The following is a 56000-nucleotide window of genomic DNA, read 5'->3' on the forward strand; positions in this document are numbered from 1 at the left end:
GGTCTATCCATAAGTATTATTGTCATGTTAAACGAAGACTGGTGAATGACACCTGTTCGGTTTTAATTAGCAGACCCACAAGCCTCTGTAGCAGGTCAGGAACAATCACACTATTGGAAGTATTCCATGGATACCACACTCCTTCCCCGCCCTCCCACCCCGGAGTGACCATGTGGGGTTTGGTATCACACAATGAACCGGATCAGGTGAGAAGTCTCTCCGTTGCTGAGCATATCGGACACAGGAACCACAACTCCCTAACATTTCCCGTTTGGGGACACACTTTGGGGGTGATGAATAAAGCTCCACACTGTATCTGACCAGTGTCCCAGGGGTAGTCGCCCTCAACACCTTACAACATTCGGCGCAGGGGATTTCACCATTTAGGTGCTAATTTGTTTACCGACTGCCTCTCCTTTTGGAATAAGAATCCCAGGTTAGGTTCCCTGCGGCCGAAGATCTCCTCCAACGCTGCAAGCACAAAATGATTCGGGGAAGAGCGATTTTGCTGTCTGCCCGTGGAACGGAGACTAATGAAAACCGATTGAGAAGTCGGGGACTGATTTATAAGTCTGTGACTAGTAGCGTGCAGTAGGGATAGTTGTTGGGTCCTGAGGTTTGAGCGGTACAAATTGCTGATGAACCTGAGTATCATATACACTCCACCGCGTATCAAACATAATGCTATTAGATGACGTGCCGAATCTTTGCAAACGTCTAATAAAACAGAAAGGCTGCACTGGCTTCTTTATAACTGATCAATAAGACCATAAGATGACGATGGCATTCGTCTCTATCGAAAGACAATTGCTATTTGTGCTGAACAAACCAAATGGAAATGTGGTCCAGAGCTGACCACCCCCCCACCCCAGGAACTATGCTGCTGATGAGAGACAGAGAGATGAAGAACAGGGGTAGAGGCAACTGCTACAGATAAGAGAGAGACGAATGATTTAAGTATTATGGCTTCTTCACTGATGGAAATGTAAACAATCATTTGCTACAAGGACACTTCTTTGCTCGTTAACATTCTTGCTGAGACAGCAGGGAGTGGCCGAGTTTGATGGACATGGTCATTTGAGTTGATGACGGCTGATACACCATCAAGGGGAGTTAAACGACGGTTCTGCGGAGACACAGATAGACAGACCAGTGGACACTGAAAGAGTGTTGGGCACTGAAGGTGGGGGACTGAAGGATCGGTTCAGGAGAATCGGTCCGGAGCACGGTGGATGAAGGCAGACCGGTGGGGACTTGTGTGCGTCCGCCCTTGCCTGGGTGACGAGTCCGTCACTGAAAAACGGTCTAGCCTGGAACGGAAGGGTCATAACCGATGACCCCCAACCGTACATCGGAACAAGAAGACTACGGAAGGTTTGCCTGCTGCAGCTGCTCAGCTCAACTAACTCTAACTCTCTAACTCTCTAACTCACTCTCTCTCCTCTCTCTCTCTCTCTCTCTCTCTCTCTCTCTCTCTCTCCTCTCTCTCTCTCTCTCTCTCTCTCTCTCTCTCTCTCTCTCCTCTCTCTCTCTCTCTCTCTCTCTCTCTCTCTCTCTCTCTCTCTCTTCTCTCTCTCTCTCTCTCTCTCTCTCTCTCTCTCTCTCTCTCTCTCTCTCTCTCTCTCTCTCTCTCTCTCTCTCTCTCTCTCTCTCTCTCTCTCTCCAACATTGCAACACAACAACAACTACCTCAGCACGAACTGAACTGAACTGAACTTTATATTCTTCTATGACAATTCATTTACCCCGAGACATTGATAGAGCTTGTTTCTTATTATTGATTATTATTCCTACACTTCTATGTTTATTATTGCCAACCTGTTTTATAAGTATATTTGCATTATTGACACTGTTTTGCTTATTTTACTAACAAACACCTCTAGTGACGGTACCACCAGACTCCAACGTATCATTCCTTTCCTGCTGGTCTGTTAACCCAGTCACGGGGTACGTAACAAATTGGTGCATCGTCTCGGGTTTTGAATTCGCAAATGGGGTGCCGGTGAATCTGGATAGATTTCCCTTATCTGATCTGGTTGTGTGAAAAACCAGAAAGGCAGGCAACAGAAATGGATGTTGACGAGTGTCTGTCAAGTCCGAACCCTGTGGGTTTAAAGACGGCTAAAAAGTCTGAGTTGTGGGAAATGCTGGAGTCCTTGGAACTCACGGAGGTGAAGAAAGGGATGACGAAGGCTGAGATACAACGTAAGATAGCTGAACATTATGTCACGATGCAGATATTCAAGGCGGAGGTGTTAGAACACTTTCCCGCAGGGAAAGGGGAGGTCCAGTTACGTCTAGAATAGATGCGACTGGAGAGAATTAAGTTGGAGGGCGACGAAGCAGAAAAACAGCGACAGTTCGAGAGGGAGAAATGGAAACGTGTGGATAGCGGGGCAGACCGTGGGGTAAGTTTAATTCAACATTTCCAAGACTGTTATTGACACAAAATGCACATTTTAATATTGATCATGACACAATGTATTTTATATATCGTTAATGACATAAAACATATTTACAGATTGTTACTGACAGAGAATCGTATAATTTGTGTTCCGCATATTATCTGAATGTACTTGCCTGTGATGCTGCAACAAGTCAGTGTTTCTCTGTCCCTGTACCTTCCCGTACTTGTGCACTTGGTAATAAATTCAACAGGACCTGAGAAATCTCAGTGAGATTTGATTAGTGATGATCATCTTGGCAGCTCGGTAGGTCGAATGTATGAGACAGTACACTGTTGAATGCAAAACCCTGAGCATTGTCGATGATCAGAGGGATCTTAGACTCCAAGTTCATCGCTCCCTGAGAGAGACTGCACAGATTGATCGGGTGGTTAAGAGGGCAAATGACATGGTTGTCTTTATTAGTTGAAGCAGAGTTCAAAAGTCGGGAAGTTGTGTTGCGGCTGTTTCGAGCCTGCGGTGGTACTGTGACTGTTTCTTTAAGAGCGCCGGCGTGAGGAGGCGGGACTATGACGTCAGTCACAGGCTGACAGCGCTGACTGTGGACTGAACCATCAGAGAGAGAGAGAGAGAGAGAGAGAGAGAGAGAGAGAGAGAGAGAGAGAGAGAGAGAGAGCGATCTGCAGACAGGCAGTCGGCCAGGAGAGAGGGAGAGAGGGAGAGAGGGGGAGAGGGGGGAGAGGGGGAGAGGGGGAGAGAGAGAGAGAAAGACTGGAAAAGCTGATCGCTTCAGTTAGTCGCAGCTGAGGATTGGAACTCTCCTATGCCCGCAAGAGTGGGTTGATCATCGGTACAGAGAACCGCAACGAACGTGTGTGGCTGTCACTTCGTATAATCCATAGGAGTGGGTTTTGGAATATCTTGTGTTAACCCTTGCCTGGGCATGTTTTTGTGGTAACCCCTGGAAGACGGTATTCCTGTGATAGGTCACTTTCGCTGATGACTCGTATCTGGACAGATTCAGCGGATAAGAACTTCGACGGCGGTTGGTTGAAGTAACGGCCGTTTCTCTACGTTTCACCCTGGATTACAAATATCTCTCTCCCATCATTTATTCCGTGGATTACTGAACTTTCCTACTTTACCATCTCAAGACTCTAAGCTTTGTTCCCTCAGTCTCGATAGTCTGGGAGATATATTTACACACATATACACATAACACTGTTAACTTCCCTTCATTTCGTTAAGTTACTATATTATAAGTCGATACTACTAAAGATAATGGTTTTAACATCAAAACCAGACTCCAGTGTGAACTCCAGTGCTGCTGGTTCGTTTCTAAAACGCCACAGTTTGGAACACATTTTTATAAAACTAGTTAGACCACATCTGGAGTGTTTCATACAGTTCTGGTCGCCCCCATTCTCGGAAGGATGTCGGGGCTTTGGAGAGGGCGCAGAAGAGGTTTACCAGGACACTGCCTGGATTAGAGGGCATGAGCTATAACGAGAGGCTGGACAAACTTGTGTTGTTTTCTCCAGAGCGGCGCAGGCTGGGGTGAGACTGGATGGATGTTAATAAGATTACGAGAGGAATAGATAGAGTGGACAGTCGATATATTTTCCCTGGGGGTTGAAATGTCTAATACATTTAAGGTGAGTGGAGATGTGAGCGGCGTTTGCGTCTTTCCACAGAGTAGTGGGTAAACGGACATCTGTCTGGGGGTGAGAGACCAAAGCGGCCATGTGATCCCGTTTCCTGTTCACGTTTCTCTGCAGATCTGCAGCATCTGCGGGTCACTGCTCTACCTATAGTGTAGCTTCATCTTTCCCCGTTCAGACAAGGCGGTGAGATCCGGATCTGTCACGTCCTCTCGTTGTGGTGGACAATATGGTTTTTTTTTCGGCAATATTTTCACCATGTTTCATTCCACTGTTTTTACCTGCTGAAGTGCTGCCGATGTTTCTGGGTGTCTGACCCACTTATGTGAGAATTTAGCTTTTTATAATTATCTGAGCTTCTCATCATTGTGTAAAGTTCAGTTAAGCTTCACTCCACTACTTCCAAAGCAACAACCCAGTCAGTCAAACAGTCGGCACAGTTAAAATAGTTTATTACATCTTTTTTTTCATTTTGTACTATTTATATAATTTAACAATGTGATATTTATATTCTTATATTAAATCACAATTGTTAAAATCTATAGTTAAAAATTAGGTTCTACTTCTGAACGTATTTCATGACATATGCCGGTGCTATTAAACCTGATTCTGATATTAATATGGGAGACCCACCACCAGTCACCTGATCTCACTTACAGCAGATCGTAATGAGAGATTAAAGCCTTTTCTATTTACTTGCGTTCCTCAGAAAGAGAACTGTTCAGTTTCCTTCTGTGGTTCCAGAGCAGAAGCTCAGTCTGTCTAATATTTGCACACAATTAAAATGGGGAACTTGTTTATTATCATCATGTACTGAACGACAGTTCAAATCTTCCCTGACGTACCATCCACACAGATCGATACATTACAACGGTACATCGAGCTGATATACGATAAAACAATAACTGTAACAAAGCATTATTGCTGCAGAGAAAGTGCAGTGCAGATAGACATATGGTGCAGGGTCACGTCGAGTTACATTGTGAGGTCGAGTCCATTTTATCATTCAGTTGGCTTATAACTGCAGACAGGAAGCCATCCTTCAGCTTGGTGTTACACAATTTAAGGCTTTTGTATCTCTTCCCCGATGGGGGAGCGGGTTTGCAGCGAGAATGTCCAGGTTATGAGGTTCTTTGAGTGCATGGCCTGCTTTTCCAAGGGAGGGGAAGTGTAGGGAGAGTCCATGGAGGGGAGGCTTGTTTCCCTGATGTTCTCTGCTCTCCAAAGTTCTCTGCAGTTCCTTGCAGTCATGGGCAGAGAAGTAGCCAGACGAAGGCGTGAAGTATCGACATGGAGCTCAGAGACCTCGGCCTTCACCCTGCCTTGTGTAGCTGAAACCTGGACTTCCTGTCAGATCGCCGGCAGGTGGTAAGAGTGGGCTCCATCTCCTCTGTCTCTCTGACCCTCAGCACATATACCCCACAGGGTTGTCTCTTTGGCCCACTCCTTTACTCTCTGTGCACCTATAACACTGTGTTGCCACCCACAGCTCCAACCTGCTAATGAAATTGGCTGACAGCACTACATTGATTGGCCTAACCTCAAATAATAACTTTCAATCGATCAAATGCCTCCCGACAAGGTTCGGTCCAAACATACTTTTCACGCTTCTTCAGGAGATTGGTCAGAGAAAGAGCGATAGCAGAAAAGTTCTTACGAAAATATCCATCCATTCCCAGAAACCTTCTAAGAGCCTTCTTAGCAGTCAGAATAGGAACTTGAGAAATTGTCTGGACTTTTGCCCGAACAGGAGCCAACTTGCTTTGACCAACAACATAGCCAAGACAGGTCACAGTGGCATGGCCAAATTCACTCTTAGCTAACTGTAAGGTTGTCCTGAGAAAGCCTGTCAAACGGCTTCTCGACTGCAGTGATATGCTTTTCCCAAGTGCCACTCCCTGTGGCTAAGTCATCAATATAGGCATCTGTATGTTCTAACCCTCGAATTAGAGAATCAGTCATTCTCTGGAATGATCCTGGACCATTTTTCCTTCCAAAAGAGAAAACATTGTATTCACACAACCCAGAAGGTGTCACAAATGCAGAAATTTCTCTAACTCTGTCCGTCAATGAAACACACCAATACTCTTTCAACAGATCAATCTTTGTAAGAAATTTAGCTTTTCCAACCTTAATGATGCAATCATCCTCCCTAGGGATAGGAGAGGAATCTCTTTGTTACTGAATTTACCTTCCCATAATCAGTGCAATATCTAACACCACCATCAGGATAAGGCACAATAATGCAGGGTGAGCTCCAATCTGATGCTGAAGGACTCATAGTACCATTTTCAGCATATATTCAATTCCTTGCTCAGCCAATTTAACATTTTTCAACGTTCATACAATATGGGTGTTGTTTAATCGGTTTGGCTTGACCAATATCTACATCATGTACTGCGACCGTGGTTTGCTTGGGAACATCGGGAAATAAATCTTTAAACATCAGGCTTACTTCCTTCAGCTGTTGTTGTTGCCTTGGCTGCAGATGAGCCGACTTGTTAACAATGTTTTCTGGAACAACTGAGTTCATTAGCCTAACTGGGACCATGTTTGGCTTGTGAAAAGTCTCAGACAAGTCAATTGTTTCATTCTCAGGGTTGCCAGATCCATATGATTTGACAACACTCACAGATGGAGCCTGCTTGTCAAAATAAGCCTTTATCATATTTATGTGCACCACCTGTGTTAGTTTACGTTGGTCAGGTGTTTTAATAGCATTATTCAGATCATTAATTTGAGAGACTATTTCATGCGGTCTATTGAACTTAGCCTGAAGTGGATTCATCAATATTGGAGATAAAGCAAGCACTTTATCCCCAACCTGGTATTTTCTTTCCAAAGCCAACTTATCAAACCAACACTTCATTTTGTTTTGAGAAATCTTTAAGTTTTGTCTCACTGGACTATAACTTGTAGTTTATTCTTGAACTTCTACACAATGTCTAACAAGTTAAGATGTACATCCCCATCAATCCACTGTTCCTTTAACAAGGACAAAGGACCCCTCACTATAAATTTTAAAAAGGGTTCACCGAATGCAGGTATAGGGCAGAGTGAGGCCACTAGCGTGACCTGATTCGGTTTACCCACAACTTGACAAGTGTGACAGATTCTGCAAAAGGTCACAACATCTTTCCTCAAATTAGGCCAGTAGAATTATTTCATAACTGTTTACAGTTTTATTCACTCCAAAATGTCGACCTGATGGCATACTGCAGGCCAAAGTTAAAATTTCAGCCATATAACTTTAGGAACTACAACTTGGTGAACAATTGCCCATTCCTCACTCGCTGGTATAGCAGGTGGCCTCCACTTCCTCATTGACACTCCATCCTTGAGATAATACCCTGCTGGCACTTTCTTAATCTCATCATCTGAGAAAGTTGTTTCTTTTAAAGCTTCAATCTCAGGGTCTCGGTTCTGTTCTGCTATAAACTCCTTCCTACACAGGGATAAATCTTTCTCATCAGACTTACGACCTGAATCCTGTTGAAACAATGAAGGCAGAAATTCCCTGACATCATAACCTGAATCCCGATTTTGGCTATCATGGGTATCAGAATCATGCTGCACAGAACCGTCTGCATCGGCAGACTTCTTAGCCATACTTCGAGTTCCTGCGCAGGAAGGATAAATGTTAAAATCCATCTGTGGGTCGTCAGCGGTTGTCTTAGTTGTCAATAGCACTGCAGGAACAATTTTAGGTCATTCCCTAACAGCAAACCAACATCTTCCAATGGTAAAATGGAGCATAATCCGATTTTAACAGGTCCCAAAACCAGCCCTGACAGTAAAGTTACCTTGTACAACGGCACAGAAACCATGCCACCCCCAATGCCTTTAATAAGATTTACCTCACCAGTGTTAAGTCTCATCACCAAACTTTAGAATGCTGTCTAATATAAGTGACTGAGAATCGCCAGTAACTTGAAGAATTTTCACTGGTTCTTGGGTTCACCCTTCCTTTACTAATACAAACCCATTTAACATAAAATGATCAACTACTTCTTAATTCGGTCAGATCTCTCAGTCCATAACTGAGCCTCAACAGAATGTTCAGAACCCTGTGGGTTTATAGGTGCTTCAACGTACTGAACACAGGCATTTGGGACTGCCTCCTTTTCCTTTTTCTTCTTCAGGACAGAACAATTAGCCATCATATGACCAGCTTACTTACAATAGTAACAAGCAAGACCAGAATATTTCTCTTTCAACTGCTTCCCTTCATCCTTACACTTGTCACTAGTCCCAGCTATAATTTCGCGTTTACCCTGGTGACCCTGCTACTCTTTTGGAAGCTCTTATTCTGGGTAAACTTAACCTTATGAGTTAAAGCAAACTCATCTGCTAATCTAGCAGACTCCTGCAAAGTGGCAGCATCCTTTTCATCTAAATATATTTTTATGTCATCAGGGACACACTTTTTGAATTCTTCAATTAAAACTAACTCTTTCAAGCTATTAAAAATCATCATTTATTTATCATCATCATATATATCATCATATATGTGCACCAGTGATCAAAACACACAGACTTCTCATAAGCAAATTAGATACGTCCGGTTCACAGATTTCCACAAATTTCTAAACTTTTGCCTGTATGATTCTGGGACCAACTCATAAGCTTTGAGCACAGCCTGTTTCACTATGTCACAATCAGCTGCTTCATCAACTGTCAAAGCAGAATAGGCTTGCTAAGCCTCCCCCTTTGTAAGAGAACCAACCCTCTTTTGGCCACTTTAAATTCTAAGCAACCTTCTCAAAATGCTGGAAGTATTCATCAACCTCTTTCTCATCAAATGGAGGTACCAATTTAATTTCCTGACTGGCCTCAAACTCATCACCAGAGTCTAACGCTAGACCCCTTTGCTGCAACCACTGTATCTTTTCCAGCTCGAATAGCCTCTGTCTTTCTGCTTCCTCCCTATTTTTCTGCCTCCTCTCTGTTTTTCTGCCTCTATAGCCTCAAACTGCCCCTGCCTTTCTGCAGCCTTCATCTTTAATTTTTCTCACTCGTACTGGAGCTCAAGCTCACGAGGTTTACTTTCAGGAAACACCTCCAAGTCCTCCACTTTAAACACACCCTCAGATACATAATGTTCAGCTGTTACCCTCTGCGTCTGTGCCCTCCTCATTGTCAATTTCAACATAACAAATTTTAACCTTCTAACAAGACTCAACAACTCAATCCGTCTGGCATCCTCTAATGCCTCAGAGGTTGCTGCTTCCAAACAATAATCAGCATCCGCTGCTGATTTTCCACACACAAATAAATCAAAAGGGACTTCCCCAATGAAATCGATAATTAATGACTATGCCCTCATAGCTGTTCATATCCCAGATGCAGGCCCCAATTTTGTTATGAATCGTAATGCTTTAGAAACGAATCAGCACAAATAGACTACACCTGGAACAACACACACAAAATATTGGTGGAACACAGCAGGCCAGGCAGCATCTATAAGGAGAAGCACAGTCGACGTTTCAGCCGAGACCCTTCATCAGGACTGCCTGAGACTGCCTGACGAAGGTTCGCGGCCTGAAACGTTGACAGTGCTTCTCCTAATAGATGCTGCCTGGCCTGCTGTGTTCCACCAGCATTTTGTATGTGTTTGAATTTCCAGCATCTGCAGATTTCCTCGTGGAGACTACACCAGGAGTCTGTTTTTGATCTTAAAACTATCTTTATTAGAATCTACTTATAATATAGTAACTTAAGCAAGATAAACAAAAGTTAACAGTGTTATGTGTATATATGTGTGTAAGTATAAATCCGAAACTATTGAGCTAGGGGGAAACAAGGCTTGGAGTCTTCAGATGGTAAATTATGAAAGTTCAGTTCAACCACGGAATATCTGATGAGAGAGATATTTGTAATCCAGGGTAAATGTCGATAGAAGGCAATTATGTCAAATTCCGCAGGTTCCATGGTGGTAAAACAAGAGAACAGTCACTGTAGATTTTATCTGTCATCCTTCCAAATCCACATACTAATTATCACCCAAAGTGACTTGTCACAAGGCATATCGTCTTCAAGTGAATTACCACACCACACCCAGGCAAGGGGTAACACATCAGTGGTCTTCACAGGATACCCCAAATCAGATCCACTCCTATGGATCAAACGAGGTGACAACCACACATTCGATGTACAATGAATCGATAATTAACCCACACTTGTGGGCATAGGAAAATTCCAAACAGTGACCCTTGGCACCTATTTCCCTTGTTTCGATCCTTCCATTTTTCCTCATTCATCTCCGTCTGACTCTGAGCGTCTGTGTCCTCAGTTAAAACTGAACAAGCTGGGAGTGATGTAAACAAGCTGCAAGTCAGACTGATTCACCTTCCTAATCTCTCTCTCTCTCTCTTAAAATGACAGTCCACAGCAAACAAAACCTAGGGATTCATAACAACTGACTGGAGTGCCAGTAGTTGGGATGACTGAGTGAATCCTTTCCCACATTCTCAGCAGGTAAATGGCTCCTCTCCAGTGTGAACTCGCTGATGTCTCTGTAGTGTGGAAGAGCGAGTGAATCTCTTCCCACAGACTAAGCAGATGAATGGCTTCTCCCCAGTGTGAACTCGCTGATGACTCTGTAGGCTGGATAAATGAGTGAATCCCCTCCCACAGTCTGAGCAGGTGAATGGCCTCTCTCCAGTGTGAACTCGCTGATGTTCCAGTAATCTGGATGAGCGAGTGAATCTCTTCCCACAGACTAAGCAGCTGAACGGCTTCTCCCCAGTGTGAACTCGCTGATGACTCTGTAGGTTGGATGGATCAGTGAATCTCTTCCCACAGACTGAGCAGGTGAACGGCCTCTCTCCAGTGTGAACTCGCTGATGACTCTGTAGGTGGGATGAGTAAGTGAATCCCTTCCCACAGACTGAGCAGGTGAATGGCTTCTCCCCAGTGTGAACTCGCTGGTGACTCCGTAGGTGGGATGACTGAGTGAATCCCTCCCCACAGACTGAGCAGGTGAACGGCTTCTCCCCAGTGTGAACACGCTGATGTACCAGTAGGTGGGATGACAGTGTGAATCCCTTCCCACAGTCTGAGCAGGTGAACGGCCTCTCCCCAGTGTGAACTCGCAGATGACTCTGTAGGTTGGATAACTCACTGAATCCTTTCCCACATTCTGAGCACGTGAATGGCTTCTCCCCAGTGTGAACTCGCTGATGTCTCTGTAGTTGGGATGACTGAGTGAATCTCTTCTCACATTCTGAGCAGGTGAACGGCTTCTCCCCAGTGTGAACTCGCTGATGTCTAAGTAGGCTAAATAACTCACTGAATCCTTTCCCACATTCTGAGCACGTGAATGGCTTCTCCCCAGTGTGAACTCGCTGATGTCTCTGTAGTTGGGATGACTGAGTGAATCTCTTCTCACATTCTGAGCATGTGAATGGCTTCTCCCCAGTGTGAACTCGCTGATGTCTCTGTAGTTGGGATGACTGAGTGAATCTCTTCTCACAGACTGAACAGGTGAACGGCTTCTCCCCAGTGTGAACTTGCTGGTGAGCCATTAGGTCAAATGACTGAGCGAATCCTTTCTCAGAAATTCAACAGATCACCAGCTTCTGCCCAGTGTGGTGTGAACTGACTGATGTGTCCACAGGTCCAACTGAATCCTTTCTCACACACAGAACAGATGAATGGCCTTGCCCAGTGTGAACTTGCTGATGTACATTCAATTGTGATAACCGAGTGAATCTATTCCCACTGTCTGAGCAGGTGAACAGCCTTTCTTCTGTGTAAAATGACTGGCTTGCTATTTGGTCAAATGATCAATTGAATCCCTCCCCACAGTCTGAGCAGGAAGGATGACCGAGTGAATCCCTCCCCACAGTCTGAGCAGGAAGGATGGTCGAGTGAATCCCTCCCCATAGTCTGAGCAGGAAGGATGATCGAGTGAATCCCTCCCCACAGTCTGAGCAGGAATGATGATTGAGTGAATCCCTTGCTCCACTTCTTAAATATCCAGACAGAGACAGCAAAACTAGCGTGTTGTGTTTGAGATTCCCGGCGACAAATTCCTTCTCGTTTTTAACCTGTGGAAAGATTTACAAAATCCATCAAAGGGTTTAGGACAACATTTCAGATGAGATTACTTGAGTTACCAAGGTTTGATTTGGTATCACACGGTTACAGTGAGGTTCAACCCAAGTTGGACAGAGAAATCATCTCCTGACTGGGCAGAGTGCTGGCATCTGGAATGACCATCAATTCCCTGATGCTCTTCGTGTCTCTATAAGAATGGGGCATTTCTGCCGTCTCCAATCTGTGCCTTGGTTCAGTTTGACTCTCTCCATTGGTATTATTCCCTGTTCCTGCTGAGCAGTATGGGTGCCTGGCCCCACAGTAACCTAAACAGTCTCACGCAAATTGTCTTTGTGGATGTGCATCAGGGATTTTCTTTTATGTGTTATTAACTTAAGGTGCTACAGTTTTAACACCATATAAAAAAATTCGTGCTGAGATGAATGGTTGGTCGGCACAGCTGTTAAAAGGGGTTAGAGTGAATTTTTGTAATATTTCAGGTTCTTGTAGAAAAGTACAACACAGAAACAGGTCCTTTGGGCCATCTAGTCTGTGCTGAACTATTTAAATTGCCCCTCCCACACCCCTACCATCCAGGTACCTACACAAACCTCTTAAATGTTGAAATCGAGCTCGCATGCACCACTTGTGCTGGCTGCTCATTCCAAACCAAGATGACCATCTGCATGAAGAAGTTTCCCCTCATGTTCCCCTCAACATTTCACCTTTCACCCTTGACCCCTGGCCACTGGTTGAAGTCCCACCCAATCTCAGTGGAGAAAGCCAGCTTGCATTGACACTATCTGTGCCCCTCTACCACAATCAAATCTCACCTCAATCTTCTACATTCCAGAGAATAAAGTCCTGACCTGTTCAGTCTTTCCTTATAACCCAAGTCCTCCAAACTTGGCAACATCCTTGTGAATTTTCTCTGAAATCTTTGAATCTCTTTTAAATCTTTCCTGTAGGTAGGTGACCAAAACATCACACAATACTCCAAATTAGGCCTCTTTTACAAGTCAACATAATATCCATCTATCGTCAGTATTTGGTTCTTGAAAGCCAATGGGGTAAAATCTTTCTTTCCGTCACTATCTAACTGTGATACCACTTTCAGTGAATTAAGGACTTGTATTCCCCGGTCCCTTTCTTCTACAGCACTCCTCCGTGCCCGACCAGTCACTGTGAAAGACCTCCCTTGGTATGTCAGACTAAAGTGCAACAACTCACACTGGTCTGCATTAAATTCCCTTTTCCATTTCTCAAACCATTTTCCCAGCTGGTCCAAATCACACTGCAAGCCATGATAGTCTTCCTCGCTGTCCACTGCACCACCAGTCTTGGTGGTCATAAATCTGCTAATCCAGTTAACCACACTATCATCCAGATTACTGATCTAGATGACAAACCACAACAGATCCAGCACTGATCCCTGTGGCAACCACTAGACACAGGCCTCCAGTCACAGAGGCAACCATCTGCTACCACACTCTGGCTTCTGCCAAAGACAGTGTCTCATCCAATTTACTGTCTCATCTAGAATGCTGAGTGACTGAACCTTCTTGACCAACCTCCCATATGAGACTTTGTCAAGTGCCTTGCTAACATCCATGTAGACAACATCCACTGCCTTATCTTCATCCACTATCCTGATAACTTCCTCGAGAGACTCTATAAGATTGGTTAGACATGACCTATCCTGCGCAAAGCCATGTTGCCTATTCTTAATCATTCCACATCTATCCAAATACTTATATTTCCGGTTCCTGCTCATACGTTCCAGTAACTATCCCACTATTCACTACTAGTCACCACTCCGTGGGTTTGGAGATTTCCCTTGAATTTCATAGAATGATAGAAATCTATAGCACATTACAGACCCTTTGGCCCACAGTGCTGTGCCGACTATGTAACTTACTCTAGAAGCTGCCTGGAGTTTCCCTAGCGCATAGTCCCCTGTGTTTCTGAGCTCCATGTAACTATCTAAGAGAGTGTGAAAAGTCCCTGTTGTATCCGCCTCGACAACCGCTGCTGGCAGTGCATTCGACACATCCAACACTCTCTGTGTAAAAAACCTACCCCTGACATCCCCTCCGCATATATTTCCAGGCACCTTAAAACTATGCCCCCTCCTGTTAGCCATCTTAACGCTGGGGAAAAATCCTCTGGCTATCCACACACTCACTGCCCCTCATCATCTTATACACCTAAAAAAGGCTCTAAACATAAACAAGGAAATTATACATTGCTCTGAGGATTTGTTGGAAGTAAACAAAATTATGAGGTTATAGATAGGGTAAATGCAAGCAGCTTTTTCCACTGAGGTTGGGTGGGATGACAACCAGAGGTCATGGGTAAGTGGGGAAGGTGAAAATTTAATGGGAACATGTGGAAAAGCTCTTTGCTGAAATGGTCGTGAGAGTGCAGAATGAGATGTCAGCACTAGTGGAGAATATGAGCTCGATTTCACCATTAAGAGAAGTTTGACAGGTACCTGGATGGTAGGGGTACGGAGGGTGATGATCCCGGTGCAGGTAGTTGCATTAGAGAGATTAAATGTTTTTGGCATTGACTAGATGGGCCAAATAGCCTGTTTCTGTACTGAACTTCTCCATGTTTCTGTGACAGAGAAGCTGGCCAAACTTGTTTGGAAGAGAAAAGGTTGGAGTGACAACAGAGCAACAATGGCTGGAGTTTCTGGGAGCAATTCGAGAGCTGAGTGATCGATACATCCCAAAGACGTGGAAGCATTGGAATGGCAGCAGGGCACAACCGTGGATTAAATGAGAAACCAAAACCAACATAAAAGCAGAGGAGAGGGCAAACAAAAGAGCAAAGGACCATTAGGAAGCTTTTAGAATCCAACAGAAGACAACTAAAGGAAAGTCAGATGAGTTCGGGAGTGGAATTATGAAATGACTGTCATTAATGAGTTTTGGTTGCACCCAACCGTCCGCGGCATTTAGAGGAACGAGATATCCAGGGCCTCAATATCTCTTGAAAACCAAGATTCCCTGCACTAGTTACCATTCAACTTTTATTTTGTCAGACACATACAAACTCTACACCCTTAAAATTTCTTTCTGAAGAACTCCCACTTACCAAGTTCTCCTTTGCTAAAAAACATCCTGTCCCAATCCACACTTGTCAAATCCTTGCAAATATCATAAAAATTGGCCTTTCTCCAATTTAGAATCTCAAGAGAGGTCCAGGCCTCTGCTTTTCTGTATTTACTTGGAATCTCATGATCAGTAGATACAAAGTGTTCCCATACACTAATTTCTGTCACTCGCCCTAGATCACTTCCCAATAGCTTATTGCACACTTCTACATCGGGAATTTTACATACTGATTAAGGTAGATTTGATAAGCCCTACCCCATCTAGTCCTTTTACAGCCTAGGATTCCAGTCAATAAATGGAAAGTTAAAATCATTCACTTTATCAGCCTTTGTTTCTTGGCATAGTCCGCAATCTCTCTACAGATTTGTTCCTTGAAATCCCTCAGACTGTTGGGCGCAAGCAAGTCCAAGTAATGGCTACAATATCATAATTTCATGTCCTGAGGTCTGAATGACATCTGTTTGGTGTCAAAAAAAGAACCTGGCCCTCAATGTCACTGAAACAAAGGAGCTGGCTGTAGACTACAGGAGAAATGGAGACAGGCTGACCCAGGATCTGGGGTTGAAAGGGTGAACAGCTTTAAGTTCCCTGGCACACACAACACCGAGGATCTCACCTGGTCTGTACATACTGGCTGTGTGGTGAAAAAGGCACAACAGCACCACTTTCACTGCAGGCGGTTCAGGAAGTGTGGGACGGGGCCCCAAATACTAACAACTTTCCACAGGGGCACAATTGAGAGCATCCTGACTGGCTGCATCACTGCCTGGTATGGGTGCTGTACTTCACTCAGTTGCAGGACTCTGCAGAGAGTGGTGCGGACAGCCCAGCGCATATGTAGATGTGAACTTCTCACTATTTAGGACATTGACAAAAACAGGTGTGTAAAAAGGGCCACTGTGTAAAAAGGATCATTGGGGACCAGAGTCACCCCAACCACAAACTGTTACAGCTGCTACCATCTGGGAAACGGTACCACAGCCTGAAAGCCCGGACCAACAGGCCCAGGGACAGCTTCTTCCACCAGGCCCTCTGATTGATTAATTCATGCTGATACAATTGTACTTTTATTTATCTTGACTGTCCTGTTGTACATACTATTTATTATAAACTATTATAAATTTCACATTGCACATTTAGACAGAGACGTAACATAAAGATTTCTACAACTCATGTATGAAGAATGTAAGTAATAAAGTCAATTCGATTCAATTCAACCTCTCCACTATCTGTTCTGTCATTCTGGCTCCAATCCTCCCTGCAACTTTAGTTTAACCACCCACCCCACAGGGGGAGCACCAGCAAGCCTTGCCACTAGGATACTCATCCCTTTCTAGTTCTGTTCCACTAACTAACAAATCCCCTATCACCCCTTTGACTTTCCTCTGCCAGGTAATTCCCCCCAACAGTTTCTAAAGTGTCCACCTGTTGTGTGGGATAGCAACAAGAGTACTCGGCGATGGCTATTTAACCTCATTCCCCTTCCTGACTCTCACCCAGTTTCCTGTGTCCTGCACCCTGGGTACAACTCACCTCTCTGCACGTCATACCTATCACACCCTCTGACGCTTGGATGATGCGGAATTCATCCATTTCCAGCTCCAACTCCTTAAAGTGCAGCTGGATATACACCTTCTACGTGAGGGCGTCAGGGACACTGGAGGTCTCCCCGCCTTCCCACCAATATCCCCTCTAATTTGTAATGACCAGTGTGTGCAAAAACCTTGTGCTGTACAATTTTTACCCAGTGACAACAACATGTGCAAACTGAATTTTATATAGAGAGGTATTCATTTCAACAGCGAGCAAGTCACTGTCAGTAAGAACTTTAATCTCCTCTGGTTGAGTCTTGATTGAGTTCATCTGCACTCTCATACAACCTATGTAACAGGTTAATGAAGGATTTACTCGCCACAGCTTTTGCAAACCACCTATTTGTGATTTTCTTGCTAAATGATGCTTTCAATTTCAGATTTCCAAATATCTCTTCTTCCCACTTGAAAATTCCCCAGCAACTCTTGCATCACCACAATACACACAGTATTGTACATAAGTATTTCCCCTGAAGTCTCACCCAGGTGACTGAAAGTGGTGAACTCAGTGATGGTAATGCCAAGGAATACTGCCTTTAAGGGTGGTAGTCTGTCTCCCTGGAGTCTGGCACATTTGTGATGTGAAAGCTACTTGTTGGCCAGGGCAAAGGTGTTTGATATCATTATGTAGCCAGACAGAATTGGTGGAAGCATGTTTTCACCCATCCTGATCCAGGGTATGGCCAGGAGCTCCCTCGGACCCTGTGGGAGGCAAGAGCAGAAATTGTAGGGGCCCCAGCAGAGATAGTTAAGTCATCTTTAGTGACGGGGTGGTAATAGAGGATTGGCGAATAACCGAAGTTGCTTTGCTCCTTCACATAGAACAGAGATATCTACAGCACATTACAGGCTCTTTGGCCCACAATCCTGTGCCGACCATGTAACCTACTCTAGAAACTGCCTAGAATTTCCCTCGCACACAGCCCTCTATTTTTCTATGCTCCATGTACCTATCCAAGAGGCTGTTAAAAGACCCTATTGTATCTGCCTTGACAAACGCTGCTGGCATACATTCCACGCACCCACCACTATCTGTGTAAAAAAAACCTTACCCCTGACATTGCCTCGGTATCTATTTCCAAGCACCTTAAAACTATGCCCCCTTGTGTTAACCATTTCAGCCCTGGGAAAAAAACCTCTGGTTATCCACACGATCATATGCACCTAAAAAAGGCTCCAAACATACACAAAGAAATTATACACTGGATTGACGACTTGTTAAAAGCATATAGTACCATGAGAGTATAGAAAGGGCAAATGCAAGCAAGAGCTGAGTGATCAATATATCCCAAAGAAGTGAAAACATTGAGGACACAACAGTGGCTGGAATGAGAAGCCAGAGCCAACATAAAAGTCAAACAGAGGGCAAACAAAAGAGCAAAAACTATTTGGAAGCTTTTAGAACCTAACAGAAGATGACAACAAAAAAGTCAGATGAGCTCAGTGTGTGGAATTGTGATTTGTAGTCATTAATGGATCTCAGTAGCACCCAACAGTCTGAGGCATTTCGAGGAACAAAATATCCGGGGCTTCAATTTCTCTTGAAAATCAAGGTTCCCTGGACCAGTTACCTTTCAACTTTTACTTTGGCAGGCACATGCAAGCTCTATATCCCCAAAATTTCACTTCTGAACAAGTCCCATTTACCAAGTACTCCATTGCCAGGAAACAGCCTGTCCCAAACCACACGTCAGATCCTTTCTGATACCATCAAAATTGACCTTTCTCCAATTTAGAATCTCAACCCGTGGTCCAGACCTCTCTTTTTCCATCTTTACTTTGAATCTCATGGTATGATGTTTACTAAATTCTGTCAACAGCAGCCCTGGATCATTTCCTAACAGCTTATTGCACACTTCTACGTCGGGAATTCTACGTACTGATTAAGGGCACATTTGACAAACTTTACTCCATCTAGTCCAGAGGTCGGCAACCTGTGGCTCCAGAGCCACATGCGGCTCTTTGATCTCTGTGATGCGGCTCCCCGTGGTTTGTTAGCTTTTGAAATGTAATTCGAAATTTGAAGATTATGGTGATCTTGTACTTTGCGGAGACACCGTTTCCTGGCACATCCGAACAATTAGCCACCGTTCCGACTAAGGGAGATAGCCTACGGGGGTTTGTGAGTACGTGTCTTTTGGAGCATCCGCGCCCATGGGGACGGGTTGAGGGAGGCTTTAAAGCAAGGCTGTTCGAATAAAGTTACCTTTGACTGCAGTCTTTATTTTAGCGCTGCGTGTAGCGCTACATCGCTACAACGTGTTTTTTATCGCTATTAATATACATCACAACTGCCAATGCCTGACACCCGCCAGTGCGCGCTTTCTTTTAATTCTTCGATCCAAGGTAGGCTACCTATGTAGTAACCTTCAACCCAACGTCTTTTTTTCGGAGTTCAAAATGTTTTTGTTGCATGCAGAAATGTAATTTCGTTTTCTCTGCAGGAGTTCATCAATTTCAAAAATGCAACACATTATAGTTTGTTTATACATAGCATAAAGGCAAAAAAAACCCGTTGTATGCAGTGTTATTTCGTTTTGTGGCTCCCAGTGTTTTCTTTTCTGTGGGAAATGGGTCCATATTGGCTCTTTTAGTGGTAAACGTTGCCGACCCCTGATCTAGTCCTTTTACAGTATGGGAGTCCCAGTCAATATATGGAAAGTTAAAATCACTTACTGGAACAACCTTTGTTTCTTGGCATGGTCTGCAATCTCTCTACAAATATCTCTAAATCCCTCAGACTGTTGTGTGTAAACAAGCCCCAATAACGGCCACAATATCATAATTCCCTGTCCTGAGCTCATCTGGCTTTCCTCCGATGCTTCTTGCATTGTGCTATACACAGCTCAGCACATTCATTGCACCAGGCTCAACCATCTAACTGCTGAATCTATCTATGATCTGAACATCTGACTGGTGTCAAGGAAACAAACCCTCCATCATTGTCACCAAAACAAAGGAGCTGATTGTGGACGACAGGAGGAATGGAGACAGGCTGACATCAATGGATCTGGGGTTGAGAAGGTGAACAGCTTTAAGTTCCTCAGCATAAACGTCAGCAGGCATCTCAGATTGTCTGTACATACCGGCTGTGTTGTGAAAAGAGCACAGCAGCACCTCTTCCACCTCAGATGGTTGAAGAAGTTGGGGATGGGGCCCGAAATCCTAAGGACTTTCTACAGAGCATCCTGACTGGCTGCATCACTGCCTGGTATGGGAACTGTACTTCCCCTAATCTCAGGAACCTGCAGAGAGTGGTGCAGACAGCCCAGTTCATCTGTAGATCTGAACTTCCCACTATTCAGGACATTTACAGAGACAGGTGCGGAAAAAGGGCCCAAAAGATATTGGGGACCCAATTCACCACAACCACTAACTGTTCCTGCATCCAGGAAACGGTACCACAGCAAAAAGACCAACAGGCTCCGGGACATCATCTTCTATCAGGCTATCAGACTGATTAATTCATGCTAATACAATTGCATATCTATGTTATACTGACTGTTCTATGCACAAACTATTTATTATAAATTACTATAAATTATACCACACATTTAGACGGAGATGTAACATAAAGACTTCTACTCCTCATTTACATGAAGGATGTATGTAAGAAAGTCAATTCAATTCAATTCACCCTCTCCACTATCTGTCCTGTCATTCTAGCTCCCATTCCCCCTACAATTCATTTTAACCACATCAGCACCCCCCTCCACCACACTTGCTCTCGCAGCCGTACCACTAGGATATTAGTCCCCTTCCTGTTCTATTCCCCTAACTAATGAATCCCCTATCACTCCTTTGACTTTCCTCTGCCAGGTAATCCCCCCTAATACTTTCCAAAGTGTTCCACCTGTTGTTGTGTGGGATGGCCACAAGAGTACTTTGTGATGCTATTTAACCTAATTTCCCTTCCTGACTGTCACCCAGTTCCCTGTGTCCTGTACCTTGTGTGTAACTCACCTCTCTTCCTGTCATATCTATCACCCCCTCCAACTCCTGGATAATCTAGAATTCAACCATTTCCAGTTCCAACTCCTTAAAGTGCCGGGTTACAAGCTGCAGTTGGATGCACATCTTGTAGGTGAGGGCATCAGGGACACTGGAAGTCTCCCCTCCTTCCCACCAACGTCCCCTCTAATTTGTAATGACAAGTGTGCACATAAATCATGTACCGTGTATTTTTTTTACACCAGTTTCTGTGTTGTACATAAATATTTCCCCTGAACCCTCTCCAGATGACAGACGGTGATGAACTCTGTGATGGCAATGCCAATGAACATGAAGGGAAGGGCAGTAGTCTGTCTCATTGGAGTCTGGCACATTTCTGACGTGAAAGTTACTTGTTGCCCAGGGCAAAGGTGTCTGATATAATCATGTACCCAGAGAGAATGGGACAAAACATGTTCTCGCCTGTAGAAAAGTTCAGAACAAAAGGAGGTGGAACAAACAACACACACACAAAATGCTGAGGAACTCAGCAGGCCGGGCAGCATCTATGGAAAAGAGTACTAATGCTGAGTTCCTCCGGCATTTTGTGTGTGTTGCTTGGATTTCCAGCATCTGCAGATTTCCTCTTCTTTGTGATGGGAGGTAGAACAAAGGTGATTTTCTCAACTGCTGATGTAAAAGATTTTGTTCCCTTTCTCCGAGTTCCTAATCCTTGCATTTAGATAGCTGGAGCTCAGCTCTGTCTGAGAGATCCATCGGTTCCCATTCCCTCATCAGCCGGAAGCTTCCCGGGGCCCGTGTACGGATCGTGGGGCTGAGAGAGAGGGAAGAGGGCAGGACTGTCCCGGGATTGTTGGCCACGGTCTCCGGATTTCACAGGAATCGCTCTGAAGTCGGTGTTTAAGATAAAAACACGGAGAATCGCTCTTACCTGTAGCCGACATTTTCAAGGCCTTCTGTGTACTGCGCGCATGCGTGATACTCGGGGACGTCCTCAGCCTGACGCCTGCGCATTTCATCGACGCTTCAGCGCCGGCAGAATTCTTAACGCATGGCCCTATGGGTAATTACGATGCCATTAAACATTTCTGCAAGCACCGGTTCAAAGTCCATACCTCATTTTTTTCGTGTGTATAGAAAAATCTGCAGCTGTTTTAACGCAGAAAGCGGTTTCCATAAGCAATATACTCAATATCAATGTGTATCTAATGCCAAAGTAAAATGCAGTTATAAAACACAGGAGATTCTGCAGTTGCTGGGAATACAGAGACGCACACATACAAAATGCTGGAGGAACTCTGCAGTTCAAGCAGCAACTAAGCAGCGGAGTACACAGGCTAGGCATGCTGAAGGGGCTCGGTCTAAACGTTGCCTTTTTATGCTCTTCACAATTGCTGCCTGACTGTTGATTGCCACCAGTATTTTGCAGAAATTAACCACCTTTTTTTTCGATCAACCAGTTTCCAAATGTTTCTAATCTTTCTTTTGCTGCCAAATCCTGCTGGTCTGATTCCTCTTCCTCCTCTTTGCAGCCCTAAAGTCTGACTCAATCTGGCAGCTCTTTGGTTTCTGACTCTACACCATCGAAGATTCACTCGCTAATCTGCTGTCAGACTTTAGAGGTGCATTGTGTTAGGAGACCGCAGGTTCGTTTACTGTGAGTGTCCCTTTAATTGCCTGAGTGAGGTGGGTCTGTGACGTGAAACACCAACGGAGGGAGAGAGAGAAGGGGAGGGGAGGGGAAGGGAGGAGAGGTGGAGGACAGGAGGGGAGGAGGGGAGAAGGGGAGAGATAGAGGAGGAGGGGAGGGGGAGGAGGTGAAGGGGAGAGGGGGAGGGGAGGAATGGAGAATGGAGAGGGGGGAGAGAACGTCAAAATCACAGTGGGTTTATCGTCTTATTCAAACCGGAGAAAATCATGCAGGTGTATAAGGTCATGAGAGGCATTGGTCGTGTTGATAGACAGAGGCTTTCCCCAGGGCTGAAACGGCTAACACGCGGGGGAATAGGTTTAAGCTACTTAGAAGTAGGTACAGAGGAGATGTCAGAGCTAAGTTTTGTTTAAGCAAAGAGTGGTGTGTGCGTGGAATGCACTGCCAGCGACGGTGGTAGAGGCGGATACAATAGGGCCTTTTAAGAGGCTCTTAGATAGGAACATGGACCTTAGGAAAATAGGTGGCTATGCAGTATGGTAATACTAGGCAGTTTCTAGAGAATGATGCATGGTCGGCACAACCATGTGGGCTAAACGTATCTGTAATGTGCTACAGATTTCTATGATTCTATGAAATTCAGTGGAAATCCTTCCTCCCACAGAGTAGTGACTAGTTGCAACCTGTCATTTCAGGGTGAGTGAGAAGGGAATGGCCGGGGTAGATTTTGATATTCTGATATGGAACAGAGACATCGGCAGGGACTTCTCTAGTGAGAAACGGAATTTGATACAGAAGTGATTTATCTGTCACAGATCCACAATATTAAACGCCAGTCTAGTTTAAGGCTAACATCAGCAGAACAGACTCCTCCAATGCTAAGTGACCAGGGTTCAGTCCTGGGTGCGATGAGCAGCCGCAAGAACTGCAGAATCTGACAGTAACGGTCCCTCATGAACCTGCAGCTGCCTTCAGTCACCGTGATGGTGAAACATTTAACACGGAGCTGATTTGAACTTCCTCCCTGATGTGAAGTTGCTGGTGTTGCAGCAGCTGGGATGAGTGAGTAAAACTCTTTGCTCACTCCGGACAGAAATGTGGCCTCTATTTACTGTGAACTCACCGGAGCATCACAAGGTGGGTTAACTGAATGAGTCTCTTCGCACACACGGAGCAAGTGAACGGCCGCTTCCCAGTGGGAAGCTGTTGGTGTATCTGCGAAGGCCGACTGAATCCCTTCCAAAATGAGAGCCAGTGAAGACGTCACAGTGCTCTGAACGTCATGGCGATGTATCCAATCAGATCACGGACATGGACACGTGTTCGAGCTCTCCTTGTAGCGAGTGGGGCGCTGTCTTCTCCAGCATCTCCGCCTCCACATTCAAGAATCGGTGGCATTCAAGCGCTGGTGAACTGACAGATACAGCAGAGTGAGTGTCGCTTTAAGTGCCTGAGGGAGGCGCGGCTGTGACGTCACAAACGCGCTGCAGCAGAGACAGAGAGACAGAGGGGAGGGGAGAGAGGGAGGAGAGGGAGGGGGAGAGAGAGCGAGAGGGAGAGGAAGAGAGTGAGAGTGAGAGTGACTTCAGCTTGTCACTGCTACGCCCAAAAGATTGGGTTGATCATCGGCACGCAGTGCACCACGGATGTCTGGCTGTCACTTCGTATAATCCATATGTGTGGATTTGTTGGAGTGTCCTGTGGTATCACTTTTGTTGGGCCTTGCCTGGAATCAGGGTGTTCTGTGGTAACCACTTGACGATATTCCTGTCACTGTCACTGTCACCTGGTGATCTTTCTAAGTGGATTTCGGAACTAATCGACGGATAAGATCTTCGGCGACTGTTTTCTCGTTTACCCAGCGTGGAATGTGTGTGGAATTCTTCGTAATTGCCTTCTCTCTACGTGTTCGTGAGGATTTACAAATCTCTCCTCTCACTCACTTATTCCGTGGATTACTGAACTTTTCCAATTTACCATCTGAAGACTTTTAGCATTGTATCCCAAGGTTGATAGTTTAGGAGCTATATATACGCATAACACAGTTAATTGCTGTATTTTTCGTTCAATCTTTTAGATTTGGAGTAGATACTAATGAAGAGAGTGTTTTTACCATCGAAACCAGACTCCATGAGTGATCTGTTGCTGCTGGTAGGTAACAATTGCAACAACCCAGCTGCCTGAGGCACAATCCTTTAAAATTCTTGAAAATGACCCAAAACATTGAAAAGAGCGGGGAAGAAGGAGTTTAACCAACTTCGTCCGGAGCCCTGAACAACGTCACAACCACCGTGAGCTCAACCTCTTGTTCAGCCCGGAGAAAATCATGGAGGAAATTCATGCAGGTGTATAAGATGATGAGAGGCATTGGTACCGTGGATAGCCAGAGGCTTTTTCCCAGGGCAGAAACGGCTAACACCAGGGGGAATAGGTTTAATCTGCTTGGAAGTAGGTACAGAGGAGATGTCAGAGCTACGATTTTTAAGCAAAGAGTGGTGTGTGTGTGGAATGCACCGCCAGCGACGGTGGTAGAGGCGGATACAATAGGGTCTTTTAATAGATACATGGAGCTATGCGGGAGGGTAATTCTAAGCAATTTCTAGAGTAAGTTACATAGTCGGCAGAACATTGCGGGCCAAAGCGTCTGTAATGTGTCGTAGATTTCTATGATTCTATGAAATTCAAGAGAAATCTCCTATCCCACGGAGTGGTAACTAGTTGCAGCCTGTCATCTCAGCGAGAGTGAGAGAGGAACGGCAGGGGTAGATTTTGATATACTGATATGGAACAGAAACACTGCCAGAGCCAGATGGGCCGAGTGGCCTTTCTAGTGTACATTGTGAAGTCAATTCAATTCAATTCACCCTCTCCACTATCTGTTCTGTCATTCTGGCTCCCATTTCCCCAGCAACTTATTTTAACCACCACACTCTCCACCCACACTAGCACTAGCAAGCCTTACCACTAGGATATCAGTCCCCTCCTGTTCTGTTCCCCTAACTAATGAATTCACTATCACCCCTTTGACTTTTCTCTGTCAGGTAATCTATCCTCCCCACCCCAACAGTTTCTAAAGTGTTCCACCTGTTGTTGTGTGGGATAACAACAAGAGTTCTCTGTGATGGCTATTTAACTTTATTCCGCTTCCTGACTCTCGCCCAGTTTTCTGTGTCCTGCACCTTGTGTGTAACTCACCTTTCTTCATGTCATATCTATCTCCTGCTCCAACTCCTGGATGATCCGGAATTCATCCATTTCCAGTTCCAACTCCTTAAAGTGCAGGGTTACAAGCTGCAGCTGGATGCACACCTTGTAGGTGGGGGCATAAGGGACACTGGAGGTCTCCCCAATTTCCCACAATGTCCCCTCTAATTTGTAATGACCAGTGTGCACATAAATCATGTACCGTGCATTTTTTTACCCAGTGACATGTGCACAGTGAATTTTATACAGAGAGGTAATCATTTTCACAGCGAGCAAATCACTGTCGATAAATACTTTGATATCCCCCGGGTTTGATGGAATTCATCTGCACTCTCACACACACTATGTAGCAGGCCTGTAACGAGTAATGAAGAATCATCTCACCAGAGCTTTTGCACATTGTTCATATGTGGTTTGCTTGCTAAATTATTCTTTAAAAAGTCAGGTTTGCAAAGATTACTCCAAGTCTTTCCACTTGCAAATTCTCCAGCACCTCTTGCATTGTCACAATAGACAATAGACAATAGGTGCAGAAGTAGACCATTCGGCCCCTCGAGTCTGCACCGCCATTCTGAGATCATGGCTGATCATTCACTATCAATCAACCAGTCCCTGCCTTGTCCCCATATCCCTTGATTCCCCTATCCATCAGATATCTATCTAGCTCCTTCTTGAAAGCATCCAGAGAATTGGCCTCCACCGTCTTTCGAGGCAGTGCATTCCAGACCCCCACAACTCTCTGGGAGAAGAAGTTTTTCCTTAACTCTGTCCTAAATGACCTACCCCTAATTCTCAAACCATGCCCTCTGGTATTGGACTGTCCCAGCATCTGGAACATATTTCCTGCCTCTATCTTGTCCAATCCCTTAATAATCTTATATGTTTCAATCAGATCCCCTCTCAATCTCCTCAATTCCAGCGTGTACCAGCCCAATCTCTCCAATCTCTCTGCGTAAAACAGCCCTGCCATCCCAGGAATCAACCTAGTGAATCTACGCTGCACTTCCTCAATTGCCAGAATGTCCTTCCTTAAACCTGGAGACCAAAACTGTACACAATATTCCAGGTGTGGTCTCACTAGGGCCCTGTACAAATGAAAAAGGACATCCTTGCTCTTGTACTCAATTCCCCTTGTAATAAAGGCCAACATTCCATTTGCCCTCTTCACTGCCTGTTGCACTTGCTCATTCACCTTCATTGACTGACAAACTAGGACTCCTCGGTCTCTTTGCATTTCTCCCTTACCTAACTCTACACCATTCAGACAATACTCTGCCCTCTTGTTCCTGCTTCCAAAGTGGATAACTTCACATTTATTCACATTGAATGACATCTGCCAAGTATCTGCCCACTCACACAGCCTATCCAAGTCTCCCTGCATTCTCCTAACGTCCTCTTCGCATGTCACACTGCCACCCAGTTTAGTATCGTCAGCAAACTTGCTGATATAGTTTTCAATGCCCTCATCTAAATTGTTGACATAAATCGTAAACAGCTGTGGTCCCAATACAGAGCCCTGTGGTACCCCACTTGTCACCTCCAGCCAGTCCGAGAAACACCCATTCACTGCTACCCTTTGCTTTCTATCTGCCAACCAGTTTTCTATCCATGTTGAAACCCTGCCCCCAATGCCATGAGCTCTGATTTTACTCACCAATCTCCTATGTGGCATCTTATCGAATGCCTTCTGAAAATCTAGGTACACAACATCCACTGGCTTACCCTCGTCTAACATCCTTGTTACACCCTCAAAAAACTCCAACAGATTAGTCAAGCATGATTTGCCTTTGGAAAACCCATGCTGGCTCAGCCTAATCCTATTACTGCCATCAAGATGTGCCACTATTTCGTCTTTAATAATGGACTCAAGCATCTTCCCCACGACTGACGTTAGGCTAACAGGGCGATAGTTCTCCGTTTTCTCCTTCCCTCCCTTCTTGAAAAGTGGGATAACATTAGCCACTCTCCAATCTTCAGGAACTGATCCTGAATCTAAGGAACATTGGAAAATGATTACCAATGCATCCACAATTTCCTGAGCCACCTCTTTCAGAACCCTCGGATGCAGACCATCTGGACCCGGGGATTTATTAACCTTCAGTCCTACCAGTCTACTCATCACAGTTTCTTTCCTAATGTCAATCTGCCTCAATTCCTCTGATATCTTATGACCCTGGCCCATCCATACATCTGGGAGATTTCTTGTGTCCTCCCTGGTGAAGATAGATCTAAAGTACGCATTAAATTCTGTTGCCATTTCCCTGTTTCCCATAACAATTTCTCCTAATTCATTCTTCAATACACACAGGTAATACCAGTTTCTATATTGGACATAAATATTTCCCCTGAACCCTCCTGAGGAATTGAGGATATATAAACAAAAAACCTATGTAACCTATGTAACCTCTGGCTAAAATAATAATTGTGACTGAATAGGAATATTTGAACCGAAGTAAACACTGTCTTCAGTGGTTAGCTCAGCCAGGCTCATTGCCAGTTCTCTGTGGCTTGCAGAGAGGCACACTGAGAGCTGATAACATTGTATACTGTACCGTTGTTAGATACCATTATACATTCTACCCTCATTTGATTAAGGGGCAGAGGACTCACTGATAAGGACAGGAATGAACATCTGTTTGTAATTAAGTCAGGGCTTTGCAAAGGGAATAAGGACTGGACAGTACATCCATCCATAATTAAAACCTCAATATAACAAACTCTGTTATCTAAGTAATTAAGATTTGCACCAACAAACTTGGTGGGCATACCAGTTCAAATAACATCTTGAAATAGTGATGCATGGGGTGTACTATGTATAAATATACGGCTGTAACCTAAGTCAGTCGACTTGTCAGATAGTGGCAGTGCTTACGTGCCTTCCCTTTCACAACTGGGGCTCAAACTCCTGCAGAAGAATGTGCAATAAACTGTGGTGTCAATAAGAAGCTTGTATCTCGAGTTTTATTCAGATTCAGCTTTAACATTTGGCATCACAAACAGGATCTCTATCTACAGAGCACTGAGCAGACGGGCTGAGTAAGCAGCTGAACCACTCTGGGGACTGTGGGGACTGACCGGGAGCCCAATAGGTATTTTACATTTGCCGCTCACTGTTAGTTCCTTTGGATGTATGGTGCCTTGCCCAAGGCTGGTCACATACCTTGACAGGATCGGGAAAAAAATCTGTCAGGAGACTAGTATAAGGTAGGCAAAATTTTTACTAAGTGGGCAGGAGGCAGTATTGGATAAAGTTTACTAAGTGGCCAGGAAGCAGACATGTCAGGTAAATTCATCAATTGAGCAGGAGGTGCCTGCTAGGTAAATTTATCAGATTGTTAATTGAGCAGGAGGCCTTGTGCCTGATAAATTAGTTAGAGATAATCGGTCAATTGCAGTCGATTGATACGAGTGTGCCAGCAGCAGCCCGACACAATTTTGTGTGAGAGTTTTCCGGACGAGGAAAAAGATTTTCAAATGTTTAGTATAGCACTGAGTAAGAAATTGGGGAACAAAATGTGGCCACGGACTGAGGGGGGTGGGGGAAGCCTGGGTTATTACCTCATTAGAACAAGCAGTAAATCTGATATGGAAAAAGAACTGAGGAAAGAAGTGGAAATCATTGAAAAGGGAATGGAAGGAAAAGGCAGATGTAAAATGGAAGTCTGCCAGCTATGCCACTGATGGCTTACTGGCTTCAGAATTGGACTTTGAGGCGAGAGGTCTTGAGTTCGAATCCAGCCGACTCCCTTGCACACTTTCATCCGTGCTGGGTTAGAGCTGGTGATCTCTTAAACAAAACAATTCACCCAGCAGAAGGCAATGGCAAACTACTGCTGTAACTTGCCTTGTACATGATTTCCCAACACCGCACAGCGGCGTGGAAGGAAATCCTCGGCTAACTGGAAAAAGTTCCGGATGTGACATACGTTTAAAGTGGAACAGTATATTATCAGCAAGTTGGAGAAATAATGGAATGGGATAGAGGTATGTACTGCAGAAGGAATGCCAAAGGTTGGGAGCCGCTAAAAGCGGAGCGTGAATGGGTGGATGTGATTTGTGGCCTGCTACGGCAGTTTCACAGGAGACCAAGCCTTTAAACTGGAGGGACAAATACCCATTATTAATGACTTACTGCTCCAATGCTTACCAACTAAGTTAGCCAACATTATTAAGACAAATAATATGGATTGGCCTGACAATGACCGAAATCGAATGTGACGAGCTTCGACATATTTTTGGGACCCGACTTTCGAATCCCGATCAACCCCAAAGGGAACTAATATTCTCCTGTTTGATTCTTACTAAGAGAGAGAGGGGGGCAGAACTATTTGACTATGCAGCATGTTTACACTTGTTCGCAGCTTGTGTTTATATAGCTCACAGTTTGTTTTATTTAAGCAAGGACAGTCACAAACACAGTCAGCCGGAGAGAAAGAAAGAAGATGGAAGGTTCGAAACAAAGGACCTAGTGGCCAAAGGCCACTATTTGGACTCTACTATGCCCACAATGTGGGTTGACTATTGATCCAGCGTGTACTGAATGTGTGATTGTCACTTTGATCCACTGGAGTGGATCTGTTGGCTTGGGAGTATCCTGTGAGGACCACTTGTGCTAACCCTTGCCTGGGTGTGGTAATTCACTTGAAGAGGTACCCTTGTGACCAATCACTGTTGGTGATAATTCGTATAATCCATATGGGGATGTTGTTGGAGTATCTCGCGGCTACCACTTTTGTTAACCCTTAGCCGGATTCGGGTGTGTTATGTGGTAACCACTTGTGAGAAGGGATATTCTGTGGAAATCACTGTCGGTAATACTTTGTGTGTTGGATCTGGATTGGGAGTACCTTGTGGAATCTACCTGTGTGTCAACCCTTGCTTGTGTGGTAGTTCCTTCTGAAGACAGTACGCCTGTGATAAGCTGCTTCTGGCGATAATTTGTATGTAGATTTAGAACGACGACGGATAGAACCTACAGCGACTGTTAACCTGTCATTTATTCCATGGCTGAACTGAACTTTCATAGTTCACCATCTCAAGACTTTAAGCTTGGTATTCCCTGAGCTCAAAGGTTTGGGAGTTATATTTACACGTATGTGTACTCATAACACTTTTTAACTTTTGATTATTTTGCTTAATTTGTTATATTATAAGTAGATACGAATAAAGAGAGTGGTTTTAACATCAAAACCAGACTCCAGGTGTGGTCTATAGCTGCTGGTTCATTTAAACCAATTGGGTACGTAACGGTGCTGCTCGTGTTTATGTCTTTAAGAGGGCTCACCCCAGCACCCGGGGGCCCTCCTGTTAACACCTTTCTGTCTCTCTGTCACACCTATGCCAAGCAGGTAGAACCAGAGGCCTGCTGGGTTTGTGCTGAAATTCCTCGGTATGGTAAAAGTATGATTCAAATGTCAGTAATCCTGCTCAACTAGAGTGAGGAACTATCTGCCTGGGCTTTTTCAAATAACACCCGGGGAAGAGAGTGAGGAACTGTTGTCCAGTCTGTGATGACCGTGGCTGTCAGTGTTTTGAGGGATGGTGTCTCAGGGCCCCACCAAGCGGAACTTCCTACGCTGGGAAACATGCATCCTGGCCATATCTGCAGGAGCCCAGCAGCCGAGAGGAATAACTGAGACTGAGCGATTTTTGATGATAGTTTTTCTCTCCTATAGCGTAGCCAGAAATTCATGAGAGATAATCAATTTGGCTATAAGAACTTCAGGAGCTGGCCACAATGCTGCAGGGGCCCTGTGACAGAAACACAGGCCCAAGTAACAGAAACATCCATTGAAATGATTGCAATCTGGCAAACAGTCGTACAGAATCGTACGACTTTAGATTTTATCCTAGCTGAGAAAGGGGGAACCTGTGCTATTATTGACACAGAATGCAGCACCTATATCCCTGATGAGTCTACTAACGTTACATCCCTCTCCAAGCACACTGTCAAGGAGACTGACAGCATCAAGAAAGTAGGGCAGGATTTACACGGGTTCACCGAAGGGTTGAAATGGTGATCTTCAAAGGCCTGTAAGGTAATATGTGGGGCATAGTCCTAATCCTATGTCCTAAAAGTTGTACATATCATTGTTATAATTACTGATGTATGTTGTTTTTCCCCACTGAGAAGTCAAAGCTGTACTCAGTTGTTTTCTCTGTAAAAAAGTTACTGCTTTGTTGATCATGTAATGATCTAAAGAAGGGAATGATAAAGTATGTAAAAGGGTTAACACTTCGTTAATCTATAACAGCCTGTTTTTCTGAAAGAAACTGCTGATGATCAACAGATGTACTAAGCCATGCTGAGCCATATTTCTTCTTGAGGGTAGCTAGCTACGGTTTCAGGATGCTTATCTCCTTGTGCACTCATGTGTAGAGATAGGACAGCTTCTGTCTGTTCTGTGTGTGTGAGCCATTATGACTATTTTGTAATTTGTCTTTAGGGGCTGTCATAGTAAATAACTTTGGCTCCATCCAGTCTTGTGTGGGGGAGTATCTGGACAGATAAATTTATTGTGTAAGGGGAATTGGTGGATAGGGTGGTAGCATTCACAGTCTGTTCCTGTCTGAGTGACTAACTGAGTACGCCCCGGGTGCTTGGAACAAAGAGTTTGTACCATACGGTCTCTGAGTGACTTTATCTGGATTCAACTTCCACAGAATGGGAGTGGTTTTAAAGGGCTGGGCTGCTGGAAGCACATCACCAGACCGGGACTGATTGCAACTGGGTCTGACAGAAGCATAACTGGTTCTTCTGGGGACATTCAGTCTCACTCCAGCTATTTCCTACCTTCCCTTGTACAGGTATGTAATGTCCAAAGGACATGTTTTTGAGTAAATGAGACTCACCAAACTTTCTCCTGACTGAATCACTGGGAAATCCGAGTCTCTTGATGCAGAGTTGTTCTCTCCAGTTGCTGTTCTCAGTCCTCGGGCCAATTCACTTGTTGCTGTTCTCTCGTCTTCAGCTGTGGTTTGCTTCCAGTTGGGGTTTTTCTTCAAATAAACTTCTCACCGCAGGTCTAACTTTAACCAGAGAGATAATGAAGTATGTTAACATTAAAAAGGAGAACCAAACATTTCTGCTCAATGTTACTAAGAACAAAACTCACTGAAATTTAAACATTGAAGGCAGATATAATGATCGCAGTGAACAATTTATTGTCCCTCACATATCACAAAACGATATGGGACAAGGAGGAGCCATCATTCAGTCAGGAACAGAATTATGTGATTTGATCCATCTGGTCTGCCCCACCATTTACCATGGCTGATTTTTATTCCAACACCATATTCCTGCCTTCCTCCTGTAACCCTGAGCTACTCACCAATCATGAATATATTACTTTGTGTCATAAATATACAAAATGGCAGCCTCAACCAACCTCTGCAGCAACAAATTCCACAGATCAGACATCTTTTAGCCAAAAAATTCTTCTCATCTCAGTTTTAAAGGGAAGCATCTTTTTTCTGAGACCGTGCTGTCAGATCACAGACTCTACTTCTGATGGAAACATCCTCTCCATGTCCACTGTATCCAGGCTTTTCAGCATTCTGTGCGTTTACTTATCCATACATCCCTCCCACAACTCCCCAATGTCCCTCTGAACTCCATTGAGCACAGGTCCAGAACCATCAAATGCTCCTCATACATAACAATGATTATTCCTGAGATTATTTTTGGAAACCATGTTTACAAGCAGCAATTGTACTGAACACATTTCCAGGAATAAGAGATAAATTGATACCAGGATAATTTACAGAGTAAGTTGAGATTTCTCTATTGTTCTACTAGCACAGAATGAGCCATTTCCATTTCCAGGTTAATTTCTGGAAATATAAACCATTCCAAGGTAAATGTAATAAAAAGAAACTAGAATTATCAGAAATTCTTAGTAGGTAAGGAACAGCTTTGGGAGAGGAACAAACTTTACAATTCAGGGTAATAATGTTTTGTCAGAATGACCAAGCATTTTCAGTTTTTATTGCAGATCTCCAGCAACTTGAGATTCTGCCTGATTTCCACCGAGTGACAGACAGATGACAGTGAAAGGGGGATTTCGAAGCATAGTTTGAACACCAAACTCAGGGTCTATCTCTACTGTTGTAAACACGGAACAGCCCATTTACTCACAGCCTCTCCCTGTGAGGATGGAATGGGAACTCATCCTCTCCTCAGACTGGCAGTCATTGCTTCCAAAGGAACTCCAGAAAGAAACATCTGATCCCAGACGAGAAATACTCGATCAACACCTCACAAGCCCAAACAGCTCGATCCCCGGGTCCACTTTCCCTGGATCAAAAACTATGATATCCCAGGACCCAACCTCACAGAGTCACACAGCTTAATCTGCCACTCACCGACCCTGAGAGTCTCACACATTGTCCCCACATCTCACACTGGGTAGTGCAATCCAGGATTTCCCCACAACCAATGTCCAGCTGCTCGAAGAAGGACATCCATCCAGCCCCTTCTGTAGAAGCACTAAGCAAAGTCAAAGCCAAAACACCAGCAGTTCCATTTCCCTGGAATGCTGATCACAGGACTAGAGCCCAAGCACCAACTCTCCCAGAACTCTTTGCTGACTGTAATATGATGAAGTGTGTCAGGCAGTCACAGTTCACAAAATAGGACTCCACACCAATGCACAACAGAACTGGCACCTGATGAGCCTCTGGCTTTCCAGCTGACAAAAACTGATTCTGGAAACAACTCAGCAAGGCCGAAGGTGTAAAAGAATACTTCACAATGAAGCCAAGAATGATTGCCGATATATATCACTAAAGAGGTGTGACACAGGGTGGACCAAGGTTGACCCAGATAGTTGATGCATGTCACTGAAGTTGGTGGGAGAGAGACTGGACAGAGGTTGAACAAGATGGGCAGGGAATGAGCAGATGGAATGAGGTGGAGAAGAAATCAAGGACGATCAATTATGGTTCTCCAGCAATACACAGATACTGAATTAATAGTACTCACTACTGTATAAAGGATCTTAAAATGACAAAGTTAGAACAAAACAACAAGAACTTTGCCATATATACTTTGAACCCTCACCAAATTTTTATCAACACACCATAGAAAGTTTCCCATTCAGACACTTCATGCTTTTCATGGTAACTGTTCTGCCCGTGACTGTGAGGAACAGCAGAGACCTTTGGACCCAGATCAGCACATCACAGAAACCATTCTCACACTGGACTTTCCAGTCCCTCAGGAAAGCAGGTAGTGAAATCAAAGATCCCCACAACCTGGTACATTCTCCTTCCTCACCCACCCCAGTCCGGGAGAAGACACAACAGCCAAAAAGCTCAAAGACAAATGCGAGGAGGCTCAGGAAGTGAGACAAGTTGGGGGAAGTTAACGGGACTCAGTGGCCAACATCAGATTCCCCAACACAACATGGAGGAAGCATCACCTCACATACGGGGACTCTGACCGCACACCACATGATCTTGAGTCACAAACCAGAGGGCGGGGTAGATCTGTGTTAAACAGCCTCATGTGACCTGTTGGTGGGTCTCCCATTTCAACTCTGTGAAAATAAACAGCCTGGGCTCCTGGTTTGGATCGTTCAATGCAGATTAAGTGACATCTACATATTTTTGAAGAGCCCAGATAATAGGAAAATAAATGAGTAATTGGCCCTCAGTTCAGCACTCACGGCTAACATTGGATCTCCCCACTTGGGATCGGTCCCAATACGCACTGATGGGAAAACGATATCTTCGGCCCGCAGACTGTGATCTGATCCCTGGCTTCCTGACCCAGGAGGGGAGGACCCTTTCCCAATCCCGCAGACAATCCGCTTCAGTACTGAGCAGAAAGGAAAACACCACCCAACCGGAGACAGTGAGCATGCGCGAAGAGTTAGTTACATCTGTGGATAAATGGGAGGGGCAAACAGGATCACGTGACTGGTGGGGTCCCCCCCCCCCCCCCCCCAGGCAGAGAGTCCAGCTACCCACCACTTCTGTGGAAAGAGACAAACTTGCCGCTCAGATTTCCTCTCACCTTAAATGTATTAGACATTTCAACCCCCAGGAAAAATATATCATCTGTCCACACAGATTCATAATCAGGTTTATTATCACTGGCGTGTGGTGTAAACTTTGTTAACTTTGCAGCAGCATTTCAATGCAAGACATAATATAGACAAAAAAGAAAACACAAAACAAAATAATAAGAATTACAGTATATGTATATCTGGGACCATTGCTCATCGTGATTGTTATAAATGACTTGGATGAGGAAGTGAAGCGATGTGTTAGTAAATTTGCTGATGACACAAATGTTGGGGGTGTTGCGGATAGTGTGGAGGGCTGTCAGAGGTCACAGTAGGATACCGAAAGGATGCAAAACTGGGCTGAGAAGTTGCAAATGGATTTCAATCTGGATAAGTTTGAAGTTGTTCAATTTATTAGGTCAAACATGATGGCAGAATATAGCATTAATGGTAAGCCTCTTCACAGTGTGGAGGATCAGCGGGATCTTGGGGTCTGAGTCCAGAGGACACTCAAACCTACTATGCAGGTTGACTCCGTGGTTAAGACGACAAACGGTGCATTGACCTTTATTAATCGTGGGATTGAGTTTAGGAGCCGAGAGGTTTTGTTGCAGCTATATAGGACCCTGGTCACACTCCACTGTGCTCAATTCTGGTCACCTCACTACAGGAAGACTGTGGAAACCTTAGAAAGGGTGCAGAGGCACGTTACAAGGATGTTGCCTGGATTGGGGAGCATACCTTATGAGAATAGGTTGAGTGAACTCGGCCTTTTCTCCTTGGAGCGACAGAGGATGAGAGGTGACCTGATAGAAGTATATAAGTTTATGAGAGGAATTGATCATGTGGATAGTCAGAGGCCTTTTCCCAGCGCTGAATTGGTTACCACAAGAGGGCACAGGTTTAAGTTGCTGGGGAGTACGTACAGAGGAGATATCAGGGGTGAGTTTTTTTTTTGCCAGAGATTGGTGGGGAGTGGTGTAATGGGCTGCCGGCAATGTTTATGGATGTGGGCATAATAGGGTCTTTTCGGAGATTTTTGGATAGGTACCTGGCGGCACTGGAGAAAAACTAACTTAGAAAAATAGAGGGCAATGGATAACTATAGTAATTTCTAAGGTAGGGACATGTCAGCACGACTTTGTGCGTCAAAGGGCCTGTACTGTTCAGTAGGGTTTCTATTATTCTATGAATAAATTAAAAATCATGCAAAAAGCAGAAATATTATATATTTATATTGAGGTCGTGTTCAAGGGTTCAATGTCCATTTGGCTATCAGATGGCAGAGGGGAAGAAACTGTTCCTGTATCACTGAGTGTGTGCCTTCAGGCTTCTGTACCTCTCTCTCTCTCTGATGGTAACTTTGAGAAAAGGGCAGCCCTGGGTGCTGGAGTTCGTTAATAATGGACGCTGCCTTTCTGAGACACTGCTTCTAATCCTTTGGTAATCTTATAAACGTCTATTCAGTCTCATCCCAGCCGGCACGTCTCCAGAGAAAACAACTCAAGTTTGTCCAACCTCTCGTTATAGCTCATGCCCTCTATTCCAGGCAGTGTTCTGGTAAACCTCTTCTGCGCCCTCTCCAAAGCCCCGACATGCTTCAGAGAACGAGAGCGACCACAACTGTATGAAACACTCCAGATGTGGCCTAATTAATCTTATAAAGCTGCAACACAACTTCCAGACTTTTGAACACAATGATAAAGAGAACCACACCATTTGCTTTCTTAATCTGTGCAGATCAATCTGTGCGGTCGCTTTCAGGGAGCGATGATCTCGGACTCCAAGATCCCTCTGATCATCAACACTATTCAGTCTTGCATTTAACAGTGTACTGTCTCTTTACATTCCACCGACCGAGCTGCGAAGATGATCATCACTAATCAAATCTCACTGAGATTTCTCAGGTCCTGTTGAATTTATTGCCAAGTGCACAAGTGCGGGAATGTACAGGTACAGAGAAACACTGACTTGTAGCAGCATCACAGGCAAGTGCATTCAGATAACACACGGAACATAAGTTATACGATTCTCTGTCAGTAACAGTATAGAAATATGTTTACGTCATCCTGCTAATAGGACCAGAACAACAGGGGCTGAGCGGCAGCTCATCTCAGAGACCTTGTGAGACCTTCAAACCGAACCGACCCCGGCAGATTCTGTGAAGGAAGCGAAGAGAGGCCGCCAGTCCGGGAAAGTTCATCCCCTCCCCCCCTTCAGGTTTCACCGATCACCTTCTGTTTCTCTCTCCCTTCCCCACCCCCACCTTTTATTCTCCAGTCCTGCCGAAGGGTTTCGGCCGGTTATGTCGACTGTACTCTTTTCTTAGATGCTGCCCGGCCTGCTGAGTTCCTCCAGAATTTTGTGCGCGTTGCTCGCAATTCCAGCAACTGCAGAATTTCTTTGTTTGAGTTCAGGAAAGTTAACTCACTACCCAACGTCAGAACTCCCCGATCGGAACCGGCTTCAATACTCACCGAAGGAAAATTGTTGGTGTTGCCCCGCAGAGAATAATCCGTCTCCGGCTCCCCGTCCAAGGGGGCGAGAACCCACTCCCCATCCCGATCTCACCACCGACCCGGTTTCACAAAGAACGAGAAAACAGCACTGCCAAGCCCGGGAATGTGAGCATGCGCAATGTGCTAATTGCGTCATCAGGCGGTGGGCGGGGCCTCGGAAACAAACCCGAAGATGCTTCCGATCTGCGGTAAAACGGGATCACGTGACCAGTGGAGGGTCTCTCACGTCACCCGTTGACTGTTCCTCGCCCTTCACACCCTGCCCTTCCCACCGCCGCATTTCCCACATTATTTTATTATTTCCCTATATTATTTCCAAATTTAAACCAGATACGTATTTAGTTTTTCCCACCATATCTTCCCCGGTCCCGTTCCCTCCAGCCCTAGGTCACAGAGCGCTCAGTTTCGATTCCCATCCCAGTCAGAAACTGAATTCAGACCCAAACCGGAAATGTGCAGGTTTCATTTAAATCAGTCTATGTCAGTAAACACTAATTTCTATTCACATTCCTCCGGCCTCACTGATCAGGAACACTGAATCATTAAGTGAGAAACAGCAGCAGGAGGCCATTCAGCGCTTCTAACCATCAACAAAATGGCGGCTGCTCTCCCTTCTTAGCCACAAACTTCTGCCCGATCCTCTTTTCCTCGATTCCCCTCGGTCTCCACACATCTGCTTTTCTCTGTTTTATGTGAGGACGATCACTGAGTCTTCACCACCCTCTGTGGTGGGGATTTACAAACATTCACCACCCTCAGAGTGGAGACATTTCCCCTCATCTCAGTCCCGTTCAGTCCATCCATGTTTCAGAGACTGGGATCCCTGGTTCAACCGGTAATGATGTTGCGCATTTCAATGTGTTCTCCTCTCAGTCCTCGATTCTCTAAATGAAAGAGTTATCGCATTTGATCTTTCTTCATATGATGACCCCACCACTCCAGGGATTAGTCTGGTGCATCTTCATTGCACGCTTTATAACAATTACTCTCTAACCTCTTTGTTAATCCTCTGTGGAATTAATTTCCATCTTCTGCAGCACCGTGTTGGTCCAACCACTTACTTCCCACCCTTGTCACTATTTCCACCTTCCACCTCCCCCCTCACCTGGATCCACCTCTCACTCCCCAGCTCTTGCCCCATCCCCACCCCTCTCCTCTTTTCTCTGACTATTTCCCGTCTACTCTCAGTCCAGAGGGAGGGTCTCGGCCCGAAATGTTGACGGTCCATTTCCCTCCACAGATGCTGCCCGACCCACTGAGTTCCTCAGGCAGCGTCTTTGTATCCTGGTAAACTAACAGCCTGACAATGTGGACCATGGATACCCCTTCCTCTAAAAGTCATCGAATCACTCAGACGGCTAATCGCTGACAGGAATTATATTTGTTGGTCATTACATTCCAGCTGGATGGAGTTGATGGAGAGTTCGGCGTGTCCCCGTGAAACAGCCGAACGGCCGAGCTCTCTGCACTGTCCCTCCGGCTCCGGCCAGTGGTGGCGCTGTGGGGACCCCCGGCCAGTGTCTTGAGCAGAGGGAGACGCGCAGGCGCGCTGCCGACACTAAGCCTCGCAACTCCGAGCGACCGTGAGCCCGGGCCGATATCGGGTTTGTGTAAATCGGGGGCCGGTAGCAGTGAGAAGGGGCCTGGCCCAAGCTCTGCCGGGTGGCTGTGGGCTCCAGGCACTCCTCAGCCCCGGTTTTAACTTTGCGACCGAGCCCGGGCTGTGGGACCAATTCCTTGTGGTTCTCCAAGGGGTGAAGGGGATCTGTCCGTGTGTGTGGGTAGAGGTTATCAGTGGAGTGTGGGCGTGGGGTTGTAAGCGGGTTGGGTTCTGTTGCGAGAAAGTGGGATGATTGGACATTCCGTGATACAGGGAGGAGGGTACCGAGACAAACTAAGTTGTAAACAAGGTGAACTGGATCAGACAGCTTAGCTCGCATGTCCTTTCAGGAAACAACAATTCTCTCTTCATATTAATGACCGTCTAAGATTGCTGTTCTCAAGAATATGAGTTACAAGATTGTGTGTTACAGAGCCCCAGAGTCTAGGACAGCTGTCTCCGTCATGGGCTGCGAGTGCAGATTGGGAAGGGGGAGGGTGTGTCAGTGACCCTTGCATCAGGGGACACGGGTTTCGACATCCTCCTGTGAGGTATAAATGTCCTTACAGTGAATTCGGATATGCTGGCATATCGGGAGTCTGAAAGGGAAAGGGAATCGGGAAGGGGCTGAGGACAGAGTTTTAACAGAAGAACATGTTCAGGGGTAAAGGGGTACAGGAGCTGTCTAATAGATCGTTTTATTTATTTATTTTTTGTTTGTGTGAACTCACAGAAGGTGACTGGGGAAGAAACTTGTTGATGGAGGATACCCAGAGGCGAGCAGGTCAGGCACAGAATCAGGAATTGAATTGAATTGACTTTATTTCAACAATTCATGAGGAGTATGTCTCCATCTAAATGTGCAACGTGCAATCATAGTAATTTATAAGAGTTTATAATAATTAAAACAGACAATGTAATATAGAGTACATTCAAGTCAGCGTCAGTTCATCAGTCTGATGGCCTGGTGAAAGAAGCTGTTCCAGAGCCTGTTGGTCCTGGCTTTTATGCTTTTATGGTGGTAGCGGCTGGAATAGAGTGACAGAGATGTTATTTCCTTTGTCACGGGTATAGACAGTCGTCTCAAGTGAGGAGTTTGTGTGGAGATGCAGCTTCCCTGGAGGTGGTGGGAAGAGGACACACCAACAGGTGGAACCAGCTGTGGGAAGACATGGTTTGTCAGGTCTGATGACGAGCTGAATGTACCATAACCTTCAGACTGAATCAGAAAACCATTCCGAGGGTATTTGAAATGTCAGAAGCAGGGGAGATGTGATCACATGTGCAGAGGGCAGGGGTTGTGTCTACAGAACCTCAGTGAAATGGTTTAAGTGCAGGGTTGAAAGCACAGTGTTTGGTGCGGGATTTATTCACTGATTGTGACACTGTGAGAGGGTTAGTTTTGCTGTAAGGCAGCAACATTAATGGAAGACACAGGAACTTCATCAATTGCCAGTTATTTAGCAGAAGTGACCAATCTCAATGCTACCTTGACAGAAACAGATACTTCCAATGGTGACAAAGGGGTTCAGTCTGGATTATTTCAGGTTGGAGAGGGGTGTGGAGTTTTGAGATCAATGCCTTGCGGTGCCACCATCGGTAATTTAGCACGTCCGGAGTGGTGGATCACACAGATCAGAAACAGGCCTTTGGCCGGCCATACCTGTTCTGACCATCCACTCACTGTCTACATTGGTCCCATTTATCAGCACTTGGTTCACAGCCGACTGTATCTCGGCAGTTTCAATGCTCATCCTCTTCGTAAATGTTGTGAAGGGACCTGCCTCCACCACCACCTCGGGCAGTGAGTTCCAGATTTCAGCTGCCCTCTGAGTGAGAAATCTCCTCCTCCGATTCCTCTAAACCTCTTCATCCTCTGCTTAAATCCATGCCCTCTGATCTGTGACATCTCTGTCCCAGGATCGTGGCCGATATGGGCATCAGTGAGTTCTTTCATACGGTTCAGCATGGTAAGTTGCTGTCGAAAGTTAGGTCACACGGGGTCCAGGGAGAGCTGGTTAACTGGATGCACAGATGTCTTGATGGTAGGAAGCAGAGAGTGATGGTGGGAGGCTGTTTATTGGACTCGAGGCCCGAGCCCAGTGAGGTTCCCCAGGGTTACACCCCATTGCTCTCATTATTCATTGATTTTTAATTATATTTGGATTTGCATAGTTGGTTGAATTCTGCGCTCTACTTGATTCTTCATTGATCATGTTACTATTCTGAAGATTTGCTAAGTATTCTTGTAGGAAAAACTATCTCAGGGTTTTATGTGGTATCTGACTATATAAAAGTTATGTACTCTGATAATAAAATTTACTTTGAACATCAACCATTGCTACTTGTCATCTGGATCAGTAATCTGGTTAAGAATATACAGGATATGGAGAGTAGGTTTGCAGCAAGTTAAAACAATTAATTTTTCTCAAAAAATATTGTATAAACACTCCGCTCTGTTTCCCTCTCCGCACTCAACCACCCCTCCCTTTACTGTCTTCCCTCTCTGCCCCGTCCACCCTCTCATCCTGACATTTCACATAAGTTCCGTGTGAAAGTGAATTATTTTCAGGGAATCTGAAGGGGAATTCTTCACTTTGGTGAAGAGGTTGGTGAGAGTGTGGAATGAGCTGCCAGTGGAAGTGGAGGATGTGGGTTTGATTTAGACACTAAAGAGGGATTTGGGTGAGGACGTGGGTGGGAGGTGTATGGAGGCTCTGATGCAGGTAGCTGGAAATGGGCAGTAACAACAAAAACAGGTCAGCATTGACTAGAAGGGCTGATAGGCCTGTTTCATTGCTGCTTGGCTCTGTGATTCTAATAATATTGTGGTTTGTAATTTCCACAGGTAGTACATTGCTACTAATGTCTGAACCCAGAAATTTGCCCAAACAAGAATTGAAAGACTCTTGGCTGGCTAAAAAAAGTGTCTGCAAGCTGTGATACTTGCCAAAGGGGGTGCTACTGAAAATGTAGGGCGCCCAAACATTTGCTTCTGGCCCTTTTCCTTTTTTTGTTATTTTGAAACTGTAATAGATTGAAATAAAAATGTAATCTTGCTTAAATATTAAAGAAATGTGTCATCTCTAACTTTATGCCTTTTGGAAATCAGGTTGTCTTTTACTCGCTGATCTATTCACATTAGCAGAACTTTTGACAGGGGGTCAAAAGCAAGGAAAATCATTGGGAAAATCAGATCGCTACTGGAAGAGTGGATTGGGAAAATCAGTTCTGCACTGGATCTCAAGAGAGAGAATTTCTAGAATGTCTATGAGATGGCTTTTTAGAACAGCTTGTTGTTGAGCCCACTAGGGGATCGGCTGTACTGGATTGGGTATTGTGTGATGAAACAGAGGTAATTAGAGAGATGGAAGTGAAGGAACCCTTAGTGATGACAACATGATTGAGTACACTGTGAAATTTGAGAAAGAGAAGCCAAAATCAGATGTGTCAGTATTTCAGTGGAGTAAAGGAAATTACAGTAGCATGAGAGAGGAACTGGCCAAGGTTGACTGGAAAGGGACACTAGCAGGGAGGACGGCAGAGCAGCAGCGGCTGGAGTTTATGCGAGAAGTGAGTAAAGTGCAAGACAGATATATTCCAAAGAAAACTAAGTTTTCGAATGGATAAAGGATGTAACCGTGGCTGACAAGAGAAGTCAAAGCCAAAGTAAAAGCAAAGCAGAGGGCATACAAGGAAGTAAAACTTAGTGTGAAGACAGAGGATTGGGAAGTTTTTTTAAAAACTCACGAAAGAAAAGTATGGTCATTAATAGAGAAAAGAAGAACTATGAAAGAAAGATAGCAAATAATATCAAAAAGGATACTAAAATCTTTTTCAAGTATATAAGGAGTAAAAAACAGGTGAGGTAGATATAGGACCGAAAGAAAATGATGTTGGAGAAATTGTAAATGGAGATAAGGATATGGCGGAGGAACTGAACTGACTCCATGTGTGTATATGCAATTATGATAAGAAACACAGACCATAAAACTTAAATGACAAGCTGGCTCAGAAAAATAAATCATCACTCTGGATGAAAACATTTACCAGTGAAATGTGTATGACCCTCCATGGGAGACATCCCAATGATCTGAGCAGACGAGATGGTGACAAGGAAGCATCGAGCACCTGACTGAGAGTTGGAGACTTCTTCCCAGAAACAGAGGAGTTCCTTGCGGAAATACAGGACGAGGTGGGTAACAAAAGTAAAACAAATCGAAACTTCATGAAATACAAACAAACAAAGCAGTAAGTGCAGAAAAGGCCAAGAGAAACCAGACACAGTCCAACACATTCTAGGATCCTGCAGCAGTTTAACTCAATCTGATTACTTACACAGGTACAATCAAGTGGCAAATATCATTCACCAAAATCTTGCTTTAAAATACAAACTCATGAATGCCCTCCATCACCTCATGAAAACACCATAAATTCAAGCCTGATCCAGTTTTAGAGCCAAAATCTTGCAAATTATATGATCATCAATACATTATTTCAGATAGGTCAATCCATCTGGTTATAATATTACAGGATAAACAAGCAGGAACAACTCCCTCAATAGATAAAACCATTCCTAACACACATGTTCCTCAACCAGTGGAGCACCTCACCACAGGTAGTGTTTGTGTCGTCAGTCAGATAACCTAATTACTTTCTCTGTCAATCTGCTTCCAAATGTCATTCGTTGACATGCCCTGTTGCTGAATCCCCTCTCCTCATCATACGTTCTTACCCCGAACATCGTCCAGGGCCCCAAACTCTGCTCTGTGCAGACCTGCCTCTGGTTTCTGACCCAGCTTCATTGAAAATCCAATTGATGACTTCCCACTCTGCTTTCAGTCTTTAGAGGACAGTGGTGTTCGCTAACAACATTTTAGAAGTGGGGAAAGTGACCCATAATGTGGACATGAGTCGTGATTAAGGAGGTTAAATCCCAATGTCATTCTTCCTCAGCCCAGAGATTAGAGAGGCAAAGAACATCTCAGACAGATGCGCAGTCAGCTCGACTTCTTCAGTCTGCAAGAAATTCAAGGGAAACATATTCACCCACAGAGTGATGACTATTTGGACCTCATCCCAGGGAGAGTGAGAGGTGAACAACAGGGGAGGATTTGAAAGATCTGTTGTGGAACAGAATCACTGGCAGTGTTCAGCCGGCCTGAGTTGACTCTCTACTGTACACTAGGTGTGTTATAAATTCACTAAGTAACAGAGACAGTGCTTAAGATAGAACTGATTCATTTGTCACAGATCTAGTCCCATTAAAGGTGAATATGCAGCAGAAGAAACTCCTCCCATGCCCAGTGACCAGGGTGCAGAACTGGGTGTGGTGAGCAGCAGCAATAATTGCAGAGTTCAACACTTACAATCACTCTCAAAATAGCATTCAGCAATGGTGATGGACAAATATCCAGCATGAATCTTATTGAAACTTTCTCCCCTGTGTGAACCCGGTAGTGTGTTGTAAGTGTAACACACTGTAAGGTTTCATTGCTAATGTAATGACCTCTCTGTAATGTTTCACTGCTGAGGTAGTGGTTTCTCTGCAGCAGCAATGTTTAGGATACAACTAGAGATAACAGGGTTTTGGAGTGCTGGGCTATCCAATGACAGAAATGTTCTTTCTTGTGAGTCTGAATGAGAGAATTTCATGGGCTTTTGCTGTGGAGAGATGAGAAGCCACAAATGGGGAGAGTTGGCCCTTTTTTTTTTACTTTACTAACCCTATAGTCAAAGTAAGAATTATGAATCACATCTTGTGTACTGTTTGTTATTTTGGGGTATTGATTTGTAACAGGGGACGCGGCGCAGCATCCACACACATTTGGCCGAGCTAGGGGGCTATCACCCCCTATATTAAGCTGCTAGCCAGAGTGAGAGTTACATAAGGTTAGATGACTGAGTGAATACATTCCCACATTAACAGGAGGTTAACGGTCTCTCTCCAGTGTGAACTGACTGGTGTGTCAGTAGGCGAGATGACTGAGTGAATCCCTTCCCACAGTCTGAGCAGGTGAATGGCCACTCTCCAGTGTGAACTGACTGGTGTGTCAGTAGGCGAGATGACCGAGTGAATCCCTTCCCACAGTCTGAGCAGGTGAATGGCCACTCTCCAGTGTGAACTGACTGGTGTGTCAGTAGGCAAGATGATAGAGTGAATCCCTTCCCACAGACTGAGCAGGTGAATGGCCTCTCGCCAGTGTGAACTGAATGGTGTGCTTGCAGGCTAGATAACTGTGTGAATCCCTTACCACAGTCTGAGCAGTTGAACGGCCTCTCGCCAGTGTGAACTGACTGGTGTGCTTGCAGGCCAGTTAACTGTGTGAATCCCTTCCCACAGTCTGAGCAGGTGAATGGCCTCTCTCCAGAGTGAACTGACTGATGTACCTTCAGTTGAGATGACCGAATGAACCCCTTCCCACATTCTAAGCAGTTGAACGGCCACTCTCCAGTGTGAACTGACTGGTGTGCTTGTAGGTTAGCTAACTGTGTGAATCCCTTTCCACAGTCTGAGCAGTTGAACGGCCTCTCCCCAGTGTGAACTCGCTGATGTACCTTCAGTTGAGATGACGAAGTGAATCCCTTCCCACATTCCGAGCAGGTGAACGGCCACTCCTCAGTGTGAACTCGCTGGTGAGCCATGAAGTCAGATGACCGAGTGAATCCTTCCCCACAAATTCAGCAGATGACCAGCCTCTGCCCACTGTGAACTGACTGGTGTTTCCACAGGTGGGAAGACGACTGTATCCCTTCTCACTCACAGAACAGGTGAATGGCCTTGTCCAGTGTGAACTTGCTGATGTACAGTCAGTTGAGAAGACCCACTGTAACGTTCTCCTTCGCGTGTAACGAACGCCGAATTTAACGTCGAGATAAACCAGTTAATAAGGACCAGATCACAGTAAGATTAACCATTTACTGTTCACTCTTTACATTAACATATGGTGAAAACTGTTGATAAAACAATACAAGATTGATACAGTATTTGTTCCTTCCTTAATATCACATTTCAAGTGTAAATACTTGCAAAGGTGACTATAACTACATTACACTAAGGTGCAGTATACAGGGAGAGTTTACCTGCTCCATTGACTACTTTAAATACACTTCCATGCAAACTATCCGCGACTCTTTAACTAACGAAAGCATAAACATTATCTACCGTCGTTACTTCTAACAGGATCGGCATTAACATCTTAGTTCAATATATCGATTATCTATTAACTTACAGCGTTGCTCTCACTGTGATTTCTCATGCCTGCAAAACTACTTCTGCTCAGGTGAGCCTCTTGGTAAGCCCCCACGCTCGCGCTAATTTCAAACCGGTATTTTCCCACAAGACGCGGCGAAACCGGATGTGACGTCATCGCATGCCGATATATTTTACATGCAATGAATATACTTTAAACACTTCTAATTCTAACTAGAAAATACTATCGAATGAATTACTAAGCGAAAATATTATAAACTAAATAACTGTCATAAAGACAGCACACCCACTGAATCCATTCTCACAGTCTGAGCAAATGAACGGCCTCTCCCCGTGTAAAATTTCCGCTTTGCCAGTCGGTCAGATGACCAAGTGAATCCCTCCCCACAGCCTGAGCAGGAAGGATGATCGAGTGAATCCCTTGCTCCACTTCTTAAATATCTGGACAGAGACAGCAAAATTGGCATGTTGTGTTTGAGATTCCCGTAGATAAATTCCTTGTTTTTAGCCTGTAAAAAGATTTACAAAATCCATCAATGTGTGTGGGGCAACTTTTCATATGAGATCACTTGAGTTGTCACGGTGTGATCTGGCAACACACTCTTACAGTGAAGTTCAACCCGAGTTGGAGAGAGAAATCATCTTCTAACTGGGCACAGTGTTGGTACTGGAATGACCATCAAACTCTCTGATGCTCTTCCTGTCTCTTTAAGAATGGGGCACCTCTCCCATCTCCAATCTGCGACCTGGCTCAGTTTGACTCTCGCCATTGGTATTGCTCCCTCTTCCCACTGAGCAGCACGGGCTCCTGGCCCCACTGTAACTGAAATACTCTCACACAAATAGCCTGCAGTGTATTCCACGCACCCACCACTCTCTGGGTAAAAATCTTACCCCTGACATCCTCTCGGTATCTATTTCTAAGCACCATAAAACTATGCCCCTTCGTGTTAGCCATTTCAGCCCTGGGAATAAACCTCTGCCTATCCACATGATCAATGCCCCTCATCATCCTATACACGTTAAAAAGGCTCTAAACATAAACAAGGACATTATACATTGCTTTGGGAAATTGTCAGAAGTATACAAGATTATGAGGTTATAGGGTAAATGCAAGCAGCTTTTTCCACTGAGGTTGGGTGGGATGGCAACCGGAGGTCATGGGTAAGTGGGGAAGGTGAAAACTTAATGGGAACATATGGAAAAGCTCTTTACTGAAATGGTCGTGAGAGTGTGCAATGACATGTCAGCACAAGTGGTGAATACGAGCTTGGTTTCACCATTTCAAAGAGGTTTTGATGGAAGCCTGGATGGTAGGTGTATGGAGGGCGATGGTCTCGGTGCAGTTAGTTGCAATAGACAGCTTAAATGGCATTGACTAGATGGGCCAAATGGCCTGTTTCTATTTCTATTTCATTATTCTATGACAGAGAAGCTGGACAAACTTGTTTGGAAGGGAAAAGGTTGGAGTGACAACGGAGCAGCAATGGCTGGAATTTCTGGGAGCAATTCAGGAGCTGAGTGATCGACATATCCCAAGGAAGTGAAAACATTGGAAACCAGGAGGACATAACCATAGTTGAATTGAGAAGCTAAAGCCAACATAAAAGCCAAAGAGTGGGCAAACAAAAGAGCAAAAGCTATTGGGAAGCGAGAAACCAACAGAAGACAATGAAAATGTTCAGATGAGCTCAGGGCATGGATGATGATTAATGAGTCTTGGTAGCACCCAAAAGTCTGAGGCATTTAAAGGAACGAAATATCCGGGGCTTCAATATAGCCAGAAAGCCAAGATTCCCTGCACCAGTTACGTTTCAACTGTTACATTGTTAGGCACATAAAGTCTCTACACCCTCAAAATTTCACTTCTGAAGGCCTCCCACTTACAAAGTACTCCTTTGTCAGAAAACAGCATGTCCCAATCCACACTTGTCAGATCCTTTCTGATAAAGGATCCTTTCTGATCCTTCTGAAAATTGACCTCTCTCCAATTTAGAATCTCAACCCATGGTCCAGACCTCTCTTTTTTCATCTTTATTTTGAATTTCATGGCATTATGAACACTAATTTCTGTCACCAGCCCTGGTCATTGCCTAACAGCTTTTTGCACACTTCTACATCAGGAATTTTACGTACCAATTAAGGGCACATTTGACAAACTTTACCCCAACTAGTCCTTTTACAGTATGGGAGTCCCAGTCAATATATGGAAAGTTAAAATCGCTTACAATCTCAACCTTTGTTTCTTGGCATGGTCTGTGACCGCTCTGCAAATTTGTTCCTCTAAATCCCTCAGACTGTTGGGTGCAACCAAGCCCCTATAATGGCCACAATATCATAATTCCCTGTCCTGAGCTCATCTGGCTTTCCTACAATGTTTCTTGCATTGGGATATACACAGCTCAGCACATTCATCGCACCATACTCAACCATTTGATTGTTGACTCTGTCTGAGGTCTGAACAATATCTGACTGGTATCAAGAAAACAAACTCTCCCTCATTATCACAAAAACAAAGGAGCTGATTGTGGAGGACAGGAGGAGTGGAGACACAGATAAGGGCATCACCCTGGGACTAGTGAACAACCGACAGCTTCTCCAGTTTCCGAATCCCCAGTAGTGGGCACTTAATCTGGACTCCACCGTGTTTGAACCCCTTCCGTCAGCGGCCGGCCCTCATGTGATTCTGTGCTATGACACTATGGGGTGCTCATTGAGGAAAGCCAATATTATGCACCCCTCGAGCGAGGGAAGTTCCCAGTCATGGTGATTGGACAGGATTAAGGAAAAGAGGGCAGCACATTACTGGCCGAATTTCCGGATTTCCTTTGGTGACAGACAGGACTGGTGGCTCCCCATATCATTGTTAGGGTTTGCCCTGGGTTCAAGTCAAAGAGCCTACAGTTCATTGCCTTCACCCTGAGGAAACAAGCCTCCAGCACCAAGGGAGACTGGCAAGACTTGGCCGTGGGCCAACTCCGATACTGGAAGGACATTGAGGTGAAGACGGGACATCTGGTAAGACTCTCTTTTAATATTGACTGAACCCAAGACATTGCACACAATCTCTGCTCAATTTCAGTCAAAATGAAGTTGTCTGCAACAACTGCCCCCTGTCTGGATCACCGTGAAAGAAGGACAGACTCTCCCATCCCTTCCTCAAAACCCCCTCTAGCCCGAGATAACGTTCCTTGAGGATGGAAGCTCTTTTGTGGATCCAGCAGGAAAACGATATTCTGACTATACAATAGTGACGGACAGTGAAGTAATTGAGAAGGCCTCTTTTGAAGCAGCTGTCTCCGCCCAGAAGGCTGAGCTGTTTGCTCTGACTCGTGCCTGTATCCCAGCAACAGACTAAAGTGGGAATGTTTACTCCCGTTATGCATTTGGAATTGTACATGACTACGGGGCTCTCTGGGAACATGGGGATTCCTGTCTTCCTCTGGCCACCCCATTAGTAATGTCACCTTTGTAAACAACTTACTCACCGCTCTACAGATACCTCGAGCTTTGGCTGTTATTTAATGAGCGGCCCACACCCACATGTTGACTGAGTCACTAAATGCAATGCTTTAGCGGAAGAGACAGCGAAAAGTGCGGCACAATCCTAGTAGTTGTAGTCTCCTCGGGTTCCCATCAGGCAACCCTCTGTGACATAAGCAGAACAGGTTTGCCAGACATGCGGGAGGTACATACTTTTCATGGGGACATCTCTGAGCAGCAGCGCAAATTGTGGTCCCAGATGGGGTGCTAGAAAGAACCCAACCTAGCTATTTGGATTACTCCAGCGGGACAGGTTTGTGTTCCTAAACAGTTTTTACCAATATTGGTCGATCATATACATGATTTGACACACCTGAAAGGAGGGAATGGTTGGTAACCTGTACCCTGCACACCGGGTACGAGTCCCTTGCCAGGTGGACCCTTTTTGTGTCTACAAGTTGATTTTATTGAATTGCCTAGAGTACATTGCTATAGATACTGTTTAGATATTATAGATGTGTTTAGTAGATGGGTTGAAGCTATTCCAACTACCAATAATACTACTATGTCTGTTGTGAAGTTATTGTGCTGTCTTTACAACAGTTATTTAGTTTATAATATTTTCGCTTAGTAATTCATTCAATAGTATTTTCTAGTTAGAATTAGAAGTGTTTAAAGTATATTCATTGCATGTAAAATATATCGGCATGCGATGACGTCACATCCGGTTTCGCCGCGTCTTGTGGGGAAATACCGGTTTGAAATTAGCGCGAGGGTGGGGGCTTACCACGAGGCTCACCTGAGCAGAAGTAGTTTTGCAGGAATGAGAAATCACAGTGAGAGCAACGCTTTTTCACCATATGTTAATGTGAAGAGTGAATAGTAAATGGTTAATCTTACTGCGATCTGGTTCTTATTAACTGGTTTATCTCGACGTTAAATTCGATGTTATCAGTTACACGCGAAGGAGAACGTTACAGTGAAAAAGCGGCATTATCAGGTGTTTCAAGTGCTGCAATGTCAGCTCAATCCAGCATCAAGTCGACGCCGCCCAGCGACAAGGGCAGTAAACCGACATCAAGTAAGCCCACCCGGGCGTTATCAGGTGTTCCAAGTGCTGCAATGTCAGCTCGATCCGGGATCAAGTCGATGGCGCCCAGCGACAAGGGCAGTAAACCGACATCAAGTAAGTCCACACAGGCAAGAGCCAAGGCAGAAGCCGCCAAGGTCCGACTGCGTTACGCCAGACAAGAAGCAGTTTTGAAAATGAAACAGGCCACCAGAGAAGCCGAAATCCAGAAAGAAAAGGGTGCCAGAAAAGCCGAAATCCAGAAAGAAAGGGCTGTCAGAGAAGCCGACATCCAGAAAGAACAGGCCATCAGAGAAGCCGAAATCCAGAAAGAACAGGCCATCAGAGAAGCCGAAATCCAGAAAGAACAGGCCATCAGAGAAGCCGATATCCAGAAAGAAAAGGCTGCCAGGGCCACCAGAGAAGCCGAAAAGGCTGCCAGACAAAGGAAAGCGGCCGCCCGAGAAGCCGAAACCCAGTTGGAAATGGCAAAAATATCGACAGAGTTGCAAGTGCTGCAGCTAGAAAGAGAAGAAGAAGCTGCCATGGCGGAAGCAGAGTACATAGAAGAAGCTGAAGGGTCGCGTGATCTGACCGAAGCAAGATCTACTTTAGAAAGGACCAGACTGGAACGCACAAGCGACTATGTACAATCTCAAATAGACAGGCAGGCTCGTCTCCCCTCTCCATACGTATTCGATAACTTCCCCAGCTACGAGGAACCTCAGAGAGTCACGATTGCATCACATCCATACGAGGAAGGAAATTTACCCTCACGGCTCCGTGATGAAGTCAAGAATGAAAGAACCGACAACGCTCCTTCACCCCCACAACAGGACGGCGGGGAGGGAAAGGTTCACTCCAGGACAACAATTGTCAGCTCGAACTGTACAGAAGTTTGCGGTCAAACTCAGTCAAGCCGTTCTTGTTCCAAGATCTGCCTCACTGAGGTGTACCCTAAAGAAGCACAACAAGACATTACCAAGCGTAAAGTAACCGACGAGACGCTAGGTCAGTTAGTTTTCGTTCGAACCGAGCACGGAAACAAACTTGCACAATCAGCTCAAGATACCATTTCTTTAAAACCCAAAGACACCAAGGTCTTCAGAGATGAAGCAAATAATGGGGTTGCCCCATTGCCTTTCAGAGAACCACGCCAGCGCTCACCAGATAACAAAGAGCAGGCAGTCAAACGGTTCACGTCCTTACGGAAAACCCAGAAAAGGAAACCTGAGATGCAGCAATGCACCCGATTGGCCCACGAGGTACTGTGCACCCTAATGGCAGAGGTCACAGCCATTATAAACGCACAATCATTCCTACCTGTGTCTTCCGACCCAGAAAACCCCTTTATACTTTCGCCATCAACGCTCCTTACGCAGAAGGCAGGAGCACTTCCTCCACCAGGAGACTTCTCAGACAAGGATTTGTACACAAAGCAATGGAGACAAGTCCAGGCTCTGGCAAATCAGTTCTGGCCTCGCTGGAGACAAAAATATCTACCTTTGTTGCAACAGAGACAAAAGTGGACAGAACCCCGAAGGAATCTTCAAGTTGGAGACTTAATCCTGCTCAGGGACAAGCAAGCCACCCGCAACAGCTGGCCAACGGCCAGAATCACTGCTACATTCCCTAGCGAGGATGGACATGTCAGGAAGATCGAATTGAAGACTACCGACCAAGGCGATGTGAAAATTTACCAAAGGCCAGTTACAGAAGTTATTCTACTTCTACCCAATGACTGATTAAGAGACTAAGTTTGTACTCTGCTCATTGTGACCTTACGAAGGTCAAGCGGGGAGTGTGGTGTCTTTACGACAGTTATTTAGTTTATAATATTTTCGCTTAGTAATTCATTCAATATTATTTTCTAGTTAGAATTAGAAGTGTTTAAAGTATATTCATTGCATGTAAAATATATCAGCATGCGATGACGTCACATCCGGTTTCGCCGCGTCTTGTGGGAAAATACCGGTTTGAAATTAGCGCGAGGGTGGGGGCTTACCACGAGGCTCACCTGAGCAGAAGTAGTTTTGCAGGCATGTGAAATCACAGTGAGAGCAACGCTTTTTCACCATATGTTAATGTGAAGAGTGAACAGTAAATAGTTAATCTTACTGCGATCTGGTTCTTATTAACTGGTTTATCTCGACGTTAAATTCGACGTTATCAGTTACACGCGAAGGGGAACGTTACAGTTATTATTATGGGAAATAATTCCCAAGTATGGCCTGCCAGAGATGCTGAGCTCTCACAATGGCCCACACTTTGTGGTGAAAGTATACGAAGGGGTACCAAACGAACTAGCTATCAAGCAACAATTCCACGGTGTACACCACCCACAGGCCGCTGGCAGAGTGGAAAGAGCCAATGGCATTCTGAAGAGTAAACTGGCCAGACTAACAGCGGAGACTGGACTCACTTGGTTGAAGGTCCTACCATTAGCCTGATTCCACATGAGGGTTACCCCACAGGGGAAAACAGGGTTGTCACCAGCTGAAATCATTTCCTGATGGCCCATGAAGACACCCTGGGAACTAAGGCCTTGTGTACCATTGCTCCCAGAAAGTCTACCAGCAAAATTGGATATGCATATCTGAAGGGAAGAGATTGGGAAATATGTATGCCAACTAACCAAAATTTTCCAAGCATTACATTCACAGGTATGACAGGCTTACAAGGAAGAGAACTACCCCACAGAGAGGAGTGACTATCCCACCATAGAACCTGGGAATTTTGTCCTAATCAAGAACTGTGATTGAGGAAAACTCTGACCTCAGTGGACAGGACCATATCAGGTGTTACTGACCACTCCCACGGCTGTGAAACCGAAGGGGCAATCTCGATGGATACATTGAACATACTGAAAATGTGTTACAGAAGGAACTGAGGAGAAGGGCTCTCTCGGACTTAAGGAAAATGTATTCGTTGATAGTGGTCTTTGTGTTTTGCCTTATTGCTCAAACAATATCCGTGGGCCCCCATGTTAACACCTTTCTGTCTCTCTGTCACACCTATGCCATACAGGCAGAACTAGGGGCCTGCTGCGTTTGTGCTGCAATTTCACAGCATGGTAAAACTATGTTTCCAATGTCAGTAATTCCGCTCAACCAGAGTGAGGAACTCTAAGCCTGGGATTTCTCAAATAACACCCGGGGAAGTGAGGTGAGGAACTGCGGTCCAGTCAGAGATGACAGTGGCTGTCAGTGTTTTGAGGGATGGTATCTCAAGTTTCCATCAAATGGAACTTCCTACACTGGGAAACAGGAATCCTGGTCTTAGTTGCAGGTGCCCAGCAGCAGAGAGGAATAACAGATTGAGTGCTTTTGGATGATCGCTTTTCTCGCCTATGGAGTAGCCAGGAATTCACGAGAGACAATCAATTTACCTACAGCACTTGAGGAGCTGGCCACAACACTGCAGGGGCCCTGACAGAAACACAGGCCCAAGTAACAGAAATATCTACTGAAATGATTGCAATCTGGCAAACAGTCCTACAAAATTGTAGACTTTATCCCAGCTGAGAAAGGGGGCACCTGTGCTATTATTGACAGAATGCTGCACCTATATCCCTGATGAATCTACTAACATACATCCCTCTCCAAGCACACTGCCAAGGTGATTGATAGCATCTAGATAGAAAGCAGGGCATGATTTACATCGGTTCACTGAAGGATCGAAGTGGTGGTCTTTGAAGGTATGTTCAGTAATACATGGAGCAGGATATTGCATTATGACCTAATGGTTGTCCATATCATTGTTATAAATACTGTTGTACACTGTTTTTTTCCCACTGATAAGTCAATGTTGTACTCATTTGCTTTCCCTGCAAAAAATTACTGCTTTGTTGATCATGTAATGATCAAAAGGAGGGAATGATAAAATGCGTAAAAGGGTTAACACTTTGTTAAAAAATAGCAGCCTGTTTTTCTGAAAGAAACTGCTGATAATCAACAGATGTGCTAAGCCATGCTGAGCCATATTTCTTCTTGCGGGTAGCTAGCTAGGGTTTCAGGATGCTTATCTCCTTGCACATTCACATCTAGAGATAGTACAGCTTCAGTCTGTTCTGTGTGTGTGTAAGTCATTATGACTGTTTTGTACTCTGTCTTTAGGGGCTCCAGCTTGTCATGTAGTAAATAACTTTGGCTCCAGCATGTCTTGTGTGGAGGGTATCTGGACGGATATATCAGTGGTGTAAGAGGAATTGTTAGTCAGTTAGTGGATTGGGCGGGAACAGTCATCAACTGTTCCTGTTTGAGCGACTAACTGAGTAAGCCCGATGCTTGGAATAAAGAGTTTGTACTTATACAGTCTCTCAGTGACTTTATCCAGATTCGACTTCCACATAATGGGAGTGGTTTCAAAGGGTTGCTGGATGCACATTACCAGACCTGGAGTGATTGCAACTGGGTCTGACGGAGGCATAACTGGTACTTCTGGACATGTTCAGTCTCACTCCAGCTATTTGCTACCTTCC

General features: G+C 44.9%; 2 protein-coding genes across 5 annotated transcripts; both read right to left on the reverse strand.

Annotated features, from left to right (window-relative positions):
* Positions 1-4594: 4594 nt before the first annotated feature.
* Positions 4595-38259, reverse strand: LOC132387552 (zinc finger protein 112-like). 3 transcript variants are annotated; one of them, XM_059959932.1, is made up of 4 exons: positions 38114-38259; positions 32479-32651; positions 21703-21828; positions 4595-12117 (listed from the first exon to the last, which is right to left on the reverse strand). In XM_059959932.1, the coding sequence occupies exon 4, from the start codon at positions 11590-11592 to the stop codon at positions 10537-10539; it is 1056 nt and encodes a 351-aa protein (XP_059815915.1). In that variant the 5' UTR covers positions 11593-12117; positions 21703-21828; positions 32479-32651; positions 38114-38259; the 3' UTR covers positions 4595-10536. The 3 variants fall into 3 exon arrangements, with proteins under 3 accessions (XP_059815915.1, XP_059815913.1, XP_059815914.1); XM_059959930.1 differs by having other exon boundaries at positions 32479-32655; XM_059959931.1 differs by lacking the exon at positions 21703-21828 and having other exon boundaries at positions 32479-32655.
* A 2310-nt stretch (positions 38260-40569) lies between these two features.
* LOC132387551 (zinc finger protein 239-like) lies at positions 40570-47858 on the reverse strand. Of its 2 annotated transcripts, none has more exons than XM_059959929.1 (2): positions 43806-47858; positions 40570-40783 (listed from the first exon to the last, which is right to left on the reverse strand). In XM_059959929.1, the coding sequence occupies exon 1, from the start codon at positions 46398-46400 to the stop codon at positions 45678-45680; it is 723 nt and encodes a 240-aa protein (XP_059815912.1). In that variant the 5' UTR covers positions 46401-47858; the 3' UTR covers positions 40570-40783; positions 43806-45677. The 2 variants fall into 2 exon arrangements, with proteins under 2 accessions (XP_059815912.1, XP_059815911.1); XM_059959928.1 differs by having other exon boundaries at positions 40570-40914.
* Between the last annotated feature and the right edge of the window lie 8142 nt (positions 47859-56000).

This window comes from Hypanus sabinus, unplaced genomic scaffold (assembly GCF_030144855.1).
Source record: "Hypanus sabinus isolate sHypSab1 unplaced genomic scaffold, sHypSab1.hap1 scaffold_1975, whole genome shotgun sequence".
Lineage (NCBI taxonomy): Eukaryota > Metazoa > Chordata > Chondrichthyes > Myliobatiformes > Dasyatidae > Hypanus > Hypanus sabinus.

Coding starts and splice junctions, on each gene's coding strand:
- LOC132387552 (XM_059959932.1), bottom strand. CDS start 11,592: ATGGCTCACCAGCAAGTTCACACTGGGGAGAAGCCGTTCACCTGTTCA.
- LOC132387551 (XM_059959929.1), bottom strand. CDS start 46,400: ATGGCTCACCAGCGAGTTCACACTGAGGAGTGGCCGTTCACCTGCTCG.